This window comes from Culex quinquefasciatus, chromosome 2 (assembly GCF_015732765.1).
Source record: "Culex quinquefasciatus strain JHB chromosome 2, VPISU_Cqui_1.0_pri_paternal, whole genome shotgun sequence".
NCBI lineage: Eukaryota > Metazoa > Arthropoda > Insecta > Diptera > Culicidae > Culex > Culex quinquefasciatus.
Genome location: NC_051862.1, coordinates 157,547,287 through 157,619,375, shown reverse-complemented (window position 1 = coordinate 157,619,375; position 72,089 = coordinate 157,547,287). Strand labels below are relative to the sequence as shown.

The 72,089-nt window shown below is 37.6% G+C and overlaps 4 protein-coding genes across 4 annotated transcripts; 1 reads left to right on the top strand and 3 right to left on the bottom strand.

Moving 5' to 3' along the window:
- Positions 1-19,735: 19,735 nt before the first annotated feature.
- On the top strand, positions 19,736-33,372 carry LOC6045645 (dynamin-1-like protein). The gene is made up of 4 exons (XM_038254402.1): positions 19,736-20,204; positions 27,059-28,877; positions 28,941-29,152; positions 32,345-33,372. Exons 1-4 carry the CDS (start codon positions 20,103-20,105, stop codon positions 32,399-32,401), a joined length of 2,190 nt encoding a protein of 729 aa, XP_038110330.1. The 5' UTR covers positions 19,736-20,102; the 3' UTR covers positions 32,402-33,372.
- Positions 33,373-39,224: 5,852 nt separating this feature from the next.
- LOC6045648 (actin-related protein 2/3 complex subunit 5-C) lies at positions 39,225-40,148 on the bottom strand. The gene is made up of 3 exons (XM_038254416.1): positions 40,040-40,148; positions 39,815-39,981; positions 39,225-39,633 (listed from the first exon to the last, which is right to left on the bottom strand). Exons 2-3 carry the CDS (start codon positions 39,955-39,957, stop codon positions 39,318-39,320), a joined length of 459 nt encoding a protein of 152 aa, XP_038110344.1. The 5' UTR covers positions 39,958-39,981; positions 40,040-40,148; the 3' UTR covers positions 39,225-39,317.
- Positions 40,149-49,122: 8,974 nt separating this feature from the next.
- On the bottom strand, positions 49,123-50,387 carry LOC6045650 (keratin, type II cytoskeletal 1). Its single transcript, XM_038250869.1, has 3 exons — positions 50,373-50,387; positions 49,344-50,298; positions 49,123-49,262 (listed from the first exon to the last, which is right to left on the bottom strand). Exons 1-3 carry the CDS (start codon positions 50,385-50,387, stop codon positions 49,123-49,125), a joined length of 1,110 nt encoding a protein of 369 aa, XP_038106797.1.
- An 8,072-nt stretch (positions 50,388-58,459) lies between these two features.
- Positions 58,460-63,589, bottom strand: LOC6045651 (cyclin-T2). The gene is given in 3 exon segments (XM_038250866.1): positions 58,460-58,937; positions 58,939-60,567; positions 63,578-63,589. Coding segments are annotated over 3 exon segments (1,947 nt in total). The 3' UTR covers positions 58,460-58,631.
- Positions 63,590-72,089: the final 8,500 nt, after the last annotated feature.

The window sequence follows — 72,089 nt, the reverse complement described above, 5'->3', positions numbered from 1 at the left end:
ATCGCAGAGGTCTGTCAGGCTCCAACACAAAGGAGACTTTTTTCTGACTACCATCGCAGAGGTCTGTCAGGCTCCAACACAGAGGAGACTTTTTTCTGACTACCATCGCAGAGGTCTGTCAGGCTCCAACACAGAGGAGACTTTTTTTTCTGACTACCATCGCAGAGGTCTGTCAGGCTCCAACACAGAGGAGACTTTTTTTCTGACTACCATCGCAGAGGTCTGTCAGGCTCCAACACAGAGGAGACTTTTTTTCTGACTACCATCGCAGAGGTCTGTCAGGCTCCAACACAGAGGAGACTTTTTTCTGACTACCATCGCAGAGGTCTGTCAGGCTCCAACACAGAGGAGACTTTTTTCTGACTACCATCGCAGAGGTCTGTCAGGCTCCAACACAGAGGAGACTTTTTTCTGACTACCATCGCAGAGGTCTGTCAGGCTCCAACACAGAGGAGACTTTTTTTTCTGACTACCATCGCAGAGGTCTGTCAGGCTCCAACACAGAGGAGACTTTTTTTCTGACTACCATCGCAGAGGTCTGTCAGGCTCCAACACAGAGGAGACTTTTTTCTGACTACCATCGCAGAGGTCTGTCAGGCTCCAACACAGAGGAGACTTTTTTCTGACTACCATCGCAGAGGTCTGTCAGGCTCCAACACAGAGGAGACTTTTTTCTGACTACCATCGCAGAGGTCTGTCAGGCTCCAACACAGAGGAGACTTTTTTTCTGACTACCATCGCAGAGGTCTGTCTGTCAGGCTCTAACACAGAGAAGACTTTTTTCTGACTACCATCGCAGAAGTCTGTCAGGATCCAACACAGAGGAGACTTTTTTTCTGACTACCATCGCAGAGGTCTGTCAGGCTCCAACACAGAGGAGACTTTTTTCTGACTACCATCGCAGAGGTCTGTCAGGCTCCAACACAGAGGAGACTTTTTTCTGACTACCATCGCAGAGGTCTGTCAGGCTCCAACACAGAGGAGACTTTTTTTCTGACTACCATCGCAGAGGTCTGTCAGGCTCCAACACAGAGGAGACTTTTTCTGACTACCATCGCAGAGGTCTGTCAGGCTCCAACACAGAGGAGACTTTTTTCTGACTACCATCGCAGAGGTCTGTCAGGCTCCAACACAGAGGAGACTTTTTTCTGACTACCATCGCAGAGGTCTGTCAGGCTCCAACACAGAGGAGACTTTTTTCTGACTACCATCGCAGAGGTCTGTCAGGCTCCAACACAGAGGAGACTTTTTTCTGACTACCATCGCAGAGGTCTGTCAGGCTCCAACACAAAGGAGACTTTTTTCTGACTACCATCGCAGAGGTCTGTCAGGCTCCAACACAGAGGAGACTTTTTTCTGACTACCATCGCAGAGGTCTGTCAGGCTCCAACACAGAGGAGACTTTTTTCTGACTACCATCGCAGAGGTCTGTCAGGCTCCAACACAGAGGAGACTTTTTTCTGACTACCATCGCAGAGGTCTGTCAGGCTCCAACACAAAGGAGACTTTTTTCTGACTACCATCGCAGAGGTCTGTCAGGCTCCAACACAGAGGAGACTTTTTTCTGACTACCATCGCAGAGGTCTGTCAGGCTCCAACACAGAGGAGACTTTTTTCTGACTACCATCGCAGAGGTCTGTCAGGCTCCAACACAGAGGAGACTTTTTCTGACTACCATCGCAGAGGTCTGTCAGGCTCCAACACAGAGGAGACTTTTTTCTGACTACCATCGCAGAGGTCTGTCAGGCTCCAACACAGAGGAGACTTTTTTTTCTGACTACCATCGCAGAGGTCTGTCAGGCTCCAACACAGAGGAGACTTTTTTTTCTGACTACCATCACAGAGGTCTGTCAGGCTCCAACACAGAGGAGACTTTTTTTGACTACCATCACAGAGGTTTGTCAGTCTCCAACACAGAAGAGACTTCAAAATTAACTATGACTAATCAATTATAACGGCAAAAAACGTTGCTCAAATCAAATTTCAAAGCAAAACATTGATTGTCAATTTCTGCATAAATCTATAAAATTTTCATTAGAATTTTAAAACGATAGTTTTCAATTTCCACAGCATCAAGCAACAATCTAATATTGCATCAAATTCACATTAAAAATTTATCGTCAATAATAACAACAATCAAATCTTCATTCAAATGAGAACTATACATTTTTTCATTAACCATAAAATTAATAATCAAATTTAGCATCAACTTCAAAACAAAACATTGGTCATCAATTACCATATGTACAATCAAATATTGCGTCAAATTTAAAACTCAAAATTGCCCATCATAAAACGACAATCAAATATTGCATGAAATTTAAAACCGAAAAAAATACCTTTCTATAATAACAAAACTCAAATTCTGAAAACAAATCTTGGCCTTCGATTGCCACAACAAAAAGCAAATCTATCATCATATTCAAAATAATAACTGGTTTTCGATTACCACAATATCAATCAAACCTCGTATCTTAATCGAAACAAAATATTGGTTTTCATTTATCGCAAAAATAAGCAAATTTGTCATCTTATCATAACAAAACATTGGTCTTTAATTCCCTCATCAACAATCAACTCTTTCAATCAAAATTAAACCTGTAAATTTTGTAATTTGTGATTTTATTGGACTTTGCATCAAGTTATTGCCACAACAAACATATCTTTCATTAAATTTAAAACAAAACTAACGAGAAGCAAATATTTATCTTATTCAAAAATAAACATTGGTCTTCAATTACCAAAATAACCAGCATCCAATCCAAAATAAAATAATGATCATCAATAATAACAACAATCCATAACAATCAAATTTTGCATCAAATTCAAAACAAAACATTGGTCGTCAATTATAATAACAACTATAAAATTAAAACAACAAATTTGATTTCAATTACCAAAACAACAACTAAATTAAAAACAAATTATCTACCTTCAATCGCAAACTAATCCTCCATCAAATTCAAAAAGAAATATTGATTTTCAATTTCCACAATCTTGTCAAATCTTTTGTCAAATTATAAACAAAATATTGATTTTCATCAATCACAAAAATAAGAAAAAAAATTGAAGTCTAATTCGTAACAAAACATTGGAGTTCAATTTCCACAACAACAATTAAACATTGCATCAAATTAAAACAAAACATTGGTCGTCAATCAAAACAACAACAATCAAATCTAAAGCAAAAATGTGATTGTACAAAAACAATCAAATTTCGAGCAAATTATTTGCCTTCAAATTCCACCATTAACTTAGAATAAAACATTGGTTTTCAATTATCACAACGAAAAGCCAAACTTACTACTTCAAAACAAAACATTCGTTCCCAATATCACAACAACAAGCAAATCATTCATTAAATTCAAGACCGTCAATTATCGCAGATAGTTTTATGCCTTTTATCAATTTCAAATAACAAGTTCCAGCAAACATCTACCTGTTTCAAAACACAGGCAAAACAACAAAGCGAAACTTTGGACCTGCATCCTGGCAGGTAAACAAAACTGTTGGATTTCACAACACAACAATTCAAGCAAAACAAATGATCTTTCATGAATCAAAAGGTTCGACTTACCGGACTGTGCCATTGTCGTGATCGGGGACTTTCTTTTATAATAAAAACACAGATATTTTGCAATTAACAAACAACACGTCTTATTCCACAGAAATTAACCACAAAACTGATTTGACAATCTTCATTCTCTCTTTCGCCAGCCGCGCGCATCTCGTTGTTTTCTCGCTTGTTGTTCTCTCTCGCAGCTCGCTAGCGCGCTCTCGCACTCCATCCGCAATCAGCTAACAAGGCAATATTCATGAAGGTGCGCACTTTTTGTTGCGCTCTTAACTATTATTTATGAATTATATCAATGTTATAATGAATACTCATTTAATAATTTATTACATATTCAATCCTGCAACCCATAATCCCTACAATAATAAGTGGTCAGCTGTGGCTTTTCAGCTCTAATTTGCTTTTTGCAATTCCGTCGTGAAACTACTTACTTTTCCTGTCATTCTTGAACGACGAAATAGCCTACTTTTCTGTACCAAAAATAACAGAATCGAATAGCAACACTTTTCAAAATAAATGCTGAAAAGTTCTACTTTTCAGCACTGAAATGGGTGCTGAAAAGTTGAACTTTTCAGCACTTGTTTCAAAAAGTAACACTTTTCAACATTTTTTGATTTAAACGATTTATTGACAAAATACATGAAAATTCGACTTAAAATTTCACTCAATGGGTGTTTTTCGAAATTGCAAAAAATGTTGTATGGAACGAAGTTGACTTTATAGCTGTCGGCCACCATTGCTAGTACCAACCACTAGTGTCTTCCTTTTAATCTACAAGGACTTCGCCGCCCTGGGCTCCTAAGTGTACTAGAGTATGGCACGGAGCGACGGCGCCGAATACCCATATTTACACAAAGGATTTTAGAGCGCCCGCCGCGGGATTCGAACCAGCAACCTCTGGATTGTGAGCCAGTGCGCGGTCCGATTGATCCACACGGGCGGGACGAAAAAAAACGAAAAAAAAGAATGTTGTATGGAACTCGTTGCAAAACTTGATTTTTTCAGCACTCGTCGTATTTATCCAACTCGGTGAACCTCGTTGGATAAATGTACGACTCGTGCTGAAAAAATTCTCTTTTTGCAACTTGTTGCATAAACTACTATTTCGTGATTTAAACACTGTTCATTTTCGTTTTTAAAAGTTTATGATGTCAGGAATTCATTGCAATCGGCAAAAACAATTATAATACAGTTTCATACAATTGAAACATCAAATATAAAAGTTTTTTCTCCATTTTTTCTCAAAATTAAAAAGAACGAATCTTATTTGCTTAATTCATTTGGATTTTTTAACTTTTATTAAGGATTATTTCCGGTTACTCGTCTGACAATGTTTGCCGCAACCTATTATTTCAAACATAACAAATATGCTGCTACATTTTGTTGTTTTCCTAATCTGTAAACCTTAAAGTTAACTATATACAGACTTCAAGTTATTGAGTTACATGACCGGCTCTTAAAAAGGACACGTCATTGATTTTTTTTTAATTTTCAGACCTTCAAAATAATATCGCTAAATTCATGTTATGAAACAGAGAAAAACAAATCCGGCTTAATCAGAACAAAAATTCAAAAAAAAAATATCATCGATTTATCAAGAAAATCCAACAATTAAAAATATAAGCATCTTTATCACCCAAAAAAAACCTTTGAAACTTCCAATCTTTCGCTAACAGGCTTTGAATAAATTTTCTAATTGACTCAGATACATAAAAAATATGAAAAGGCACATCAAAATCATTCATTTTATTTCGTTTCTTTGTAAAAGGACCAATTGAACTCTGAAATATTATCGAAGTCAAACAGAATTTGGCCCAACAGTCAAAATAATAATATAAAATCTAAGTAAGATCCATATAAACCTTATTTAAAGCTTGTTTCTCCTCCCGCTTCAAAACTTTCCCATAAAAGCCAACGAAGCCAAGAAGTGTTATTGTCAAGCAATTGCTTACAGGGTAGGGGAAAAAACGAAACTATTGGCACTACGCCCCCCGGGGCATGGCCTTCCTCTAACGTGGGATTTCTGCTCCAGCGCCTCTGACGAGACAGGAGAAACCGGGACCGACGTTTTACTTCACCATCCGATAGAAGCTCAGTGGATAAGGCGGGAATCGAACCCGCGTCTCATAGCATCATCGGGATCGGCAGCCGAAGCCGCTACCCCTGCGCCACGAGACCCCCAGGGTAGGGGAACAGCATCTAATTCCAGCGTGCCTCTAATGTTGGCAGGTCAGAACTTTGACATTCAATTAAAGCTAATTAAAAGCGTTTTCAACTGAAATCGAGTGATAAATAGCTTAATAAGAAGTGAGCAAGCAAGTTTCTATCAAAAGTTTTGCAAAATAAGTTGTTTAAATAGTGAAAATCAGCAAATTGGATGAAGTTAGGAGCGAGAGCTTAACCTGCCAAAGATACGAGAATTTCCCCTAGTTCCTGAAAAAGTAAGCGACAGCACAAAATACAAAACAAAACAATGAAGTGATAACTACAAATTTTCAATCAAAATCAAATCAAATCAAATTATTCGCTCTACAGCATTGCTTTGGCGTTCTCGATTGCGAGATTCCTACTCGAAACTAAGCGTCCGAAGGCTTGATTGTTGAGGCAATTGCAAACCTCTTTTTACACCATAGCTTCCATCCACCCCGGGATTCGAACTGACGACCTTTGGGTTGTTAGTCCAAATGCCTATGAACGAATCCACCGAGACAGGACCCAGGGAGACGACTAATACACCTGGACTGAGCGCTATCGACCTAACATCTAAATTAGACCGGGGCCAACATTTACTTCCCCATCCGACGGAAGGCGTGATCAGACAAATCTTGTCTCGAAAAATGCAACCGAGACCGTCTGGGATCGAACCCAGGCCGACTGGGTGAGAGGCAACCACGCTTACCCCTACACCACGGTCCCGGCTAATTTTTATCGAATTTACAATCAACTATTTGCATTTCTAAAAATATTATAATGAACATATCTTCAAAAATAAGTTCAAAATTTTCCATGCATTTTTTCACCACTCCTTTCCGCAGTTTAATATTTTGTGAAGTGTTTGAATAAAAAATCAATGTTTGAATGCACTAAGGAGCAATTCGACAAATGATTCTATCGAATTTCGCAGCATTCCACGGTGTTTACCAAATTTCACGGCCAAGGCCAAATTTCACGAACTACGCGGCTTCCGCCAAAAAATCACCACCCCTATTTATAATGATTACTTTTCCATTTTTGATTTAAATTGGACAGTTTTGAGCATTAAAAAAAATAACTGTGGGACCGGTGATCGCATCAAGATACAGGAAAAATAGGCATAATTCCCCTTTTAACCATATAAAGTTATTTCAAATGCAGCTTCCGATTTTGCCAAAAAACACAAATAATACACACTTTGGGCTTAGGGACATCATCTAGCAAGACTGTAAACTGTTTGATGTATTATTTTTTTGTATTTCCGTAATTTTTATGATTGATTTGATCATTAAAATATTTAAAGTAAATAAATTTAAAGAAAAGCTTTCATTTTTTATGCTACTGCTCAAAAACAATGCTTGAAATACAAACTATGCCGGTTTCATTCGGAATTGCTTCAAAAAGCCTACATGAGCGGTAATTGTCAGTGAAATGAACCAATTTTCGGTGGTTAGACAGGAGATTTTCCAGTTGCACTTGTCGGCCCCACAGATCAATGATCGATCAAATCACACAAAGCCGCTCACAGCCATACATCGCTGGCAGACAATCGTCTCATTAGTGGTTGTGTTGCTGGCCCGTGAGTGTGTGCTCCATACGCGAAGGGGAAAGATCTGATCTGTCTGGGTTGGTGATCAATCTCGAACGAAAAATTTGTTAACACATGGGTAAAACTCCCCGATTGCAACACCTTTTGTGGGATTTTTTGCTTCTTGTGTTGGTATAATGTTGTCATTACTACATTTTCTCTGTCTCTTTGAAGTTTTGTTTTTTCGCTTCTTTCTTTCTTTGCAATATAGAGTTCTTCGAATCGCGATACACCGCGACTGATGGGGCATATCACCTGTGCACTTGTAATTTACAAATTATCACAACAGAGACGACCCGATAAATTATACAATTAAGCCGGGAAAACCCACCGAAGCCGACTATGTCAATCTGAACCCAGTCTCGTTAAACATTTTGAGATATCTGTTTCAAGTTGTGTGTTGCTTGAATCGCCATTCGCTGGGTTTGATTAAAAAACGTTTCTTATTATGCAAAACAGTTTTTCTAACTTGCAAATTGAGGTTAATTAGCATTTCGACGCTGTCGTGATATCTTGCCGCACTCGCCATTTCGACGTTAATTTTTGACCTTGAATAAACAAAAACAAGAGCGCGCAATGTTTGGCTGACCGTGCCTGAGCATTGCCCCGAAGTTTGGTTGAATTTGATTTCCAAAGTCCCGAAGTCTAATATCAAATGTTTACGATAGTCTGACTTGTACGGATGAGCAATTCTCTACGAAGTCGATTTTTTTTTATTTTTGTATTTTTTTATCCGGCTGAAACTTTTTTGATGCCTTTGGTATGCCAAAAGAATCCATTTTGCATCATGAGTTTGTCCGTAAATTTCCATTCAATTATTTTTTTTTAAATTCATTTTTTGTCACTAAAATATGATTTGAAGAAAAATACTATTTTTTCTGATATTTTTTAGGGGACATCAAATGCCAACTTTTCAGAAATTTCCAGAATGTGTAAAAAATAATTGCCTGAGTTATGAATTTTTAAATCAATACTGACTTTTTCAAAAAATCGATATATAAAAGTGAAATTCGAAATCACAAAAAAAAATACCGTGTATCATTTTATTTCACTTTAGTCCTTATCCATACCTACAACTTTGCCGAAGACTCCAAATCGATCAAAGAATTCCTTCAAAAGATACAGATTTATGAATTTTCACATATCATTTTTGTATGGACAGCTGCCAAATATGTATGGCAAATTATATGGACAAACTAATGATGCAAAATGGCTTCTTTTGGCATACCAATAATTAAAAAATAAAAAGAAAACCGAATGACCGAAATCTCAGAGAATTGCTCGTATATCAAACGCGTTCTGACCTGCAATCCCTTTGGCCAGTTGTCGCACTTACAACAATTTTCAGGGTGTGTTAAGATAGCACGACAAGATAGAAACTTCTGTCATATGAAGAGTTACAACAATGAACGGAGTTTTTTTTTTTTCAGGATTGAAATCGAATTCTGGGGTTTTGTGAAGGTCAAAAGGAGATGCAATGTGAGCTTCACAACATGGCGTTCTTAACTCAATTTTGCCCAACATTCACTTGCGACAAGATAGCAAGACAGCGACGATTTGAGCAATTTGAATTCTTTAAAATTAAATACGGATTTGAGAAAATTGAGCAGTTCTCTACGGAATCGGTCTTTTTTCTTTAATTTTATTTTTTGTAATTTTTAATCCGGCTGAAACTTTTTTGGTGCCTTCGGTATGCTCAAAAAAGCCATTTTGCATCATTAGTTTGTCCATATAATTTTCCATACAAATTTGGCAGCTGTCCATACAAAAATGATATGTGAAAATTCAAAAATCTGTATCTTTTGAAGGAATTTTTTGATCGATTTGGTGTCTTCGGCAAAGTTGTAGGTATGGATATGGACTACACTGAAAAAAAATGATACACGGTAAAAATTTTTTTGGTGATTTTTAATTTAACTTTTTGTCACTAAAACTTGATTTGCAACAAAATACTATTTTTAATTTTTTTTTATTTTTTGATATGTTTTAGAGGACATAAAATGCCAACTTTTCAGAAATTTCCAGAATGGGCAAAAAATCTTTGACCGAGTTATGATTTTTTGAATCATACAGATTTTTTCAAAAAATCGAAATATTGGTCGCAAAAATTTTTCAACTTCATTTTTCGATGTAAAATCGAATTTTCTAATCTAATCTAATCTAATCTAATCTAATCAGACCCTAGCGCAGCCAATCTTTCGAAGGGATCCTGGAGAGTGCCTTAGGTTAGATGACGCCTAGCACTCTTCTTGTCATTTATTTACATTTGTAGTGCGCCATTGCATTAGAATGCATTGAAACATCACAAGCGTTAAAGCGGCCAGGCCTACTGCGTAAAGCCGTATCGCAGAGATGATTCGTAATTGGGTTGAGTTTGAGCACTGAGTGTTCGAACAACAACAACACAATTCTGAATCGACAGGGGAGGAAGAAGCGTGGGGACACACCACCATACGCTCGGAGATTTGGTTGTATTCGTTGGGAGCACCATGCTAAGAAGGTTTGGTACTCCGGGACCCTCTGGGATGGGACATTGTATTTCCACGAATGCCCTGGACACTATTTGCCGTGGTTATAGCGCCACAACTCGCTCTCTGTAATAGTATTCCTAATTCCAGTCCACGCTCACCAAGTCGTCATGGCCTAGTGGTTAGCATTTTTGCTTACCAATCCAAAGGACGGGGGATCGAACCCCGCCTCGAGCGACTTTGATTTTTCGTTCATATTCATCATTTCAAATTTCTGTGTTCTTAACTTTCTCGTTGGGAGCAGATGGGAATCGAACCCAGAACCATTCGCTTACAAAGCGAACACCGTAACCAGTCAGCCACGGCCGCTCCTCGATGTAAAATCGAATTTTCAATCAAAAAGTACTTTAGTGAATTTTTGATAAAGTGCACCGTTTTCAAGTTATAACCATTTTTAGGTAACTTTTTTGAAAATAGTCGCAGTTATTTATTTTTTTAAAATAGTGCCCATGTTTGCCCACCTTTGAAAAAATATTTGTGAAAAGCTGAGAAAATTCTCTATATTTTGCTTTTTGGAACTTCGTTGATACGACCCTTAGTTGCTGAGATATTGCCATGCAAAGGTTTAAAAACAGGAAAATTGATGTTTTCTAAGTCTCACCCAAACAACCCACCATTTTCTAATGTCGATATCTCAGCAACTATAGGTCCGATTTACAATGTTAAAATATGAAACATTCGTGAAATTTTCCGATCTCTTCGAAAAAATATTTTCAAAAATAAATTCAAGACTAACATTTCAAATGGCCGTAATATTGAATGTTTGGCCCGTTTGAAATGTTAGTCTTGATATATACCAATATTTCGATTTTTTGAAAAAATCTGTATTGATTCAAAAAATCATAACTCGGTCAAAGATTTTTTGCCCATTCTGGAAATTTCTGAAAAGTTGGCATTTTATGTCCTCTAAAACATATCAAAAAAAAATTAAAAATCGTGTTTTTTTGCAAATCAAGTTTTAGTGACAAAAAGTTAAATTAAAAATCACCAAAAAAAATTTTACCGTGTATAATTTTTTTTCAGTGTAGTCCATATCCATACCTACAACTTTGCCGAAGACACCAAATCGATCAAAAAATTCCTTCAAAAGATACAGATTTTTGAATTTTCACATATCATTTTTGTATGAACAGCTGCCAAATTTGTATGGAAAATTATATGGACAAACTAAAGATGCAAAATGGCTTCTTTGGGCATACCGAAGGCACCAAAAAAGTTTCAGCCAGATTAAAAAATACAAAAAAAATCGAACGACCGAAATCTCAGAGAATTGCTCAATTGCATTTTGTGAAAAGATTGTTAATTTAAAAATCGGAAAGAAAAATCCGTTTAGGCACCCATTTTTCTGAATAGTCCTCAAATTAATTTTAAGGATTTAGGATAGATGAAATTGGCGAATAAATGTTTATAAAATAAACTATAAATGAAGAGTTGAGGAGATTTCTGCGCACAAAAATCGCCGGATAGTCCAGAGTCCTGAAAATTTTGGAAGCATTTGAGGTTATGTTCTTAGGATTAAACCCTAAATCTAAAACACAACCAAACTAATTGTGATTATTATGTTATCTATATGTTATAGGTTCTCGACCACTTCTCGGATTGCAACACTAAAGGCAGAAACAGGCATGTTGCCGTCATTCGATGACACAAGACAGCGGAAAGTGAGGATTTTACGCTAGCAAAAGGAAAGTTATGAAGCTGTTGTGTTTTGTAAAAAAGCGATTATGAAATAAATAAAATTTAAGTTATGTTCAGTGCACCATGGTTTGTTTGTTTTTTTTTACGACAGCCATCAAGAAGAAAAGAAATCTGACATACTTTCTAACAAAATTCAAGCAGAAAATTTCTGCCAGCTCATTCTAGCAGAATTCTAACATAATTGTAGCAGGATGGCCTGTCAGAACAGTTCTAGCAGGATTCTTACAGGATGATGGCAGCGCTCTAGTAAGAACATTTTCGCTCTGTTAGAATTTTATGAGAAACCTGCGCGAACGCAGTGACTGGGTGGTTTTGGTTCCCAGTCAACTCAATCGGAATTCTGAAACGGAATGCAATTCGAATCGTTTACGTATTCCGTTTCAAACGCAACAACCGGTACGTACACGGAATCGGTTGTTGCGTTTGGCGGAAACATGAACGATTCGAATTGAATTCCATTCAGAATTCCGATGAGTTGACTAGGTATGAAGCGCGTTTGAGGTTCTTTGGGGGAAAAAATAAAAACATAAAAAAATATTTAAAAGTTAAAATTAAATTGATTAAAAATGTTTATTCAAAAACTTTAAACAATAATTATTATTTATAAACAATATTAAGAAATCAATAATTGAAAATTTCTTTTAAAAACAGAAAATTAGACATTCTTAAATTCTAAAACAAGAAAAACTAAAATTAGAAAATTATGAAAATATGATAATAAAATAATTAAAAAATTGGAAATAAGGAAATTAGGGAATTAAGGAATTAGGAAATAAGGAAATAAGGAAATAAGGAAATAAGGAAATAAGGAAATAAGGAAATAAGGAAATAAGGAAATAAGGAAATAAGGAAATAAGGAAATAAGGAAATAGAAATAAGGAAATAAGGAAATAAGGAAATGAAATAAGGAAATAAAAATAAGGAAATAAGGAAATAAGGAAATAAGGAAATAAGGAAATAAGGAAATAAGAAATAAGGAAATAAGGAAATAAGGAAATAAGGAAATAAGGAAATAAGGAAATAAGGAAATAAGGAAATAAGGAAATAAGGAAATAAGGAAATAAGGAAATAAGGAAATAAGGAAATACAGAAATAAGGAAATAAGGAAATTATGAAACTATGAAATTGTGAAACTATGAAATTATGAAATAATGGAATTATAAAATAATGGAATTATGAAATAAGGAAATTATAAAATAAGGGAATTAAGGAATAAGGAAATTAGGAAATTATGATATTAGCAAATTAGTAAAATAAAAAAAAATTAGAAAATTAGGAAATTTGGAAACTAGGAAATTAAGGATATTAGGAAATAAATATGTTAGGAAATTAGGAAGTTAGGAAGTAAGGAAATCAGGAAATTAGGAAATTAGGAAATTAGGAAATTAGGAAATTAGGAAGTTAGGAAGTTTAGAAATTAGGAAATTTGGAAATTATGAAACTATGAAATTATGAAATAATGGAATTATAAAATAATGGAATTATGAAATAAGGAAATTAGAAATTATTAAATCAGGGAATTAAGGAATGAGGAAATAAGGAAATTATGATATTAGCAAATTAGTAGTATAAAGAAAATAAAAAATTAGGAAATTAGGAAACTAGGAAATTGAGAAGTTAGGAATTTAGGCAGTTAGGAAGTTAGGAAATTAGGAAATTAAGAAATTAGGAAACTAGGAAGTTAGGAAATTTGGAAATTATAAAATAAGCCTGATACAAATATTTATTTTTTTCTCTTAAATTCTTAAATTCCTAATTTTTAAGGTTTAAGTTTTAAAATTTTTTTTTTTCAGGATTGAAATCGAATTCTGGGGTTTTGTGAAGGTCAAAAGGAGATGCAATGTGAGCTTCACAACATGGCGTTCTTAACTCAATTTTGCCCAACATTCACTTGCGACAAGATAGCAAGACAGCGACGATTTGAGCAATTTGAATTCTTTAAAATTAAATACGGATTTGAGAAAATTGAGCAGTTCTCTACGGAATCGGTCTTTTTTCTTTAATTTTATTTTTTGTAATTTTTAATCCGGCTGAAACTTTTTTGGTGCCTTCGGTATGCTCAAAAAAGCCATTTTGCATCATTAGTTTGTCCATATAATTTTCCATACAAATTTGGCAGCTGTCCATACAAAAATGATATGTGAAAATTCAAAAATCTGTATCTTTTGAAGGAATTTTTTGATCGATTTGGTGTCTTCGGCTAAGTTGTAGGTATGGATATGGACTACACTGAAAAAAATGATACACGGTAAAAAAAATTTTGGTGATTTTTAATTTAACTTTTTGTCACTAAAACTTGATTTGCAACAAAATACTATTTTTAATTTTTTTTTATTTTTTGATATGTTTTAGAGGACATAAAATGCCAACTTTTCAGAAATTTCCAGAATGGGCAAAAAATCTTTGACCGAGTTATGATTTTTTGAATCATACAGATTTTTTCAAAAAATCGAAATATTGGTCGCAAAAATTTTTCAACTTCATTTTTCGATGTAAAATCGAATTTTCTAATCTAATCTAATCTAATCTAATCTAATCAGACCTAGCGCAGCCAATCTTTCGAAGGGATCCTGGAGAGTGCCTTAGGTTAGATGACGCCTAGCACTCTTCTTGTCATTTATTTACATTTGTAGTGCGCCATTGCATTAGAATGCATTGAAACATCACAAGCGTTAAAGCGGCCAGGCCTACTGCGTAAAGCCGTATCGCAGAGATGATTCGTAATTGGGTTGAGTTTGAGCACTGAGTGTTCGAACAACAACAACACAATTCTGAATCGACAGGAGGAAGAAGCGTGGGGACACACCACCATACGCTCGGAGATTTGGTTGTATTCGTTGGGAGCACCATGCTAAGAAGGTTTGGTACTCCGGGACCCTCTGGGATGGGACATTGTATTTCCACGAATGCCCTGGACACTATTTGCCGTGGTTATAGCGCCACAACTCGCTCTCTGTAATAGTATTCCTAATTCCAGTCCACGCTCACCAAGTCGTCATGGCCTAGTGGTTAGCATTTTTGCTTACCAATCCAAAGGACGGGGGATCGAACCCCGCCTCGAGCGACTTTGATTTTTCGTTCATATTCATCATTTCAAATTTCTGTGTTCTTAACTTTCTCGTTGGGAGCAGATGGGAATCGAACCCAGAACCATTCGCTTACAAAGCGAACACCGTAACCAGTCAGCCACGGCCGCTCCTCGATGTAAAATCGAATTTTCAATCAAAAAGTACTTTAGTGAATTTTTGATAAAGTGCACCGTTTTCAAGTTATAACCATTTTTAGGTAACTTTTTTGAAAATAGTCGCAGTTATTTATTTTTTTAAAATAGTGCCCATGTTTGCCCACCTTTGAAAAAATATTTGTGAAAAGCTGAGAAAATTCTCTATATTTTGCTTTTTTGGACTTCGTTGATACGACCCTTAGTTGCTGAGATATTGCCATGCAAAGGTTAAAAAACAGGAAAATTGATGTTTTCTAAGTCTCACCCAAACAACCCACCATTTTCTAATGTCGATATCTCAGCAACTATAGGTCCGATTTACAATGTTAAAATATGAAACATTCGTGAAATTTTCCGATCTCTTCGAAAAAAATATTTTCAAAAAAATAAATTCAAGACTAACATTTCAAATGGCCGTAATATTGAATGTTTGGCCCGTTTGAAATGTTAGTCTTGATATATACCAATATTTCGATTTTTTGAAAAAATCTGTATTGATTCAAAAAATCATAACTCGGTCAAAGATTTTTTGCCCATTCTGGAAATTTCTGAAAAGTTGGCATTTTATGTCCTCTAAAACATATCAAAAAAATTAAAAATTGTGTTTTTTTGCAAATCAAGTTTTAGTGACAAAAAGTTAAATTAAAAATCACCAAAAAAAATTTTACCGTGTATAATTTTTTTTCAGTGTAGTCCATATCCATACCTACAACTTTGCCGAAGACACCAAATCGATCAAAAAATTCCTTCAAAAGATACAGATTTTTGAATTTTCACATATCATTTTTGTATGAACAGCTGCCAAATTTGTATGGAAAATTATATGGACAAACTAAAGATGCAAAATGGCTTCTTTGGGCATACCGAAGGCACCAAAAAAGTTTCAGCCAGATTAAAAAATACAAAAAAAATCGAACGACCGAAATCTCAGAGAATTGCTCAATTGCATTTTTGTGAAAAGATTGTTAATTTAAAAATCGGAAAGAAAAATCCGTTTAGGCACCCATTTTTCTGAATAGTCCTCAAATTAATTTTAAGGATTTAGGATAGATGAAATTGGCGAATAAATGTTTATAAAATAAACTATAAATGAAGAGTTGAGGAGATTTCTGCGCACAAAAATCGCCGGATAGTCCAGAGTCCTGAAAATTTTGGAAGCATTTGAGGTTATGTTCTTAGGATTAAACCCCTAAATCTAAAACACAACCAAACTAATTGTGATTATTATGTTATCTATATGTTATAGGTTCTCGACCACTTCTCGGATTGCAACACTAAAGGCAGAAACAGGCATGTTGCCGTCATTCGATGACACAAGACAGCGGAAAGTGAGGATTTTACGCTAGCAAAAGGAAAGTTATGAAGCTGTTGTGTTTTGTAAAAAAGCGATTATGAAATAAATAAAATTTAAGTTATGTTCAGTGCACCATGGTTTGTTTGTTTTTTTTTTACGACAGCCATCAAGAAGAAAAGAAATCTGACATACTTTCTAACAAAATTCAAGCAGAAAATTTCTGCCAGCTCATTCTAGCAGAATTCTAACATAATTGTAGCAGGATGGCCTGTCAGAACAGTTCTAGCAGGATTCTTACAGGATGATGGCAGCGCTCTAGTAAGAACATTTTCGCTCTGTTAGAATTTTATGAGAAACCTGCGCGAACGCAGTGACTGGGTGGTTTTGGTTCCCAGTCAACTCAATCGGAATTCTGAAACGGAATGCAATTCGAATCGTTTACGTATTCCGTTTCAAACGCAACAACCGGTACGTACACGGAATCGGTTGTTGCGTTTGAAACGGAATACATGAACGATTCGAATTGAATTCCGTTTCAGAATTCCGATTGAGTTGACTAGGTATGAGCGCGTTTGAGGTTCTTTGGGGGAAAAAATAAAAACATAAAAAAATATTTAAAAGTTAAAATTAAATTGATTAAAAATGTTTATTCAAAAACTTTAAACAATAATTATTATTTATAAACAATATTAAGAAATCAATAATTGAAAATTTCTTTTAAAAACAGAAAATTAGACATTCTTAAATTCTAAAACAAGAAAAACTAAAATTAGAAAATTATGAAAATATGATAATAAAATAATTAAAAAATTGGAAATAAGGAAATTAGGGAATTAAGGAATTAGGAAATAAGGAAATAAGGAAATAAGGAAATAAGGAAATAAGGAAATAAGGAAATAAGGAAATAAGGAAATAAGGAAATAAGGAAATAAGGAAATAAGGAAATAAGGAAATAAGGAAATAAGGAAATAAAAATAAGGAAATAAGGAAATAAGGAAATAAGGAAATAAGGAAATAAGGAAATAAGGAAATAAGGAAATAAGGAAATAAGGAAATAAGGAAATAAGGAAATAAGGAAATAAGGAAATAAGGAAATAAGGAAATAAGGAAATAAGGAAATAAGGAAATAAGGAAATAAGGAAATAAGGAAATACAGAAATAAGGAAATAAGGAAATTATGAAACTATGAAATTGTGAAACTATGAAATTATGAAATAATGGAATTATAAAATAATGGAATTATGAAATAAGGAAATTATAAAATAAGGGAATTAAGGAATAAGGAAATTAGGAAATTATGATATTAGCAAATTAGTAAAATAAAAAAAAATTAGAAAATTAGGAAATTTGGAAACTAGGAAATTAAGGATATTAGGAAATAAATATGTTAGGAAATTAGGAAGTTAGGAAGTAAGGAAATCAGGAAATTAGGAAATTAGGAAATTAGGAAATTAGGAAATTAGGAAGTTAGGAAGTTTAGAAATTAGGAAATTTGGAAATTATGAAACTATGAAATTATGAAATAATGGAATTATAAAATAATGGAATTATGAAATAAGGAAATTAGGAAATTATTAAATCAGGGAATTAAGGAATGAGGAAATAAGGAAATTATGATATTAGCAAATTAGTAGTATAAAGAAAATAAAAAAATTAGGAAATTAGGAAACTAGGAAATTGAGAAGTTAGGAATTTAGGCAGTTAGGAAGTTAGGAAATTAGGAAATTAAGAAATTAGGAAACTAGGAAGTTAGGAAATTTGGAAATTATAAAATAAGCCTGATACAAATATTTATTTTTTTCTCTTAAATTCTTAAATTCCTAATTTTTAAGGTTTAAGTTTTAAAATTGCTGAATTTTTAATTTTCATGTTTTTCTAAATTTTAAATATTTAGGTTTGTAAATTTTTAATTTTGTAAATTTGTAAATTTTTAAATCTTCTGATTTTTTAATTTTTGGTTCTTAAATTCTTAAATTAATTAAATTTCTAAATTCTTAATTTTTCATTCTAGATTTTATTTATTTTGAAAAAATAGAGTTTTTGAATGTTATAATTTCGAGGATTTCGTAAGTTTTTATGAACGAATTTCTATATTTCCGATTTTTTAAATTTTTGGAATTTCGACTTGTACATTCGTTTCGAATTTTAACATTTTTGAGCTATTGAATTTATAAAAACTTTAATATTAAAATTATTATTCAATTCTGCATATTTGTAATTTTGAATTACCAAATTTCAGAGTTTTGTTGAAATTTCTTTATAATTTTTAGAAAAGTTTGTTATTTTAAATTTCAGAAATATTTGTTTTTTCATGTTTTTGAATTTTTATTTTTGAATTTGTTGTTTGGTTGGATTTCAAAATTTCAGATTATTATTGAATTTTCAGTAAGAACATATATATTTGTATGATTATTGTCAAGTCACTCTGAATTACTTCATTTTGGTCACGCCAGATCCTGTGGATCAATCGGACAGCGCAGGGGACTCATAATCCAGAGGTAGCTGGTTGGTTCTAGCAATAAATAGTTGGTGACACATTGGCCAACATCAATAAAGACATTTTTTTACTCCATTTCGACCAGAAAACTAAATCTGTCCTTTTAATTTCAATATTCTGCATTTTGAGATTCGGCGGGAATTTTAAATATTATTATATCCAATACAAAATTATTAAAACGTTTGTAATTATCAGTCGCATTCAAAAAGGAAAATTACAATTCTTTGATTTTTTTTATTAAAACATATTGCAAACAAGCACAGCGCGAAGAAACGTCAAACGCAATCTTTCCGTTTCTGTTACTTTTCAGCTGCGTACCGCTTAAGAAAAATATTTTCGAGACCCTTTCCTTGGGCGTTTTTTTATAAGGAGTTTTGCGTTCCTTCCGATCAGCATACCAGCCTTAAAAATACAACATTGTCGGCATAAAGTGGTTTGGCAAAAAATATTTTTTTTTCTGTTTTGAATGAATTTCTTACAAAATTTTAACAAAATTAAAGATAGTTTAACAGGTTTTGTTAGAAGATTCCGTCAAAGGTCTAGCAGAATTCTGGGAAGGCTTTTTAATTTTTTTTTTTTTGCAAACCAAACCATTTCTGCTAGACATTCGCGTGTCTAGGCAGCTGCCCAATCATGAAATATTCCAGCAGAGCTGGTTCTGTCAGAATCCTGCTTAAATTGTAGAACATTTCTGCTAGAATGCTGTTAGAATAAAAAAAATACAAAAACTACTAGAATTTTGCTAGAACGCCGTGACTGGGTGGGTGCTAGAAACGGTTATTGTATTTCAGCTAGAATTCTTTGGGAATTCTAATATTTTTCCTCAGAGTTCTGTAAGAGTTCTGCTAGAACGCCATGACTGGGAAACCACCCAGTCACGAAATATTCTAGCTGAGCTGGTTATGTCAGAATCCTGCCTGAACGGTGGACATTTTCTGCTAGGTTGCTGTAATGATCCAGCTCTGTAAGAACTCTGCTAGAATCCTACTAGAACACCGTGACTGTAAAATTTAAACCGCGAACCGGTTCCACCGGTTCACATTGAGGGATAGGAAACCAACCCACCCGTTTGACAGTTCTCCCTTTTTGTCGTGCTTGCGTGTGTGTGCGTGTCGCCGAAAAAGCTGGCCAAACGAAAAAAAGATTTGACAGTTGACAGCTGCAAGAGAGTTATCGAAGAACGCAAGCAAGCAAAAACGGGTCGAAATTCGCTGGCGGTGCAGGTTTTTTATTCGCGATATCTCCGCCTGGAAAAGGGTGAAAAACTTGTTTATTGTCGTGTGCGCGTCCCTCGCGGAAGTATATTCAATCTACCGGAACCGCCAAACCGTCGGAATTCGCGAAATCCACTCCCCAAAAACCAGGCACTTTCTAAAAAGTGCAAATTTCTCCTTTTCGTCCTCCTCCCTGGAAGAGAGCAGGAGGAAGAGTCCCGACGTCGGGGGAACCATCGGGGATTGTGAGTGACAGAGTGTGCGCGCGCGGGGAAAGGCAAGCAAGCAAAAAGATGGAAGCCCTCATACCGGTGGTGAACAAGCTGCAGGATGTGTTCAACACGGTCGGCTCGGACGCGATCCAGCTGCCCCAGATCGTCGTGCTCGGAAGTCAGGTGAAGCGCCGATCCGGAAGTCATCGTGTGAAATGGGGAATGGTTTCGCTGGAGTGTGTGGGCACCGGGCTCGGATTGGGAAATTATGTAACTTGCAGCGCGAGGTTTCTTTTGCGACATGTTTTTTGATTTTTGTTGTATTTTTTTTTTGTGGAATTTATTGCACAAACATTGAATTTTGACTAGGTTTTACTCTTGGGACGGAATTACATCACAATGTCGGCCGTTGTGGGCTGGCTTGGGACAGGTTCGACCGCGAGCGATTCCATTGTTGACGTGCCTTTGTATTTCTGTGGGCTGGAACAAACAATAGAATTAAAATGTGTGTAATCACCTAGCGGAATGAGTTACTTTCGGTGCATTATTCGACTTGAATTGCAATACACCTCTAAATGATATTTATATTTGCGTTGAACTGCTAATCTTTACTAATTTCTAAACAAAATCACACTTTCAACTTGACCACCAATAAACGTAATTCTCATCGATGATGGTGACTCATCATTTGCTGTACGTTTCCTCATCAATGAATCACAACAAGGAAGTAATGAGTCGTTAAATAATGCAATCGAATAACTGTTTAGTTTAGTTGCTGGAATTAAATTGTCGACCGATTCCAGTTGAAGCGATAATCTATTTGTTACAGTGGATTAGCACGATGCCAGCAATGCAGCAATGTGTCTGATAATTTTGAATAAAAATTATAAAAAATATGTTTTTTATTTACTAAAAGAAGGTAATGAATGATAGATTAGTAAGGAAACTGGCTCGAAATCTCATTTTTTGTCCTACGAAAAACTTAACTTCCCTTGTTTTTGTTTTTTCTTGTTTCATTTTTAGTATTCTTATTTGCATTTATCATGTTTAGTTTATGTTTGTATTTAATAGTAATTGGCTTTTTCTACCACCTCCTATTATTATTTTTTGCTTGTTTTCCACATTTTCTGCTATGGACCGTTACCATTGTCATTTAAATGATAGAAAAATGCGTAAAGGTATAGTCTGCATAAGTGCATAATTATTTTTACAAAACATAAATATAGGAAATGTTAGTAAAAAACAAAGCCGAAGATGACCCAAAAAATTTTATTTTTAAAAACATTGGCAAAAACACATAAAACAAACCACACTTCCAGCCCTAGATTTTTTCTAAAATTTTAAGAGTTCTTCGTTCCAATTCTTTTTAAACATCAAAAGTTGGCTAAAATGGATTTTGTGCGATTGGTTTGGATTGAAGTCCGCCATTTTACATTTTAAATTGATTTTTCTTAAATTGGTAGAAAACCTGGCGCTTATTATTAAGCGAGTGTTTTTTTAATTCTGCGAAATAAATCTAAAATAATAAAATATGTATTAAAAATCGTTTCATTCTAAGGTTTAATACTGCCCTTCATTGAAAAACGGCTAGGATTATCCAGATTTGGCAAAAACTTGATTTTTGCTCTAGGTGGTAGAAAATGTTACAACGCATCTTCCGAAACTTTAATTTTATTGAAATATTGTTTAGGTTGGGCTGCCGATGTGAAAAACCAAACGGCTAATATCCCATTTCCCTTTAAAATTACCGAAACGAATATTTGATGACGATCACAAAAACGCGATTTTCTCGGAATACTTGATTTTGCATAATAACCGAATCTTCAATTATGGGCAGAATTAGTCGTATACCATATACCTTCACGACATCCAGCAGTTTCTCTCAAACAAACTGAATATTAATTGCCCCCCCCCCCCCCCCCCCCCTTCAAAATTGGGCCGAAAAATCAGGTAAAAAAAAAGTAAATCTTTCCCAGTTCCTGAGGGGAACACCCTTGAAGAGTATCGGGGCCGGCATTTACAAAGCGGATTCAGTGCCAGTTTTTCACTCAACTAATGTTAACATGTTTAGGTTAATGTTAACATTCCATAGGTCGCCTCCCTAAGGCGTCGTGATAAGGTCCAGTTTGTGACGATACACTACCTTCCCTTTCCTAAGCAATCGAATCCAGAAGAGAAACGATCACCAGTTGTGTTGGTCCGAGCCGGGATTTGAACCCGAAAAATCAGGGGACAAAAAAAATTTTTTTTCAAAATACTTCAAAATTTCAATGAAAATGTTTGGATTGATTTTGAATTTTTGTCAAATCTTACATTTTTTGAAAACTAATGATTGCAAAACAACTGAACTAATGTAATATGCATTTTAAAACACTTTTTGCATTCAAATATTGAGAAAATGGCTTGTTATTTAAATTATTATATGTCCGGTTCCATCATGCGACCAGTTGTCATAATTAGAAGACCTTTCAAATGAACCTAAAACATTGAAGATCTGATAACTCTATAAAAAGTTATAAGCACTTTAGTGTTATTTATACATTTTAAAGGGGCTGGATCTCAGATATTTCAGATATTCAGTCCGGGTCCATCATGCGACCCGTCATCAGTTCGATGATTGAAAGACCTTTCAAATGAGTCTTAAAAATCGAAGATCTGATAACCCTATCAAAGTTAAGAGCACTTAAGTCTTAATTTTAAGGCTCAATTCGACTTGTAGTCTGATCACAATGTATACCAGTTTTGGCAGGTAATGTAGCGGCCCATTTGCCCAGCTGTTCCAATTAGTGTATTGGGGTTCTCCAAGAAAATCCGTAATTTTCTTTATTTTAAGAAAGGTATTTGAAAGAAAGAAGCTTAAAATATTAAATATTTTTTGGGCGAACGTTGCTGTTCTGGCCTAATGTAATTGCTAGTGTACGATTTTGTGATAAGTCTGTTGTAAAAAGATAGGACGTGTAACAAGATAGTACACAAGCGACGATGTAATATAAGAATGTGAGGAAGGCACCAACTACATAAAGGTGGATTAAGTAACATTTTAAATTCAAAATTTTTAAATGTTTTGTTTTTTTTTGCATTAGACTAAATCTTTATTTTGAAAGTATAAATTTTAGAATTCAAGTTTTCTTGTTTTTTTTTAATTTTTATGTTTTGAAATTTAGAGATATTTAATTTTAGAATTTTTAGATATTATTTTTATTATTATTGAAACTTTTGAAACTTGTTAAAATGTTTAAAAATTAAAATGGTGAGTTTTCTTTTAATTTCATAACATTTACATTTTATTCCTTTCAGGCCTGAATTTTCAAAAAAAAAATTCATTGATCATTGATAGACATTTTTTTTTTAATTTCAGGCCACAGGCCTGAAAGGGTTATTTTAAAGTTTTCGGAAACGGAATCGACGTAACACCTTATAATGTGGCCCTCTTAAACCTTGAGGTTTCATCAACGGATCCACAGGCGTGTATCGTTCTTTTTGCGACAAGACTCCGCCTCCCGGGTCTCCTAAGTGTGAAGGTATGGCACGGGGAGAGGGCACCGATTACCTATATTAACACTTAGAATTTTTGCGCCCGCCGCGGGATTTGAACCGGCGACCTCTGGATTGTGAGTCCAGTGCGCGGTCCGATTGATCCACACAGGCAGAATTTAAAACCTTAAATTTTTAATGCTTTAATTTTATTTTTACTGACTTCTGAATTCGATCTCTTAGAGCAGGCCAAGGGTGCATGATACTGATGATACTCGTCGGTTGACACCCAGGTGAGGAACATCCCGGAAGGAGCCCAACTACATCCGTAGTGCTGTTTGGACAAAACAGCATGGCTCTGGTTCCTTGCAAGTGTCCTATTTTCTTACCTCCACGTTGGCTTGGTTTAGTCATCATGATGACAAGGTGTAACCTAGCTGGTGGCCTGTGGAAACGACTCGTAAACCTTTGACCAGCGAGGGTCAGAGTAGAGACGGCTAGAAGAAAGGGGCGCGTCAATGTGGGAAAGGGAAGTAATTTGTGATTGTAGACGGTATTGTTTTGATTCGCAGTATGTTGAGTCAACTGCTGTGGATGTACCCGAAACATCGCAGAACGGGGTTTCTCTTCTTTTCATTTCAGCTAACAGCTATCTTCTGTTTATTTTGTTTCACTGATTTTCTAAAACGGCTTCTGCTTACCATCCTCCATTTGATTTCGATTTTACTTATTTGATTCTCTTATTTCTCAACGCTTTTCCACTCTATTTAACCAATTGATGCTGCTGTAAAAAAAACTGTCTGCTTTCCCTTAATTTGGCAGCGATGTCAATTTTGTTTATCATATGCCTTTTCTTTATTTATCTATTTGAATAAATTCTCATCTTCCCTGTAAATTGCCCTCAATACAATCTATGCTTGTTTGTTACCTCTTTTTATTAACTATTGTTAATTTCTATATCTACTTCATAAATTACTATCTTCCTTTTACTATTGATTCTTTACATAGTATATTTCCTTCACTGTCCATTGTTTTCAATCTTCACCCTTTTTTCAAACTAGTGAGGTTCGAGCCCTTACTCAATTTATGGAATGATTAAAGGATTGACACAAATATTACTATTGTACTTTTGTAAAACTTTTCTAAAATGCTTAGGACCAAAAATTGTAACAAAACACCGCGACAAAAGAAATAGCAACATATAAACACGACTCAACACAAGGAAAGATTTCAGGAGAAAACAATACACTGTAAATAACAACTAGTTTTTGAATTCAAACTAAAAATAAAACAGTTTTTGCTTTAATGAAAATTGATAGGCACACTATAAATGGTTAGGCGCTTATACTTACATCAAACCCTACGTAATGTACCACCCCCGGCCGAGTTAAAATGCGTAACCGGAAAAGAAGGTGTGCATGCCTGGCACGAACACTCAAAGCGTGCTCTAGCGTGTTGCTCGTACTGACTCAGAGCAAGGGTGAGATGTAGGTGTAAGGGCAGTGCGTGTTCGTCGGGAACCTGGTGCATAAGATCGGTCAAGGCCCGTTCTTACACTGAAAATTGCGAATTGCGAAAAATAATATTTTTCCGACCGAATAAAAAAATAGCGAGCATGTTCAAACAATTATTCCTGAGGTCGGAGAAGTGATAAAAAGCAAAATTTTAATCCATAATTTTTCTACAAATTGAATTTTTCGACGTTTCTAATGACCGTGAGAAGATGCCAGAAAATCCAGCTACGAGCTGAATCCACAATATTTTAGCCTCGAAAATACATATGTTTATCGGGAGGCCCATTCGATTTCCATAAGATTGCCTTTGACCGCATTCCAGTCGGACGTATTGGTTATTTAAGGGGTTACATACATGTAAATCGGCAAAAATGTCAGAGGTTGGTTTAAGCACACACTTAAACTTTTTTCAAAATCTGTGTTCAGGGCATTAAAATATTCCTTTTCATCTATTAACAAAACAAATTTGAAGATATTAGTTATAGCATTGCCGAGATATAGCCGAGATATATTTGAAGTTAGTACACCCAACTGGCAGTCGCATGATTGTGATGCATGGCGGCATGAAAGTATATCAGAATCTGCATGAAAACTGTTCTCATGCATTTTTTGCGATATAGGGGTATGACATTTTTGCCCGTTACCGACAATTATCGACATTACCGACGGCTTTTTGGTTGTATTTCACACAAAAAACCCTTTACAGAACGAGGATTGAACCACTAACTTCTTGGTTATTGATCCGACACACTACCACCGCGCCATGGACGCTTGATGAAAAGTGAGTGAAAGAGCACCAACATATGCTTCTCTTTGGAGTGTTGCTCGGGGATGGGCCAGCGTTATATGTGTTGGTGAGAACTGCAGATCGCTGAAATGTTTACACGCGGGCAAAAATGATGTAGGGGCTTGCTGCAAAAAATGTTATAAAATATGACATTTTCTGCAGCAAATCCACTGTTGCGAATTTTGAGATATATTTTTCCTTTGGGTGTAGTTTCAAAAAACGGGTGCAACGATATCTCAACATTGCTTCGACCAAATCGGCTCAAAATTTTGGTGAAGACTCGTTCAACCGGTCCCGTGTGCATGACGAATGCCGATTTTCAAAAAGTTTATTTTAAAAAAGACAAAAATATTTTTCTGTTTTTCATATAAAAAATCGCCAGTTTTTTATTTTTGTATTTTTTTAAAATTCAAAACTGGGCTTCGTCATGCACACGGGATATGTCTTGGGAGTTTTCACCCAAAATTTCAGCCAATTCGGTCCGTCCCATCTCGAGATATCGTGGCACCCGTAAATCAACTTGGTGTTCATCCACGTGGACACTTTAGGAGGATTGGCGATTGTCCACGCTCCATACAAAAAATTTTTTTTTTTGTATGTCAATTATCCACGAAGGGGGAGGGGGTTGAGATTTCGAAAAAAGTGTCCACGTGGTTTATGGATGGTCCCAAGCCAATATGCCCGATTTAAGCGAATGCGGGTGATGAACAATCTCACATGATCAATGTTGATGCTTAAGCCACCTTAAAAAATGGGTTATTTAAATAAATTTTGTATTGTTTTTAGAGAGTTACTCCATCTTATATTTTCTGCGAGTGAGGTTAATTAAAAAAATAATAATGAAAAAATAATAAATTTCTAAATTTTAAAACAAAATAAAAGTTTTTTGCACGCGTTTCATGTATTCCTACTTTATTCAGTTTATATAACCCCCTATTACCCTTAATTTACCCTCCACTTCTAGAGCAGCCGGGTCCGGTGGCGCAGTGGTTAGCGTGGTAGCCTCTCACCCCAGTATGGCCTGGGTTCAATCCCAGACGGACCCGGTGGCATTTTTCGAGACGAGATTTGCCTGACCACGCCTTCTATCGGATGAGGAAGTAAAACGTCGGTCCATTAGCGTAAAAGAGGTTTTGAGTGACTCACCACACATAACCTTCGGACGCCTAGAAATGAGCAGAAACTTGCAACAGAGACCACAAAAGACCCGGGGGTCGTTAAAGTGGATTGATTTTTTTTTTTTTTTTTTTTTTTTTTTCTAGAGCTCCGGCAAGAGTTCCGTGATCGAGAGCCTGGTCGGGCGCACCTTTCTGCCGCGTGGAACCGGCATCGTGACGCGCCGTCCGCTGATCCTGCAGCTCGTGTACACACCGCTCGACGACCGAGAGCACCGGTCCGCGGACTCGGGCACCGTCGGAGTTGAGGAGTGGGGCCGGTTCTTGCACATTAAGAACAAGACGTTTACGGACTTTGACGAGATCCGGAATGAGATCGAAAATGAGACGGATCGGATGGCGGGGAGTAATAAGGGGATTTGTCCGGAGCCGATCAGTTTGAAGATTTACTCGACGAAGGTGGTCAACTTGACGCTGGTGGATTTGCCGGGGATAACGAAGGTTCCGGTGGGGGATCAGCCGGAGGACATTGAGGCGCAGATTAAGGACTTGCTGCTGAAGTACATTGAGAATCCGAACTCGATAATTTTGGCGGTGACGGCGGCCAACACGGACATGGCGACGAGTGAGTCGCTGAAGATGGCGAAGGAGTGCGATCCGGATGGGCGGCGGACGCTGGCGGTGTTGACCAAGTTGGATTTGATGGACGCGGGGACGGATGCGATTGATATTTTGTGCGGGCGGGTGATTCCGGTCAAGTTGGGCATAATTGGGGTGGTGAATAGGTCGCAGCAGGACATCAATGATAAGAAGGCGATTGAGGAGCAGTTGCGGGATGAGGCTGCGTACTTGCAGCGGAAGTATCCGACGCTGGCGACACGGAATGGGACGCCGTATTTGGCCAAGACGTTGAACCGGTTGTTGATGCACCACATTCGGGACTGTTTGCCGGATTTGAAGACGCGGGTGAACGTGATGGCGTCGCAGTTCCAGTCGCTGTTGAACTCTTACGGGGAGGACGTTACGGACAAGAGCCAGTGTCTGTTGCAGATTATTACGAAGTTTGCTTCGGCTTACTGCTCGACGATCGAGGGCACTTCGCGGAACATTGAGACGACGGAACTTTGCGGGGGTGCGAGGATGTGTTACATCTTTCACGAGACGTTTGGCAAAACGCTGGATTCGATTCATCCGTTGACTGGGCTGACCAAGATGGACATTTTGACGGCGATCCGGAATGCTACCGGTCCGAGACCGGCTCTGTTTGTGCCGGAGGTCAGCTTTGAATTGCTTGTTAAGCGTCAGATTCGTCGCCTGGAGGAACCTTCGCTTCGTTGCGTTGAGTTGATCCACGAAGAGATGCAACGTATTATTCAGCACTGTGGTACGGAGGTCCAGCAGGAGATGCTTAGGTTCCCCAAGTTGCACGAGAAGATTGTGGATGTTGTGACGCAGCTGCTGCGACGTCGTCTGCCCACCACCAACGTCATGGTGGAGAATCTGGTCCAGATCGAACTCGCGTACATCAACACCAAACATCCGGATTTCCACAAGGACGCCGCCCTGGTGCCCAGTCTGATCAAAACCGACTCGCAGGACCCGTGGGGACAGGTCCACCAGCCCGGCAATCCTCCCAGCCGACGCGCCCTCGCACGACCCGCTCCCCAGCCGCCGGTCCCGGCCCGGCCAGAACAACTGCAGCAGCAACAGCAACAGAACCACCACGCGGGCGAATCGTTCGCCTCGCATCTTCCCTCCAGCGCCGCCAACTGGCTGTCCAACATTCTGCCCCCGGAGACGACCCACGTCAACGAAGCGTCGGACAGCGTGGAAAGTTCCACCACCAACACACCGACGCACGGCGTCCTCAGTCCGCTCAAGCCGGTCAACCTGCTGCCGGACGTGCCGATTAATAACAACTCGCGCAAGCTGACCGACAAGGAGCAGAAGGATTGCGACGTAATTGGTAGGTCTTAGTCTCTATTTCTAGTAGGTTTGTCAGCTAACAAATCTTCCCCTTCTTTCGCAGAACGTCTCATCAAGTCGTACTTTTACATCGTGCGCAAGTCCATTCAGGATTCGGTCCCGAAGGCGATCATGCACTTCCTGGTTAACTTTGTCAAGGACAACCTGCAGTCGGAGCTGGTGACGCACCTGTACAAGTCGGACTCGGCCAACGAGCTGCTGAACGAGTCCGACCACATCTCGATCCGGCGCAAGGAGGCGAGCGATATGCTCAAGGTAGGTTCACTGCAGAGTCAAATTTTGCGATTTTTAAATTTAATTTTTTTCGATTTGGATGAAACTTTGTCGATTCATTCCCTATGTCAAACGAAGTTTGTTTGCATCATTACTTTTTCTTACAAGTCTCCATACAATGTTGGGGGCTGGTCAGACAAAAGGGGTATGTAAATGTATGAATTCTCGATTAAATTTTCAAAAGGCCCTATCTGCATAGGAAACCCATGAGGGATAGGTTGTTTTGAAAATTTAATCTAGAATTATGTATCTTAAAAGGGATTTTCTTATCGATTTGGTGTTTTCGGTAAAGTTATAGGTTATTATGGCTTTACGGAAAAAATAGATAAATCCAGATTACTATACTGCCGTTCTACGCATAATTGTCCCGTGTCAGTTTTTGACGATTTTGACTTTATGCCATTTTTAAGTTTAGTCTGATGTGTACTTTAAGAAAAACACATAAAATCTGATACTTTGTTCGGAAACTCATCAAAAACAACACCAAGTCTGTTTGTCCCATCGTTGAACTTCTACGCATAATTGTCCCACCAAGTATTTTCTTACACGGAATCATTAGTTTTACTAAGCATTATGTTTTGTTTACCTGTTGTGTAGTAAGAGAAACACAAATAAGGGTGATAAACTGCTAACTTTGGCGAATAGGAACCCACGGGACAATTATGCGTAGAAACACAGAAATCGGTCGAAAAATTTCAATCGCATTTTTCTCAGTTGCACTTTTTTGAACATGGGACAATTATGCGTAGAACGGCAGTATACTACACTGAAAAAATATTATGTTTTCAGTTATGAGCAATGTAATTAGCTTATATCTGTAAGCCCATACATCCAATTGAAATGTGGTCAAAGACAAACTTATGGGAAATTGGACGAGCTTTCCATTAAAAATATTTTCGAGACTGAAAAATCAAGTCTGTCATATAGAAATTGCCAAAAACCATCAAAAAACCTATTTTTTCAACATTTTTATTTTTTAACCGCTGTAACTTCACAAGGATTGGACTTAGGACAATGGTCAATATGGAGACTTTTATGTAAAATTGTCTGGGAAATCGATTCCCACTATCGGCTTTTGAAAATTTTGACGTTTAGAGCACTTTAAAAAAAAACAGTTTCAGTAAATGATTTTTGTATTTTTTTCGGTGAGTTGCTCCATCCTGCATTTTTCGTGAGTCTTTTTGTAACATCTTAGGCTATTTTCACAAAAATTTTGAACGAAAAAAAATCGTGGGCTCACCTACAAATTTGACTTTTAAACTAAAAAATCAAAAAATCTCATAAAAGTGGAGTGTTTTTTTCTTTCAGTGTATTTTTTCGGAAAGCCCGTCAAATTTCCTTTGACCACTTTTTGATACGATGCAACGGCTTCGAGATACAGCAATATTTAAATTACGAAATACAAAAATATTTAAAACACTTACGCCCTTCTCAAATGTCATTATCGAGTGTAACTGGCTCCATATACACAAAAATGGCTTATATATGCCTAGGATAACATGTCTACAAAGTTTCATTGAAACTTTGTAGACATGTTATCGGTCGGGTACAACCGATTCCCTATTTGACATGGAATTGCTCATACGAAAAAAGTCTGTTTTTATTTAACTTTTTATGACTCAAAGTTGAATTCCCAAAATAAGTAGTTTTGAATTTTCGAAAAAATATTGCATATTGCAAAAAGATAAATATGACGAATGTTGAAAAAAAAGAAAACTGGAATTTTCACAAAATACCGTATTTTCTCGAAAATACTCAAATTTTTATAATTCGCAATATGGGTATCAAACGATTCGAAATTTTGCATGCATTTTCACTGTTTTAGAGTTTTTTGAATGATTTTTACAAAATACCGTATTTTCTCGAAAATACTCAAATTTTTATAATTCGTAATATGGATCAAACGATTCGAAATTTTGCATGCATTTTCACTGTTTTGGAGTTTTTTGAATGAAATACTAAAATTTTCCCAAAATACCGTATTTTCTCGAAAATACTCAAATTGTTATGATTCGCAATATGCGTATCAAACGATTCGAAATTTTGCATGTATTTTAACGGTTTTGGAGTTTTTTGAATAAAATACTAAAATTTTCACAAAATACCTTTTTTCTCGAAAATACTAAAAATTTTATGATTCGCAATATGGGTATCAAATGATTCGAAATTTTGCATGCATTTTGACTGTTTTAGAGTTTTTTGAATGAAATACTAAAATTTTCCCAAAATACCGTATTTTCTCGAAAATACTCAAATTTTTATGATTCGCAATATGGGTATCAAAAGATTTGAAATTTTACATGTATTTTAACTGATTTAGAGTTTTTTGAATGATTTTCACAAAATACCGTATTTTCTAGAAAATACTAAAAATTTTATGATTCGCAATATGGATCAAACGATTCGAAATTTTGCATGCATTTTCACTGTTTTGGAGTTTTTTGAATGAAATACTAAAATTTTCCCAAAATACCGTATTTTCTCGAAAATACTCAAATTTTTATAATTCGCAATATGCGTATCAAACGATTCGAAATTTTGCATGTATTTTAACTGTTTTAGAGTTTTTTTTAATGAAATACTAAAATTTTCAGAAAATACCGTATTTTCTCGAAAATACTCAAATTTTTATGATTTTTTAGAGTTTTTAGGGTTTTTAAAAAGAAATACTCACATTTTCCAAAATACCTTATTTTCTCAAAAGTACTAAAAATTTTATGATTCGCAATATGGGTATCAAACGATTCGTAATTTGAAGAGGTTTAGAATTAGATTTTTTTTTCTATTTTCACACTTTAGACCAAATTAAAAAAAAATGAATATTTTTATTTTTTGCAAAATTTTAAATTTTTAACATTTTGAATAGGACCAAAAAATTTTGTAAAAGCAGGTGAAAATTACAGACTAATTCGTTAATTTTCATCGATTCGAATTCTTTGACTGTGTCTCAGAAAATGATTGCTCCATTTTGAAAATTCCAGAGAAAAAATATAGGAAATTTTCTCCGCTCTGGGACCATCCATAAACCACGTGGACACTTTTTTGAGAATCTAAATATATGGAAAAACCAATTATGCAAAATGACTTCTTTTGACATAGGGGTTGGACAAAGTTTCATCCAAATAAAAAAAAAATACAAGGAAAAGTCGATTTTAATGTCCTTTTTAATTCCAGGCCCTAACGCGTGCCAACCACATCATCAGCGAGATTCGCGAAACGCACATGTGGTAAGGCGCCCGCCGAGCAGAACTTCGTGACGAGAAACAGAAAAGTTGCATTACTAATTCATTCTTTTTTAAACGCGCCCTCCCCTTTTCGCATGGAATCTTATTTCTTTTGTACGTTTATCCCTTTTTTTACTTGTTTTGTTTCTTGATTCCTTCATCAACCGATTACATTTACCAAGTGCATTGAATAACTTACTTTTACAGAACCGTCACTTTAGTGCTATTACAATTTAAGAGTGTACTTGAAGTTAAATAACTAAGTTATTGAAGAAACTATTAAAAAAACTCACTGTTTAGTATCTGCACCGACAACCCCTCTTTCGACTTCTAGTCTGAAACCTATCCAACGACGATATTAAGAGCAAACCTGTCCTGTTGCGCTTTTTCTCCCCCTTATCAATTGTTTTGCTCAAACTTTCAACGTGACTACTTTTAACGGCCAAAGAAATCCTAACCATCAACCAATACTTTTCTCTTAACCCGAGGGGTGCTAAACCAGAAAGAAAAACTCTTAAATGAGCGAACGAAAGACAGCGCGCGAGCTCGCACACGAAAAGCATTTGTGTAATTTGTAGATTTCAACTCACACAATTTGAATAAACTGTTTTTGTTGACTAGTTAAATCGCTTGTTGTTTCACCCCAAAAAAAAAAACTATTCGGCAAATGTAGTGGAATAAAATCAAAATCGCATTAAAATTAGAACATTCAAGCACAGCTCAGCCAGCGTAGTGAAAGCACCAGTTTTAGAAATCTTCACGCAAAGAAATAATATTTCGTAATTGAAAGATAGTATAAAAAGTAAATAACCAAACATCATCTAACACAATAATCGTAATAAAAAATACATAAACATTTATAATATGTCTGGAGGCAAGAGGATTAGTGTAGAGCTTCGTGTTTGCGCATTCTCTGATATAATTGCATTAAAAAGAAACGTTACTGAAAATAAAGAAAGTCTGTGGTCTGAAATCTTAGTGAAAACTGTATTTTTTAATCCGAAATTGTCATCAAATCAAAATTGTTACCAGAAAGCTTGGATTTTCCCTGTAATTTCGTAGCCGGCCTGGTTAAAAATAAACCCAGTCAATTCGAATTGAACTGACTGGGTAGACCCACTCACACACAGAATCAGTTAGTGTAAGCTAATGTTTACTCCAAAAACTATGTGTATTATACTGAAAATGTGAAAAAAAAAAATCGTTCCAACCTCCATTGCAAAAGAATTTTCGAAAATTTTTATTTTTCCCGTGTTCAGGAGGTCATTTTAAGCAACTTTTGTTCTACAAAAAACTTTACTTGTCTTGTTTTATTTATAGTATTTCAATTTGCATTTATCTAGTTTAGTTTATGTTTGTTTTTGGTAGTATTTTTGCCTTCCTCACCTTACTGAGGAAAGGCTATAAAATCACTCGAAAACTGAACTTCTCAATTAGACCTCCTAGACCCACCTTCATGTATACCTATCGACTCAGAATCGAATTCTGAGCAAATGTCTGTGTGTGTGGTGGGATGTTGATCAAAAAATTGTCACTCGATTATCTCGACATTGCGTGAACCGATTTTGTCCGTTTTGGCGTCATTCGATCCGTTTTGAGGTCCCATAAGTCGCTATTAAAAATCATGCAGTTTAGTTAAGTACTTCAAAAGTTATGCTAAAAAAACGATTTTGACAAAAGTCTGGATGATTGTAAAAAGGGTGGTTTTTGTAAGAAACCCCGGCATGTTATACATTTTTAGAAAGGTATTTAAAAGACCTTTCCAACGCGACCAATACATTGAAGATCTGACAACCCTATCAAAAGTTATTAGCACTTAAGTGTTATTTATGCACTTTTTGGAAGCCGGATCTCAGATATCATGCTGAAAACGTTGTCCGGATCTATCATGCGACCTGTCGTTGGAAAGGTAATTAAAAGACCTTTCTAACGCGTTCAAAACATTGAAAATCTGACAACCCTATCAAAAGTTATAAGCACTTAAGTGTTATTTATACACTTTGTAGAGGCCGGATCTCAGATATTTAGATGAAAACGTATTCCAAATATATCATGCGACCTATCTTAGGTAATTAAAAGGCATTACCCTTTGAATGAGAGGAAGGCACCAACCACCTAAGGGTGGATTAAGTAACGTTTTTTTCATAAAATTATTTTTATTAGGTCCTGTATGGAATCGTAGTAATCGGTGAGTGCGGTCGCGAAAAAACTTTGCTCCGTCATATTTTTCTACGAATTTAGTTACTTTAAAATAAGTTTTATAAAATGTTCGGTGATGTTCCTGAATTGGATCTATTTCTAAAAGAACCTGGACGTTTAATTTATAATCGTGTAGAAATGGTTGTGTTGAGAGTGAAATTTTACGTCATTTTCGGAGAACGTTTCAATGAAGATACCACAAGAAGACTGAGGTTACGAGTGACGAATCCCAATGGAGGGACCAGCATTTGAGATGGAAATTTGTCTCAAGCTTTTATTTTTCGATACTGGAGATGGTTCCTGGTTGCAAGTGTGCAAGAGCGCACTGGGATGTTTAACGGAAGCTTCGTTCGATTGCGGAGGAAGTGGCCAGTGGTGTTTCCTGAGCGTGGCAGCCCTGTAACAAATCAAGGATCTAGCTGAGGATGCAATTTTGCTGCGCAGATCAAAATGATTTCGGGTCAAGAGGAATTGAATTAAATATCTTAATTGATGTCTTTGTGAGGGGAGAGTCCGATTTGCTCTCCATCTGCATTAACTTTTTATTATTCCTGATTTTCTATTATTCTTTTGCTCTTCCTACCTGCCACCATCTCACTTTTTATGTCCTTGTGAGGGGATCATCGATCCATCCGCATTGACACACTATCTTTTCAATTTTCTACTTGACTTTCTATATATTTTTCATTGCTTTTTTCACACTTACTACCAGTCTTTGTGAGGGGATACTGAGCTCGATTTGCTCTCCATCCGCATTGACCTTTTCTCAACTATGATTTTCCTTTTAATCAGTAGTTAGAATCAAAGCCGGGGATTGGGAGGGAGCATCAGGGCAGTGGACGGTATGCTGTAATGGCGGGGACTGGATGTAGATAGCGGAAGACCAGAACTACGTCACAAGGGGGAAATAGTTTATTAATTATACAATTCTAAAGAATTGTCTAATTACTACATCTATTGACCTCTGTCAGTCTCCGGCTGTCTGCCGCGCCCTTTTAGGCCCCCAACAGGGTGCGAGCCCTGTTTTTCAGCTTTGTCAGACTTTTTTCGGAGTTATTGGAGGTTACTGTCGGAAGGAGATTCTCTTCCCCTGAGGACACCGTGAGTGATTTTGCTCGTTCGCGTCCAACCACCCCTTTTGGCCCTTCATACGGCAGTAATTTGAAGATGCTCCCTTTAAGTCTGAGCCACTGTAATTCTCGGCAACCGCTACATAGGTCATCCTTGTGGCCCTGTTGGTTACCACATCAAATCAAATCAAATCAAAATTATTTTTATTAGGTCCTTTTCGGTACTGGGACCTGGTTAAGACCGAGTCGGCTTTTGTAATTACATTTGACTTAATAATTACAGAGGATCTTGTGTGTAAATGTTAGTGGGAGGGGAGCCAATTTGTTTTTGGTAGTATTTGGCCTGTTCTACCATCTCCTATCATTTTTCATCTATTTTTTTCATGTTTTTACAGACACTTTTTCAATTTTTTGCTTGTTTTCACATTTTCTGCAATAAAATGGCCTATTATCATTAAAATTGTTTAAAAAAAAATGAAGAGGCATAGTTTGGGACACTTCAAAAATTACTGCATACTTAATTTTACTTAAAATTAGGAAATGTTAGTAAAAAACACAGCCAAAAAAATGTCATTTTCAAAAACATTGGCAAAGTCACATAAAACAAGTCAGACATTCAACCCTGAAATTTTCAAAAATTTAAAGAGTTCTTTTTCCAATGCTTTTTATAGATCAGAAATTAGAAATTTGGGAATTAAAAAATTCAAGAATTAAAGTAATGCTAGATTACTTTTTCAACACAACCAATGCGCCATGGGTTTTCTATGTACATAGGACCTTTTTTAAATGTAAGCGAAATTAGTTGATTTTAACATTTAATTCCATAATATCAAAATTATACAATGTTAGTATTTTAGAGTTTTAAGTTATTGAAATTTCCTTTTTTTATTTTTACTCAATCCTTAATTTTCGGACCTAATAATTGTGACGCTTGAAGTTTTAAGAATTTTATATTTTAGGAATTTAAGAATTTGAGATATTAAGCATTTTAAATTTTTAGAATTTATTAATTTAAAAGTTTAAGAATTTATGAATTTCAGAATCTTGGAATTTCTGTTCGACACCTGAGAATTTGATAATTTGAGAATTGTGGACTCTTAAATGAGTCTAAGAATTTAAAATTAAAGAGTATTAGAATTAAAAAAAATTGAGTTATGAAACCTTAAATTTGTGGGTTTTTCGATTCCAAATTCAAGATTTTTCATCAATTAGATTTTTATATATTTTTAGACATTTGGGAATTCAAAAATTTCATAATTAAAGTACAGTACTTGTTCAGTAACTGGGCTGAGAACGTAGCCCAGTCACCGAATGCTGCTCGCTAGCTGGGCTGATCGAAAAATAACGAGGAGACCACCGATGATGCAAAACTATTTTTCTGATGAAATATAAAAATAAAAGTTAATCAAATTTATTTACAATGCTTACTTTTCATATTTCTGCAATGGTGACTTGAAATTAAATAAAAATTTGAAAAAAGTTTTTATATTTATTGAACATGATTTTTGCATCCATTAACCCCTCGGTCATTTCGGTTTGTTTTGGTTTTTTGACGTTTATCTGGTTTTTAATTGGGCTACGGCCCAGTTATCGAGCGCCCAGCTAAAAAGCAGCCCAGTTGAACAACGCCCAGTTACCGAACAACTACTGTATTTGCTAATCTTAAAGTTTAATTCCAGATTTGAAAAATTTGTGAATGCTAATATTTCAGAGTTTTAAGTTATTTAAATTGCCAAATTTTAGTTTTTTTCTGATTTTGCCCTTTTTATGTTTATTCAATTCCTCAATTTTCGGACCCAATAATTGTGACGCTTAAAGTTTTGATTTTTTATATTCATCTTATTCTAGGTCTTGACTAAGACTTTGATAGAACAAGTTTTTAAAAAATTCTGTTTTTTAATGTAAAAAATTGATTTTAAAGTTTTTGATTTTTCGTAAGTTCTACTCAACTAGTAGGGCAAGACGAACAACCCGTTGGGACAAGAGGAACTATGCATGAAACAACATGATAATTTGCTAACAATTGAACTGCTATCACTTTGAAACATCAGATTAGAATGTTTTTGAAACGTTTCTTTCCTTTTTAGATTAAATAATAATATTTTACTAAAAATTTGATCGTTTTTACGTAAAAAAATATTTACTTAGATGATTAATAGTAATTTTTCATAATATCACTTAATTTTGTATGGACATTTTTTTTACAACTGTTTATCAGTTTTTAAGAACTTTTATGTATTTATTTCCCAATCAAATATGTGGTTGCAGCAATTTGTAACTTTTTCCATACTAAGAATCCATATGGTACACAGGTGCAAATCATTGGTTGGGACACTACTGATCTAGGAAAAATAGCAGCTTGATAAAATGAGCCTTAAAACGAACCCTAAGCCTTATTTTGTACTTTCCAAATATTATAAGACAACAAAGGTTTTGAAAAAAAAACTTCATTAAATTTTATGCCCCGTGGCGTTTACGTCGTTTTGGCGATTATGTGGTAGTAGAATCAGCTAATTGCATTGCTAGCAACAATTCCTCATACTGGAAATAATCAAAATTGTAAAAATTACGACCTTACTAGCGATTGTTCCTCTTGCCCCATATGGTCGTCTTGCCCCACCTTCCCCTATTTAATAATTCAAGAGTTTAGCGATTTATGATTTGGAACTTAAGAATTTAAGAAATGAATAACTTGAGAATTTTATAATTTGAGAATTCAGGACTCTTAATTGAGTCTAAGAATTTAAAATTATTTAAGTTTTTTCATCAAATAAATTTTTAATTTAGAATCTAGAATTTTTGAATCCGAGATTATAAATATATATTTATTTAATTTCAACACTTTGAACACACGCGCTCATAGCAAACTGTCAACTTTTGTTGACCGCGTTCCATCTGAGCTCTGTAAATCGACAAATATTGGCAACGGCAATTTAAAAATATAAAGTTTGAATTGAAAAAAAATGATTTTTTTTAGCTATGAAATTTAAGAATTATTAATATTTGAATTTAAGAATTTCTGCTTAAAATTAATTTTTTACGTTTTAAAACAAGTTTTAAAATTTTTAAATGCATGATTTTTGTAATTTTTGATCTTTATTATTTTTTTTAAGTAAGGCCGTTGCAAATATTTTTGAAGTTTATGTCCTTCTACTCTAGCCGGGGTCGAGGGGGGCAAAAAATAAAAATATATTAAAACTTAAATTACAAGCCATGGTCTCAACATTTGAATGAAAAAAGTGTTTTAAAATGCATTTCACACCTGCCCAATTGTTTTGCAATCATTAGTGTTCAAAATATGAATGTATCGATGAGATTTTTTTTTTCGCCGAAAAAAAAAACTTGCGGTGCTGTTTGTGGATTTTCACAAAAATTGGAAATATTTTTTATCGATCCCAGACATGCTAAATATGATTTTGAATGCAGGAAAATGCATTTCAAATTGTTTTCAGTTGGTTAGACTTCTATTTCCTTTGAAATTTTGAAATATTTGCAACGGCCTAACTTAAATGTTCTCAATCTCTGGATCTTGAAATTTTGGCAGAACAATACAAAGACTTATTTCCACGATTGTGAAACACCTTTTTAATACTTTAGACATTGTGTTAAACATTCAACTCTTTTGTTTTAAATGCAAATTGCCTCCTTCGCGCTTTAAGCCCGCGCACTGTCCGACAGCACCCGCACGATGCTGCCCACGCCCCCCTTGGCGTACACCTTCTCGTGCCAGGTCAGCAGGTGGCCGCTCGAGCCCTCGGACGGGATCTCGAAGCCCCGGTAGATGTACTTCATCAGCACGTCCCACAGGTCCGGGTCGTCCAGCGAGTCGATGGCGGCATCGATCTGGGACGACTTGATCGAGAGGAGCACCTTCAGGGTGAGGTTCAGGGCATTGTCCTTAACTTGCTGGTTCTTACACAAAAGAGGAGCATTCTGGAGGACCGTCTTCAGCGCGTCAATGTTCCTACCCTTGTGGGATGATTATCTTAGTTAAGGAAAACATTTGCACAAGCTTAATAAAAAGATAACGAGCGGTGACTCATCGTTTATCTCTACTTAGTCAAAGACTAAGTTGCATCTCTTTTTTTTTTTTCAAAGGAGATAAACAAAAGGGCAACAACCCTGTAAATGTTATTTTTTGAAAAGGATATTGATTGAGCAGCGTCGTGATTTCGGCCTCGTCCGGGACGATCATTCCGCTGGCCTGGTCCGCGTCATCCTCCCGGAAGTTGTCCTCGTTGTACTGGTCGACGTCGATCTTCCGGAACGCCGAGCTGGACGTGTTCTTGGCCATTGCTGCCGGTGTGAGGAAACGGTCCTGTAATCATCAGCAATCTTGTAAAACTATTGAAACAATTTTTAAACGATTTACACACCTAAAATCAAACTTTTCTAGGGCAGGGACAAAATTTCTAGATAACAAGCGAAAATGCAAAATTTACATTCGATGGAGAAATGTCAAAACGAATCACGCACACAAACACAAATGTTCAACTTTCCTATCCCTCATAAGTTGAGACAGCTGCGAGAGCAAAAGTAAACCGGTTCGCGAAATAAAATTTTACCGGTTCAACGGAATTTGGCGCGAACTTTCTTAACTCGTGGGTAAATCGGTGAAATCAGTTGGACGCAGAAGTTTCATTTCGCAACATTCAATCTGATTTTGGTTTAAAAAGACCTGAAAATCGCAAATCTACGATGGCTTCCGAAAATTCTACACCGGCCACTGAACTGGTCCGTTTGCTGGAGTGCCGCGTATGCCTCGAGGGTGTCAAGAACTGCCTCATTTGTTGCCACTGCTCGCAGCCGTTTTGTCGGGCTTGCATCGTCCGGTGGATCCAAGAGAACGACAAATGTCCCAACTGTCGACAGAACCTGACGTGCAAAGGAAGTTTGGTAAAAGTTGCCACATTTGACCGAATCCAGGAGTTGCTGATGGACGAATCGCAGAACCGATGCGGCCAACATCCGAAGGACCATTTGTCGCTGTATTGTAAGCTCTGCCAGCAAAGCATTTGTGCACGTTGTTTGCACTCTGACCAGCACGTGGAGCATAAAGAAGAGGTGGTTCTAGTTGGTGAGAACAATTCAAAATATTTTAACATTATTTTGGTAATCCTACTATTACTTTATTATTTTAGACGATATTTATGATCAAACTGAGAACAGATTGCGAAACACGATGGTCAAAATTGTACGCGAAAGGGCGACCACTGTTACATTGTTGGATGGTATCAAGGATAACCTGAAAACTGTGACTCAACTGCTAAACGATGATATCAAAGTACTGGAGGGAAACCTGTCGAAGATTGATGAACTACACCATGAAGTGGAAGAATCTCTAAACAGCAAGAAAGAGTGATCTTTCAACAAAAACGATCTTCATTCACTATTCTAATACGCCTCTTCCACTTACAGTGCAACCACGTTGCAAGAAATGATGGACATCCTGCGGACGGCGGAGTCATTCAACCTCAAGCAAACCCAAGACTTGGAGAAACTACATTTTCAAAAGTAACTAACAACAACCTGCTTTCCATATATGCAACCTTCATCCCAAGCAACAAAACATTTCTTTCCTAACAGGTCGTCGTCGCCACATTTCGTCATCATCAAATTCAAGGTGGATGAGAACGACGAAACCGACAACAAGCCCGTTCTGGAGTCTCTGACCAGCGGTGGCGGTTCCGTTGGGCGGTGAACGTCTCCCGCTGCCATGCGGTGCCGCCATTAGGCGAATAACTCGTCGATTCGATCTTAGCATTTTGAATAACTTAAAGAACAATCCGGAAACCGCATTATTTCTTGCTTAAAATTAATATTCTTCATTAGTGGTAAATCACAGTTAAAGTTACACAACCTTATTGATATGTTAGAAAAGAATACTGTAAAGCTGATAATAAAAAAAAAAAACTACTTGACAAAACCATCTGAATCGCTTTCCGGTTACTCTAGCGTACAATTCGACGTCGTCGTGCTGTCTTGTCGAACCCGCCATTTCGACGTTCCGAAAAAACACGTTTTAATGTTTGACATTGAATAAACAAAAACTAGAGCACGCCATGTAAACAATAACAAACACGTTTTGTTTGGCTGACCATTCTGTGTATTGTCCCGAAGTTTGGTTAAAGTTGGTTGCTGGAGTCCCGAGTTATAATTACAAATGTTTACGGTAGTCTAACTTGTACGTGCGTCAAACGCGTTCTGACCTGAAATCTCTTTCGCCAGTTGTCGCACTTACATCAATTTTCAGGGAGTGACAAGATAGCACGACGAGATTGAAACTTCTTTTATATGAAAAGTGACAGAAATGCACGGAGTTTTTTCGGTTATTATTGAAAACTAATGTTGGGGATCTGTGAAGGTCAAAAGGTGAGGCATTGTGAGCTGCACAAAATGGCGTTCTTAATTCAATTTGGCCCAAAATGCACGTACGACAAGTTAGCACGACGGCGACGAATTGAGCGATTTGTCATTGATAAAATTTCACCCTAGAATCATATTGATTGCATTGATTGCCATTGGTCGTAACACTTGCTCGGAGCGTATTCTAGACCAGGGGAGACCAAAGTATGGCCCGCGGGCCAAACGTGGCCCGCGAAGTGATTTTTTGTGGCCCGCGGACCCGTTTTGAATAATCATGTAAAATGGCCCGTAAAGTTTTTTCTTTTTATTTTTTGTTGACAAAAAAACAAATGATTTAATAATGTTTTTATCCCTATTTTAGGATACAGTTTCACAAATTTTAATGTGATTTCATCGAACATTTTTGGAAATTCTGGCTTTCAGAATTAAGGCAGACAAAATGTTGAAATCGGAGGAATAAGGCTGTTGCAAGTATTTTACAAAGCTTTTTTCAACATCCCTCCTTTTATTAAAAATTGGCTCGAAAAATCATGGACAATTTTTTTTAAACTTCAAAATATCAACAGAAACTTAAGTGCAATCAGCTCTGTTGGAGATTTAAGCTGTCCACTTGTCTGTGGTAGATTAGTAAACAAGAAGAAATGAGTAAACGCCCTTTAGCGTGTAGCTCAGCATCTGTCACATCTTTCCACTCTGCTGTTACCACTCTCGAATATAACTTTGACAAACGTACACGCGGTTTTATTTCCACTGCCGCTCCACCTTTTACAGGTTATGGGCCTGTTCGAACGCGTTTGTTCGAGTTAAAAAAGTTTTTCGCCGCGAGTTTTCGGAAGTTTCGCGATCGAAATGTCCACGGGCGGGGACGGAGCTGATGCTCCCGGGCGCGCTGCCACAAAGCAAACCCTTTCGAATCTGCCGCCGATGGAGCTCCTGATGGGCCGTGAAAACTGGCCGGATTGGAAGTTCGCTGTGCAGACGATGTTGGAGGTTGAAGGCCTTTGGGACGCAGTTGAACCGGCAGCAGGCGCCGTGGTCGACCCGGTGATGGACAAGTTGGCCAAGGGGCGGATCATCCTCATGGTCCACAAATCGAACTTCCACCACCTCAGGGGGGTGCAAACGGCGAAGGAAGCTTGGACGAAGCTCGAAAATGTCTTCGAGGATTCCGGATTGACTCGACGGATGGCGCTAATCAACAAACTGACGTCGACGAGGCTGGACAACAGCGAGTCGATGCAAGCGTTTGTGTCCGACATCCTGGAGGCCGCACACCAGTTGCGCGGAATCGGCTTTGACGTGACGGACGAGTGGGTCGGATCGTTCCTGCTCAACGGATTGCCAGCATCGTATCGTCCAATGATTATGGCCTTGGAAAATTGCGGCCAAGCAATCACAGGGGATCTAATCAAGACGAAGCTGCTGCAGGAGGTGTCTGTTCCGTCGGAGGGGGCCGCGTTCGCAAGCAACAAGGCGCACAAGAAGTCGACGAAAAGCCAACAGAGCAATCCACCCAGCAGTCACCCGAGCACATCCAAAGGACCGAAATGTCGGCGCTGCCACAACTACGGTCACATCGCTCGTGATTGCAAGATGAAGGAGCCGAAGAAGGACGGAAGTGCTAGGTGCACCGTGTTGTCGGCACTCAACGAGGAGGATGACAACTGGTACTTTGACTCCGGCGCATCGAACCATTTTTCGAAGTCGGACGCGATGCTGGAGGATCTTCAGCAGTATGGAGGCACCGTGGTTGCAGCCAACAGAGGGGCGATGAAGGTCGTGGCGAAGGGGCGGATGCAGCTCACCCCGAAAAGTTGCCCGAATTCCCCGATCGTCGTGAATGACGTGCAAGTCATCCCGGAGCTGTCATCGAACCTGCTGTCAGTCAACCAGATCGTGAAGCGAGGCTGCACGGTAATCTTCAACTCCGCTGGAGTGAAGGTGCTGAACTCGGACGGTGACGTCATGGCAACTGGAACTCGTTACCGGGAGCTGTTCAAGCTCGATCTGCGATCGCAGGAAACGAAGAGCGCACTCGCTTGCTCGTCTGCGGTTGGTCTCGAGGTCTGGCACCAGCGCCTGGGACACCTGAATTTGCCGAGCGTTCGAAAGCTAGCCAGTGGACTCGCCAACGGGATCAAGATCGTCGGAGCCGACAAGGAGGACTGCAAGGTGTGCCCTATGGGGAAGCACACACGACAGCCGTTCAACAAGATGGGTTCGCGCGCTACCGGGATGCTCGATGTGGTTCACACCGACATCTGCGGTCCGTTCGAAGTACCATCGATGGCCGGAAGCAGATACTACATCCTGTTCGTGGACGACCGTTCCCGGAAGATGTGGGTGTTCTTCCTGAAGACGAAGTCGGAGGAGGAAGTCTTGAGAACCTTCAAGGAGTTCCACCTGATGGTCGAACGCCAGTCCGAGCGCAAGCTGAAGGTGCTGCGAAGTGACAACGGGAAGGAGTACGTGAACAACGGTATGAGAAGCTACCTGAAACAGCACGGTATCGTGCACCAGACGACGAACCCCTACACCCCAGAACAAAACGGCATGTCCGAGCGCGGAAACCGCTCAATTGTTGAGCGCGCTCGATGTCTACTGTTCGGAGCTGGACTGGAGAAGAAGTTCTGGGCGGAGGCCGTGGGCACAGCTGTTTACCTTCTCAACCGGTCTCCCACGCAAGGTCACGAATCGACGCCGGAAGAGGTTTGGACACGCAAGAAGCCGGATTTGTCGCACCTGAGAATCTTCGGCACCAAAGCGATGGTCCAAATCCCCAAACAGAAGCGACGGAAGCTGGACCCGAAGTCGCACGAGTGCATTTTTGTCGGCTACGACGAACACGTGAAAGGGTATCGGTTCTACGACCCGCAGTCACGGAAAGTCTTCAGCAGCCGCGAGGTCCGCTTCATCAACGAAGGCGTACTGGAGAAGCAGGAGGATCGACGTCAAGAGCAAGTGGTGCGGCTGGACATCGAACCGTACGTGCCGCCGACAGCAAGTGGTTCGCCGAATCGCTTTGTGGAAATCGACGACGCCGCCGAGAACGAGCTGGAGAATCCCGACACGGACCGTGTCCCGGATGTCGACAACAGCGAGGACGAGTTTCTCGGGTTCGAGGAAACAGCTGGCTCAGTGACCGACGTGACCTCCGTGCTCCCACCGCAATCATCTTCAAATCCTCCGTTGTCACCGGAGTTGAGGCGCAGCGGTCGGGAGCACAAACTTCCAGGCAAGTACGATGATTTCCATGTTTCGCTCAGAGGTTTGCCGCGTCCCAATCCCTTACAGGAGGTCGAATCAACCGATACCAGCGACGACGACGCCAGCGAGGACAACTCGTCGGAGGAATCCGATGACCCGGTCCCGCCGAGTCGCGACACGAGCTGCGTGGTGGCCACAGCCAGGAGTCTGGCAGTCGACGGCGATCCCTTGTCCCACAAGGATGCGCTGTCTCGAGAGGACTCTGCAAGCTGGAAAAAGGCCATGTTCGACGAGTACGAGGCGCTGATGGCGAACGACACCTGGGCGCTGACGGAACTACCGAAGGGCAGAAAGGCCATCAAGTGTCGGTGGGTCTTCAAGACCAAGCACGACGCGAGTGGCAATGTAGATCGGCACAAGGCGCGGTTGGTTGTGAAAGGATTTTCGCAGCGAAAGGGGGAAGACTATGACGAAACCTACTCGCCAGTCGTACGTCACAGTTCCCTGCGATATCTGTTCGCGCTCTCCGCCAGATATGACTTGTCGATGGACCAGATGGACGCCACAACCGCCTTCCTGCAGAGCGAGTTGGAAGAGGAAATTTTCATGGAGCAGCCACCCTGTTTCGAGGACCCGACCAGACGCAACCTGGTCTGCCGCTTGAACAAAGCGCTCTACGGATTGAAGCAGTCAAGTCGAGTGTGGAACGGAAAGTTGGATGCCGCACTGAAACGTTTTGGTCTGCATTCCTCGAAGTACGACCCGTGCCTGTACAACCGGATCGCCAACGGAAAGATACTGTTCGTCGCAATCTACGTCGACGACGTCGTGATCGTTTCCAATGACGAAGGGATGAAGAACGAGATCAAGGCCAAGCTGAGCAGCACATTCCGGATGAAGGACTTGGGACCTGTCAGCAGCTGCCTGGGCATCCGCGTCACCCGCGGACAAGGCTGTGTCGCGCTAGACCAGCAAGCATACATTGAATCGATGCTCACCCGGTTCAACATGCAGAACGCCAAGCCCGTGTCGACACCATCGAACCCGTGCGTGAAGCTGATCAAGGAGATGGCGCCGAAAACGGCGGACGAGGCGGAGAAGATGAAACGAGTTCCCTACCCCGAAGCCGTAGGAAGTCTGATGTACCTGGCCACCTGTACCCGGCCGGACATCATGCACGCAGTGAACCAACTGAGTCGTTTCAACGCAAATCCTGGGCCGAAGCACTGGGAAGCAGTCAAACACCTGTTCCGGTACCTACGAGGCACGTGCGGGTTGAAGCTGCGTTACAGGAAGCACGGCAACACAGAGCTAGTCGGGTACGCCGACGCAAGCTGGGCATCGGATTTGGACGACCGGAAGTCAACAAGTGGCTACATCTTCATGCTGCAAGGAGGTGCAGTTGCTTGGAGCTGCAAACGACAGCCGACTGTCGCGCTGTCAACCTGTGAAGCCGAGTATATGGCTCTGGCTGCAACTGTTCAGGAAGCTTCGTGGTGGCACGGATTGTTGGCTCAACTGGGACGAAAGCAACCGATCGAGCTACGCTGCGATAACCAGAGCGCCATCTGCATCGCCAAGAATGGAGGTTACACGCCGCGTACCAAGCATATCGACATTCGTCACCATTATATCCGTGACGCCCTCGACAAGAAGATCGTGAAGCTGACCTACGTCAGCACGGACGAGCAGACGGCGGACGGCCTGACAAAGTCTCTGGAACGGATCAAGCTGGAGCGCAACCGATCAGCGATGGGGATCAGCGGATCAGCTTAAGGAGGTGTGTTGGAGATTTAAGCTGTCCACTTGTCTGTGGTAGATTAGTAAACAAGAAGAAATGAGTAAACGCCCTTTAGCGTGTAGCTCAGCATCTGTCACATCTTTCCACTCTGCTGTTACCACTCTCGAATATAACTTTGACAAACGTACACGCGGTTTTATTTCCACTGCCGCTCCACCTTTTACAAGCTCAAATCAATTAAAAATGCTTTCTTCGGCGTTTAGAATCATTTTGAGCATGTTCTGTTTATTCAAAAATAATTTGAATTTTAATGAATTTTCGATGAATATATGTTTTTTCGCTAAAATGATTTTTTGTTGAATTTTACATTTTAAAAATAATGATTGCAATTCAACTTAACGGGTGCTCAAAACATTTTTTAAAGTTTTTTTTAGTTGAAATTCTGGCTATCAACGATATTTCTAGATAAAATTTTCAAAACAACCTATCCCTCATGGGTTTCCTATGCAGATAGGACCTTTTGAAAATTTAATCTAGATTTAATTAGTCACACTTAGTTTAATGAAACAAATTACGCCGTTACATAAATTATGCAGATTACATGTCACCAGTTTCAAAATATGAAACAAATATTGAAAACACAAGTATATTCAGCTAAAAACTTTTTGTTTTTTTTCTTCAAACAATAAAATCAACACCTTTATAAAACTGCCATTTTGTTTTTTCGTTTTTTTTAATTAAGGGAAATACTGAAAAAATAACAGAAATAAAAAAAAAAACAAATGCCAGCTTATCAATGTATTTTGTAGTCTTAAAAAAATCATTTTTTGTTTATAAAATCTTATTTTGTATATTCGGCCCGCAAACTCATTTGAGCCTCAAATTTGTCCCAGCCTCCAAAAACTTTGAGCACCCCTGTATCTAGACCTTCCCAAAAACTACCCAAATACAAACGAAACTTACCGTGGAGAATTGGGTACTAAAGCCCTATGTCAATTTTTATGTACAACGGTAAAAAACACGATTAAAAAACATGTCTGATCACTTTTTTTCATTTTAATGCAAAATTTTTTTTTGACAAGACAACATTTTTTCGATGGATCAACTATGGTCCCCTTGGAACGAGCTGTCAAGTAGGAGCTTTTCTGTCAAGAAGGATCGCGAGGTTAATTTTTCAAAATTGATTTAAAAATCCATTTTAAACTCTTTGTGGTCGTACAAAGGGTCATTGTACTCAGAAAAATAAGCTTTATCGCTGTAAACAATAATATCAGCAATCTAAGCTTCATTTTAGGACCCAATTGTAGGGTTTTCGTCTTTCAAAATAATGTAAACAATATAAATATATTGACCGGGTAATAATAACCCGAAACAGACTATTCCTTACTGAAGCGTGTACTTGGTTTTTGACAGCACATGAAAAGAGGCGCGTGTTTATGTTAACGCTGTGGACAGTTGAGAGTGAACGTTTGGCGCGGAAGTGTGAGTGTGATTGAATTGTCCTGGAACCGGTTGGCGGAATCCGGAGCAGGATACGACGGAAGCGGACATGAGGTCAGTGTGTGGTTGGGAGGTTAATGATCGGCAGCGATGGTGCTGCGTCCGGAACGTCGTGTCTCAAGGAGTCTCGGTTGCGACTCTACAAGAATCTTGTTCAGGTGGAATCGGATCTATGGGAAATGTACAATTATATTTGTATTATTGGCCTATCAGCACTTTGATCATGAATTACAGCTTTCATAAAGTGTTTTTGATTGTTCCAAAGTAATGAATAGCTCAAATAAAAGTGAGCAAGCAAGTCTCCATTGTTGATGTTTCTGAAAATGTTGATTTAAGAGCGAAAAACTGTAAAGTGATGAGAATGGGCCGAACGGCTTAGACTGATTAAAATGGGTAAAATTCCTCTAATACCAATAATTGCTATCAAAATCAAATTAAGGCCGAGTTGCGAAAACATTGAGAATTATTCTAATGAAAACCGATAAGTTGTTGTTTTTATTATATATTTTTATTAGAATCATTTCACTTACTAGATTACACTTAACGCACTAAGAGTTCAAGTTATGCAATCTTTATTAGTTTGACTATTACCACGAGGGTTAGTTGTAACCTTCACTTGACTCCCTCTCGCCGCTCCTTCCTCCCTCACGGACAGGGATGCTGCGATCCTCCTCCACCGTACTGTCCACCACCGGCCGCGTATTGCCCTCCTGTCGAGTACTGCCCCGCCGAACCGTAATTCCCGCCCGCAGCATAGTGCCCACCCGATCCGTAATGCCCGCCCGCTGCCGACCCGTAGTGCCCAACGGAGCCACCGTAACTCCCAACCGACCCGCCGTAGTGCCCCCCGTAATTTCCAATCGAACCTCCGTAGTGGCCACCGTAATTCCCAACCGATCCGCCGTAGTGGCCACCGTACTGCAGTCCGGACGCGTATCCGGAGTGCGACAGGTGCGAACCGTGCGTTTGGTGAACTCCGTGATCGGACACCGAGATGTGCCCCGTGGCGTGGGTTAGGATCGGGGCATGAGCCGTTATGATGGGGGTGGAGTATACGGGAGCGCTGACCACCGGAAGCGGGGCATAGTGGACGACGGGTTTGGTGATGACCACGGGTTTGGCTACGACGACGGGCTTGGTGACAACGACGGGAGTTGGTACCTTCACTGGGACTGGGTACGGGGCTGGGACGGGAACTTCGATGTGTTTCGTGATTGGCACGGGGACGGCCACTGGAACTGGTCGATCAATAGGGACTGCGTAGGGTTTCTTCACGATCACCGGATATGGCACTGGTTTGTGGATTGGGAAGGGAACTGGGACCGTTTTCTTGATGAACACCGGGTATGGTCTGGGGTATGGGACGGGGATGTGCTCCTTAATGGTGGCTGTTAGGATTGGCCGAGGGTAACCGTAACTTCCGTGGTGGTGGAATCCCGGGTTGAATCCACCATGTGCTGAGAATCCACCTCCGTAACCGATTCCAGCGCCATGAAATCCACCGTCATAGCCGTAACCTCCGTACGACCCGCCGTACGATCCTCCGTATCCGAAGCCTCGGCTCACTAGTCCCGCGGAGTGACCACCGGAGTACAATCCCCCGGAGAATCCGAGTCCACCCCCGTATCCTAATCCATAGCCACCACCATAGCCAATACCCAACCCAAGATGTCGCTTGGAGTTCTTCTTCGCGCCATCCGTTGAAGCAACTGCCGCACGGTTGTTCTGCTGATCAACGGTTTCCGCAGGCTGCAACCCCTTGCTGTCTGTCGGTTCTGCTAAAACGGCCGTCGCCGTCAGCGTCAATACCAGAAGTTTGAGCTAAAAGCACACACAAAACAAAACAAATCTTCACTTTTCACAAAATTCTCACAAAACCCAACCGCCCAACTCACCATCAAACCCGTCATGGTATCTTCTAAAATCTACAATCACCCACCGGCTAATCCCTTCAAATCGGTATCACACGATCCGTGGTCGGAATCGATACTGCCCCTAGAAGCCGAATCTGTCCTCACCTTTATACCTTTTCTCGCAACATTTGATACGTCGACGACGCGTAGATCTGGACTGGGTGTCACCGACGCTCGAGAGACGCACTTCCACCCATTAGATCATCGCGAGCAGCATGCCAACGGCCAAAGAAGCCGGGGTGACCGGGTGATCTCGCGCTCAGAATTTGCATGTAATTATGCCAATTAATCGAGGGGGGAAGGGACGTCCAAACAAGAAGACAACATAAACTCACGTGGCGACGGGGTGATCATAATCGTGCGTTGCACTCGAGGCATAACGTGGATGTTTTGGGGTAACTCGTGTGGGGTTGGGTCGATTAGGGATGGTCAGATGAAATTAGAACATAAGCTTGTTTGACAGGCGAAAAGCAGCAACATTCTTTTTCAATATTTTATCAACTTTTAGTTAGAATGGTTTAAAACACTGCAAAAAGTTTTGGGTACTACACCACTATACCCTTTAAACTAAATATTACTTTGAAAATATTCATCCAAAAATATCAAATTTACATGAAGTTTCAAACAGACTCATGATCACCTCTACCCACCCGATGATCCCGAGTCAAGTGCTCAACGCGTAAGCGAACTGAACCAGTTCCACGTGCATAACTTAAGGTTGCCCTAAAGCAGGGTGATGCCCGGCGTGAAAGTCCTAGCTACGACAGGAGGGGGCTGCCCTAATCGAAAGATAATCGTTTTCCACTTGCACTTTTCATATAGTGTTGCTCGATTCTTTTTGTTGGCACAGACAGCATCGAAGTATCACGTCCGTCAAGTCTGTGGCATTTGGTGTAACACCGCTGCTGAACGGATGTGGGTCATTTTCCGCGAGCCGGCGTACTGATCTATTTACCCACTGAACTGAAGCCCAGCATCTGACCAACAACGACGACGTCCACGGGACAGCTGATAGGCTTGATGTATGGTAATTTGATGAACCGGTGTGGTGCGTTGTTTGTTGATAAGAGGCTGGGCTAGACGTCTGACAGACGACGAACTAAGACATCATAGGCGTCTATCGTTGCTGGAGACCTGCCTGGGTTATGTAAGCCCGATAATTGAGCATAATTCGCATATTTTGCTGTCCCATGAGTCTGTGTGTGTGTGTGTTTGGAATGTGTCACTTGGTTGCATTAGCAAGTGAAGCTCGGGTTTTAAAATGTGCGAAGAGATTGAATCGAACGTGAAATGGTGCCCATTCGGGGCTCTAATTCTGATTTCTGATTGGTGTAATTATTTAATTATGCTGGGGTAGTTTGAGCTTGTTTAATCATTGATCGATCTGTGATCCAGTATGGTAATAAGAACGTTGAATACAAATCGATTTTAGATTGATGAAATGTGACCATTAAGGCTGCATCTGGTGTTTAACTGTTGATTGATATTGATTCGATTGACAACCACGCATTTAAAAGTATAATAGTTTGACTTGCAAATCATTTTATTTTAATATTTAAAAAATCATCTCGTATTTGTCGCTGTTTGGCAGGATTACCATTCCATTAAGGGGTTACATACATGTAGAAAACCTCAATATTTCATATTTCCGAATATTTATTAAATCCTTTAAAAAGATGTGAAAGTTTCATGAAGATATGTCATGATATAAGCGAGTAGAAGACGATTTAAGTTTAAAGTTTTGCCATGCGCAAAGCGGACTGTCAAACTTTGTGAGCGTTTTTCTCGGAACAACGAGTTGATTTAGTTAAAAATATGTAAAAAACAAATTTAAAAAAAAGTTTGAGTGTGTGCCAATACCAACCCTGGACATTTTTGCCGATTTACATGTATGTAACCCCTTAAGCTTTTTGAATGTCATTTTGAAATGAAAAAGAGAAACTCTCTAAAATGCTACAGAAAGACAACACACTTGAATGAATGTGAAATTCTTTAAAACATGTTTGAGTTCAGATTTTTTTTAGCTAAATGTTTTTGGGGAACTGCTTTTGTTTGAAAATAAGGCTGGTACAAATTTTATTTAAAGTTTTTGTCCCCTTTTCTTTTAAAACTGGCCCGAAAGGGAAATTTTTTTTTTCAAAAGATTTCAAAATTTCAATAAAAATTTAAGTGGAATCAGCTGGAACCAATTTTAAATGCAATCACCAGCGTTTAGAATCATTTTAAGCATGTTTGGGTTGATTTAAAAATCATTTGAATTTTTGAAAATTTTCGATGCTAAATACCGCAAAATGTTTTTTTTTCGCTATAATTTTTGTTTTCGTCAAATCTTACATTTTTTTAAAACTAATGATTGCAAAACAACTGAACTAGTGAAAAATACCCTTTAAGGGTGCACAGCAACGAAGGAAGTTGTTGTCTTCTTATTCCAAAATTGTCAAACTTACGGACCCAATCCTGCAACAACGGGATTGTGAAATTAGTCAAACTTTGTTGTAAATTACTTTGTGGACAGTACTTTAGGGGATGAATAAAAAAAATATTTCGATGGTACCCGTAATTTTGAAAATACTAAAATGTCTGTAACAAAAATCTGGGTGCAAAAGCTTTGGTTGATGTGCACCGTTAAAACACTTTTTCCATGCATATGTGGAAACTATGGCTTTTTATTTCAATATCAATATTTTTTATAACTTTGCCCCCCTCCTCGACCCAGGCTAGAGCCGTAGGAGAAAAACTTTGAAAAATATTTGCATCGGCCTAAGCAAAAATTGTGAATTATTTTAGAAACAATAGTAAATTATTTTGACAGAATAGAGATACTCACAGTTAGGCCGTTGCAAATATTTTTGAAGTTTATGTCCCTCGACTCTGACCAAAGTCGAGGGGGGGGGGGGGCAAAAAAATAAAAAAGTATTAAAATTCAAAATACGGGCCATGATTTCAACATTTTGATAAAAAAAAAGTGTTTTAAAATGCATTATACTGCCCATGTTCACATAAATGTCCCATATGCAAAAACAGCAAGCTGAGAAAAACGCAAGGGAAGTTTGTCCCACACATAAGGCTACGTGTTAAGTTTTCACGAAAAAACAGGATTTCCTCTTGATTTCAAGAACAAAGTACTGGATGTTATATTAGGATGTAACAAAAATGACTTTTTGGCGGGCATTCAGGGGTTTGTTCCGGTGGGCATACTGAGCCCAAATCCCAAATATGAGCTTGATTGGACGTAACAGGAGCTGGCGCTCCGCCCTTCAATTTAAATGGGATTTAACCCGTAAAAAAAGATTTTTTCAAAAATGACAATTTTTGAGGCATTTTGGCCACTGAAGCGTTTACCAAAAACATCATTGGCGTGTAGGCCAGATCCTTGCGCATCTTTTGTTATATATAACATTGAAGTTTGGAGCACCCTGGAGCTCGGTACAGACCTTCAAAGTTTGGCATTTTTTCGAAAAACCGGCCCCGGCAAAAAAGATATGCGTCGCGTCTCGCGACGCCCGAGACGCCATTTGATTTTGCTGGGACCGATTTTTCGAAAAAATGCCAAACTTTGAAGGTCTGTACCAAGCTCCAGGGTGCTCCAAACTTCAATGTTATATATACCAAAAGATGCGCAAGGATCTGGCCTACACGCCAGTGATGTTTTTGGTAAACGCTTCAGTGGCCAAAATGCCTAAAAAATTGACATTTTTGAAAAAATCCTTTTTTACGGGTTAAATCCCATTTAAAATTGAAGGGCGGAGCGCCAGCTCCTGTTACGTCCAATCAAGCTCATATTTGGGATTTGGGGTCAGTATGCCCACCGGAACAAACCCCTGAATGCCCGCCAAAAAGTCATTTTTGTTACACTCTAATGTTATATGCTCTTTTGAAAGAGCACACGATTTTGAACAAAACTGCATCAATTACTCAAAAGTGATGAAAATGCATATGGGACATTTATGCGATCATGGGCAGTATACACCTGTCCAGTTGTTTTGCCATCATTAGTTTCCAAAATATCTAAGTATTCATGAAAATTTTATTTTTTGCGGAAAATAATAACATTGGAATTTCATAAAAATTCTAAACATTTTTTAACAAGCCCAAACATGCTAAATATGATTATCAATGCAGAAAAATGCATTTTAGATTGTTTTCAGTTGATTAGACTTCTATTTTCATGGAAATTTTGAAGTTTTTAGGAAAAAAATTTTTTTGCCCCCTGATTTTTCAGACCAATTTTAAAGGGGGGGGGGGCGACATAAACTTTGAAAAATATTTGCAACGGCCTTAAGGAAACATGAATAAATTCTTTTTAAAGAATGGAAAACACACAGAAGTAGTACAGATTATAAAAATTAGGACTATAAAAAATCGCTTTCGACCTTTTGTCCGCTCTGGTCCTTTCGACCAGATTTCCAATATTTTCCGAGCAAACTTATTTTGCAACTATAATGCACAACTTAACACTTATTTATTTTTGCGTCCACCGCGAGATTTGAACATGCGACCTCTAGATTTTTAGTTCAGTGCCCAAAATACAAGGTAAATAACCAAAATTGTATATGAAAATAATTGAGTTATAACCATTTTTTGTAACATAATTAAAAATGAAGTGCTTTCTTTTTTCTGCAACAATTCGACCATCCGTTTTTGCATTTTTTTGGCTGAAACTTTTTGGGTACCTTCCTTAGGGATCATCCATAAACAACGTGGACACTTTTTTTTTTAAATCTCAGACGCCCCCTCCCAACCCCCTCGTGGACAATTTCCATACAAAACAAATTGTGGACAATCGCTGAACTCCCCTCCTCCCTCATGGCATCCACGTGGTTTATGGATGATCCCTTATGCTTTTTCTATGATAAAAGCCATTTTTGCCTCATCAGTTTGCCCATATAAGAATGGCATGTGAAAATTCAAAAATCTGTATCTTTTGAAGGGATTTTTTTTTATCGATTTGGTATCTTCGGTAAAGTTGTAGGTATGGATGAGGAATACCATCACCTGGGGCGATTCGGGACTACAGTCTGAAAAAGGACAGCAGTTTTAAGAGCACATAAAAGCTTGAAATCGATGCACTATTTTTGTTGTTCTGTGTCTATTATATCCGGAACCAATAAAAAATATTCAAACAGCTGTTCCAATTCGCCCCATGTGTCCCGATTCGACCCAAATGACGGTACATCGTAAAAATTGTACCGGAAAAAATGGAAACACGGGAAATTTATGATTGATGATTTTTTAAATCCCTTTCTGTAAAAAAATGATTTTATAAAATTACAATTTCAAGCTTTTTACATAAAATTTTAGCCATCTATTCAGAAAATTACAGAAAGGGCAAACAATCAAAAAAATCTTGAAAATTTCAAAACACCGTTTTTCAAGATGGTTCCATTTTCAGATAACATTTTTTTTATTTTTCATTTAGTTTAGTCCTATTTTGAAAAAGTTGATGAAATATTTTCTACATTTTGTTTTTTTTTTGAGCTTTTTTCATTAAATTTCATAATATTGTTTGTTTTAAAGAGCAGAAAATTTCACAAACTTTTATTTATTTTAATTTGACATCTAAGCATTAGGCTGGTCAATTTTTTAAAGCTTTTGTCCCTCGGCTCTGGTCGAGGTTGTTAGGTGGGAGCAAGGGGATGTTCGGATTCATGCCAATTTTTCGAAATTTCGAAACAAAATGTATTGCAAAATTCCTTTATACATAATTGCAGTTTTGCTACCATAAAACATGTAAAATGTCAATGAATTCATAACAATTTATTTTACAATACTTCTTCGTCTTTTCCTTATCAATGGTCCCAGAATTCAAAATTTCTTAAAATATAAAAAAAAACTTGTGTGTGTGTGTGTGTGGTCCAATCCAATACCCGCTGGCCGGCAGCGAAATTATGGGAAAGTATAGTTTGTATCAGACTTGGGTTGAGCTGATACAGCTTATCTCAGTCCCGGGTATTAGGTGGTGACAGCCCTCGCGCTGCTTCCAATGACCCATTTCAGAATGGCAGAGATCCTAGCGGCCCAATTCCGAGGTCATTGGGCATTGTCTGGCCCCGCCTAAACATAGTACAAGAACCAGACGGGTTCTCGACCTATCTTTAAACTTCCAATCCCATCAGGCAAAACAGGGATCAGCGCGTATTTAATGATTGTTGAAAAGTAGGCAAAATGTGAAAATTTCAGTTTGGATAGATCTCACCAAGTTTCTGATTTCTGGTAGTCCTAAGCACCCGGGAGTTGTCCCATATTTAGGCCGCTTGAGCGCTGCTTGATGACACTTCCGAAAATATTCCTTGGCAAACTGCTTTTATTTCTTTCGCATTATTTGTTTATTTAACTAGTTGAATACCACCCTTAGAACGAGCTAGCCCACATCACACTAATACTACTGCAAGAGCGAAGCCGCCGCGATGAACTGTCAAACCCTTGACCAAGCGGCGTAGAAAACACAAATCGCGAAAAAACTGTCCAAATTCTCAAAATTGCAGGAAATCTTCACTTTCCACATGAAATCTACACATTGTACAATCTTTTCACTACTTTTCACGCGATTTACTATAAAAACTACCGACTAAACAATTAAAATTCCGCGGACCGCACACCGCCAGCCTCTGCTCTCGATGGCAGGGCTGCCAACTTATCAAAAAAAAATATAAAAAAAAAAAAAACTTGTTGTTTTGAAAATGCATTATACAGATTATTCTCAATAGTTTACAATAGACTTTATTAGTATTTTCCATGAAGAATTCAATTTCAGTAAATTATTTTGATTAGTCAAGGAGGGGGGGGAGGGGGGACAACACCTTAAAATAACATTTGCAATTGGCTTAGTTTCCGAGACACCTGTGATTCAAAAACGTGGGCTAATTGGGCAACATTGCGAAAAACCCATGTTTATTTTTTTTATCTTTTCTTGGCAACCAAATGCTTTATCAACAAAATTCAAAAAAGCTAAATGTAGCAAACTTTCTCGTCTATTCGATTTTTTTTGGTCAAAAGTGGGCATGGACAAGAACAAAAGCGATTTATTTAAAACAGTAACCCGAAAATGACTATAACTTGAGACGGCACTTTATCAACATTTCACTGAAGTATTTTTTGAATGCAAATTTCATCTAACATTATAAAATGGAAGTCAAATATTTTTTGGACTTTTTTTTTAATAGTTGATAGAAAAATCACATTTTTTGCCCTTTCAGAAATTTTATGAAAGGATGTGTTCGATTAGATTAGAAATTTTATAAAAGGATTACATTTTATGGCCCCAAAATATCATAAAAGTAAAAAAGTTAATAGTAAAATAGTATTTAAAAAAAAATCTATTTTGGTGGCAACAAATATTTTAAAATTCAGCCACTTCTCTGTAGATTTAGAATTGTGTAGTTGTTTGAACACTCCGTGTAAAAAGAAGAATTTTTTTTCTGAAAATCCTACATCCGAATCCTACATTGATCAGAAAATTGATATTGTCATTCTGAGATTGGAAATATTGTAAACCAGTGTTACAAAAAAATCAGGTAGCGCAAATTTGAAGGGTAGCTTTTTGATGTAAAAAATCTTACAGTCTAATCTAAAATTAATAAATTCTTTAAAAAAGATATCGTTTATTAGTTGGGTAAGTTCACATTTTTATTGTTATGAATTGTTATGAAAGCTCTTCTCGGAATTTGACGCGTTGTAATGAAGAGATTTCAATGATTTTGGAGACGAACCCGATTCCAAATTTGTTGTAACGTGATATTTCTTCAACCAATTGATTCAAATATATTTTATAGCGAGACAAGGACTTTCGGTCATAATTAAAAGCTCCTCCATATAAATTACACTTTTATTATCTGTCTTATCCACTAGTTAACAGTACGATTTGCTCGATTTTCCAATCAAAAGGTTTAATGCTACGGCACAGTTTACTACACACAGCTTAGGAGTGGTGGAAAATTCGCGGAATTTCACGGAAAGAGCAAGCAAATCGCGTCGCGTTTACAATACAAAGTCGAAACACCCTGCGCGGAGGCGACCACCTTTTAGTCTTCACGCCGACCGTGAAGAGGGGCTAGCCGGCAAGTGTGGGTGGGTGGGTTATGCTACATGCTACATGATAAGAGAAGGTAAAAAATGAGCTAATAAATAGGCAACTTAACAAACACGGACAGTCTCTTCAAAGAGGGGGTAAGCATCAGGTAGCGCAAATTTAAGGCAGTGGTCGATCGCGGAAGACGGTTCCACTGCACGTCAGGTGGTGGCCTACTGGTAATCTCTTCCGTCGTACTCGTTGGAGTCGTTCACGTCACCGTGATGGTGGTGCAAGTGCTCAACACTGTACATGGAGTACTCTTTGGGGTTGGCAGCGCGGTGCTTGAGTTCGACCGCCCGCTCGTACGCCGCGTGGGACTTTGAGGCGGACTGCATCATGTCGGAACTGGCCTCGGCAGAACCGGCCTCGTCGGAGGCTTCGTGCCGGAAGTAGTACTGACGTCGCTGGTACTGCTCGGGGCCGGAGGGGTGGTTGTACGAGATTACGTGATGGTTGGAGGAGGGGAGGGGAAGGTGAAGGGCTGGGATGGTGGTAATACTTGGGCGCTCCCGAGGATTCCTCGTCAAAGGAGGGATGTTCCGCGGTCGAACTGTAGTAGGGATGGTGCTTGTGCTTGGAGGAATCGATCTCCGAGTAGGTCGGATGAAGGTGCGAATCGCTGGGGAAGTTGTAGGTTAGGTCGGTGGACTCCGATGAGTGGTGGGACTTGTGGGGTGGTTTGTGCGCCTTCACTTGGTAGTTCATGGGTTTGTGGAAGTACACTTTCTGCTCGGAACCGTGCGAGGGTTGCTTGTCTAAGTAGGCCAGTGCTTCCGAAACTGGAGTAGGCCTAGCGTAGTACGATTTGTACTCTTGCTGTTGGGGTTCTTTTGCTTCGTATTGCGAGTAGATCTCGGGGTTGGCACTGGGCTTGCCGTACTGATCCCGGTGATCCTCGAAACTAGATTCAATTTGCTGTTCGTACTGCTTGTACACCGCGGAGGACTCACCAGCTTCTCTATGTTCTACGTAACCGTTGTCACTTCCCGATGGTTTCTCGTAGTGCTCAATGTACTTGGAGTGCTTTGGCTGATGTTCTACGTAGCTTTCGCTCTCAACGGAGGGTTTCTGGTAGTGGTACTGCTTGAAATCAGGCTCTTCGTAGTGCGGATAGGATTCTTTGATTGAGGTATGGCGGAAGCTAGGAGGAGTTGGTGCGGTCTTAAAGCTGTACTGATGGAAGTCATTCTCCTGACCGTACGACGGGTCTTTGGTTTGGAAATTAGGAGTGGTAGGATAAGCAGAGTGCGTAGGTCTAGGAAACTTGGGTGTCGGATATTTGTCGTCCTTTGTATAATACACAGACTTGGGCTCTCTGTAAGAGTGAGGAATAACTTCGGGGTGGGGACTAGAGAACTTGTACTCGTAATTTGCGGAAGGTGCTGACTCCGGTTGAGCAGTCGAGTAGTACTTGTGATATCCCGACTCATCCGGACTAGCCGTCGACCTAAATCCACCCTCGTAGTTCTGCTTGCTCGAATACCGCGTGCTCGCCGCACTGTACTCGTTCAGCTTGTCAAGTTCCGGACCCAAATGTCTCGGTCGATGCTCGGAGGCAGCCCCCGTTGGCTTGTTCAGCGCCAGTCGATTCCCAATCACCGGATTGTAGTTCATGCCCACATCAAACACCGAGTGAATCGGATACGAGTGCATGAACTCCTCAACTTGGGTGTTCGTATTCGAGTGGGCCACGTCCTGCTCGTGTGGGTGCGGCGAAGTCACGTAGTTCACCGGAGAGGTCACCGTTGGTACGGCCGAAGTCGGTTCCGGAATGCGCACCAGCTTGGGCACCGTCAGCGGAACCACGCGGTCAACGGGTACCGGAACCGGAACCGGATGGGGCACCTTGACCGGATATGGCACCGGGATCTTCACGGCGACGGTGTTGGTGATCTTGACCATTTTCGGCGGGACCTTGTGCGGGCCAACGTACGAGCCCAGATCGATCAGCTTTTCGCTGGCTTTTTCCAGCTCGGAGAAGTTCTGGTTCATCTCGTTGATGAGCTTGTGCTGGGGCGCGATCACGTCATTTTCGAGGTAGCTCGAAGAGTCGGGGGCGGCGGTGCTGCACAGGAGGGAGGTCGATAGCAGCAGGGGGAGGCTGACCTGGGAGGTAAAGGAAAATTGTGTAAGTTCAATTCTTTGGGACTGGTTAATGATTATTTTCATTTTATTTTGATGAAACTTCCAAATATGACCCCTCTTTGACATAGGAAAGTGGAGTTAAATGGGCATTTTAGGTCCAAAAAAACATTGAAAATCTTAAAATTGCTAGCATTTTCGTAAAACTTGATCGAATCCATTTCTTTTCTTTGCATTTGATTTTGAAAAGTCTTTTGAAGCACTTCAAACTGTATTCAAAATGGGATCCTGTATTAGTTTGACTTTTGTCCTTTTTTTTTTTGCGAATCGCTATTAAGAATTAATATTTCAAAAACCTCAATATCTTTTGCAACAGCTTCTCACACCCACACTCTCTCACGTTAAAAGTTTGAAATTTTCATGGACTTTAAGCCAACGGTATTAACTAATTGTCCATTCGCAGTTTTTTCACGGTTTTAGGATTTTTCTCTAACAAACTATCAACATCTTAACTTTTAACCTGTTAACTAAATAACTTTCACAGTCCAGACTGGATAATCCGAAGCCCCGAGTATCGTAATATGGGGCGCCACATAGGGCGAATTAGTACAACGGTTTTAGCTATGGTTTTTTTTTACAAAATTGATATTTGTGAATGATTTCGGTTAGAAAAAACACAAAAATACTAAATCGGTTTCCAAATTTGAAGCTGAAGACTGTAGTCCTGATTCGCCCCAGTTGTCAATATTTCGTCACCATCCCCATGGCCGCCATCTTGGATTACCGATTACTAGATCACTTTAGAGCATTTTTAAGTTCATAATTGAACTCAGCTTCCCAAAATAAGACAAAAATTTTTTCGTGATTCAATTATCCGGAATAAAATTTGTTAGAGATCCTCGAATAATCGGGTAATTTCTAAAAAAAACTTTCAAATTTACGTCTAATAAATAATCTTTAAAGCTTTCTGGAAAAAATCAGCGGAATTTCCATAATTTTTTTTTGTAAAATTTGAACTCTTTTTAATTTGAAAAAATAAAGATTTTTAAATCAGGAAATTACAAATGTTTTTAAAGGAGTTTGTGCCACCCCTAGAATTTTCGCAAAGTAGGTTTTTGTCTCCCTCTTTTTGATATTTTTCTCACAAATTGAGAGAACGAAAAATAAACTGTTCTTAAAGCCTTCTTTTTCATCTTATCTTATCTTATCTTATCAGACCCTAGTGCAGCCAATCTTTCGAAGGGATCCTGGAGAGTGCCTTAGGTTAGATGACGCCTAGCACTCTTCTTGTCATTTATTAACATTTGTAGTGCGCCATTGCATCGGAATGCATTGAAACATCACAAGCGTTAAACCGGCCAGGCCTACTGCATAAAGCCGTATCGCAGAGATGACTCGTAATTGGGTTGAGTTTGAGCACCGAGTGTTCGAACAACAACACAATTCTGAATCGACAGGGGAGGAAGAAGCGTGGGGACACACCACCATACGCTCCGTAATTTTGGTTGTATTCGTTGGGAGCACCATGCTAAGAAGGTTTGGTACTCCGGTACCCTCTGGGATGGGACATTGTATTTCCACGAATGCCCTGGACACTATTTGCCGTGGTTATAGCGCCACAACTCGCTCTTAAAGCCTTCTTTTTCAAATCATAAATTATGTTAAAATAAATCGAAAATTGATGAAAATGCATTCCTATCGTTCATTTTCTTTTTTCAATCAAATCAAATCACTTCCTAATATTATTATTATTATTCTATTTTTTATAATTTTCAAATCTTTTGACATTGCATTTTATAAAAGTCTCTGTTTGATTTTTTCAAAATTAAGCTTGACATTTCATATTTAAGCAGGTATTAGACTATGACAAACAAACAAACCCGCACTTTTTTGCAGTTTGACTGTTTGCCTGAATTTGTTTGCAAAAACGTCAGCCTGCATGAATTTTGCTTTGTTTGCGAGTTTGGCAATCTGTCAAACACGAAAAGTGCGTTTGTCATAGTTTAATACCTCCATTAGTTTTTTGCCTCCTTCGCGACCTCAAAAGAAAAGAAGGACATAAACTTTACTGTGAAAAAGATTTGCATTGCTTTATTTCATTTAAAATATAATTTAAATCGATAGTGAAAGAACATGTAAAACCATCCAATTTTCATTTTAAAATAACAACTAAATTTGGGACACTTTCTGCCTTTCTAGATTTATTTTTATTATTCATGCAAAAAACATATTTTTTTATTAACTCATAGCTTTACATGATTTATTGGTAGTAAAATATCTATTATCATGTAAAATTTATTGACATAATATTTTTCTGTGTGTGGCTTGCTCATAAATTTAAAATTATATCTTTCCATCAAATTTACTTCACTAATGATCAAATTCAAAAACATTTGTTGATTAATCATCTCCCTCATATTTGATTGAAAATTTTGTTTTTTTTTTAAACGAATTAAGTATTCCGAGAAAAAGCCATTTTAGTGTTCGTCACCAAATCGTCGTTAACACCTTAGAAAACGCTGTTTTAGTGAAATCCAGGACTCAGACAATGCAATGGGGCATCCTCTGCCACCCGGAGCAATCATCTCGATTTTAAAAAAGTGGATAAACTCCGTTTCTTCATTGATGGCATCTTTAGATAGCTCAATGACTAACACTTTTTCAGCGGATTTTATGTCAATTTATGATTTTTTCACATCACTTGTAGGGAGTCCTAGGAACGAGGTTTTGGACTTCCTTTCAGCGAATAATGAATGATATATTTGTTCTTTATTCTCGTTTTTTCCTTTTACACATTTAAATGCATACAGCAATCTACATGTGTTCTCGAAACAATCCGGAAAAACGATTCAAATTTTCACGGTTCACTAAACTTTAACCAATTGAAACGCCAACGGACACATATTTAAACCTCATGTTCCGAGTCCCAGCACCACAGACGTTGACCTTCTCGACAATTCACATAGGCACTTTGTCACCCAAAAGCTTCATTTGCATAGAATAGTTCACCATCGATGGCGGAATTGGAACTTACAATTTTCCACATCTTCGTTCGCCTCAACTCCAAGGCTCAAATACTGCAACAACTGCACACTATTTTTTGTTGTTCCTTCCCTTCACTTGCTTGTTTCAGTCCATTTGGTTGATCACTGCCCGTTAATCCACTCGATTGGAAAGAAAAGGTTCTTTGACGCTGCTGCTCATCACCAAGTATCACTAAGCTTAATTTTTTCCTTTCGTTTTTCTTCGCTCTACTTTAATGTTTTCACCAAACACTGCTGCACCCCCGCTGGCACAAGGAAATGTGCTCGGACGGAAATTGCACTGACTACTGTTGCCAATTTCACCCGTGGCCACCTCTTTTATACACTTTTTCACTTCAAAACAATGCAAAATGATGGGCCCGAGCCATCGGGCAAGCCCTTCACCGAAAGGCGAAACCGAACGGTGGGTCAAAGCTGCCTTCTGCCTGGGTTTTCCTCGCGGGAAAGGCGACGAGGGCACAGCTGCGAAAATTGACGGAATGTCAATCATGATAATGGTGGTTGCAAAACCGGTTTTGTAAAGGATTTTAGAAGAATTGAAGTAAATTGGATTAATGTTAAATTAAACGGTAAGATTCCATTTTTTAGAGACATGAAACGTTAAAAAGTTCACATCAACAGAAAAAATATTAGACTTTGAATCACAAAACCACCTATTTTGACTGAATTTAATTTCAGCAAAAAATGTTTTTTTTCCTTTAAATTTAAAAACTTAGTTCATAATTATTCAAAATGTTTCAGACATATAACATAAAAAATACGGTTGAAACAAAAGGATAAAAACTTGTGATCTTATCTCATGATAATGGATCTCTGTCTCGAACTGCTCAAGTCTTATGCAATAATAATGCTCGTTATTAGGGCATTATGGCATCATGATTAAAGTTTTCAATCGGATTTTGTTTATCTTGGTTGCATTGATACGCTTGAAATCAACTGTGAGTTTAGAACATAATGCAGATTGATTTTTTTTAAGAGTTACTACAGTATTCCCTAGCCCTGAAATAGTAATTTTTTTCCGGTTATCCAGGCATTGAAAAAAAAACTAATCTTTGGCTTTTTTTTTATTTCTTTTTTTTTTTATTGGCTTCAATTCAAAATTTGAGTTATAAAAATCAGTCAAAGCCATAGAGTAGAAGTAAAAATCTTCAAAAAAGGCAGCATTGCCTACTATTTTAAATAATGTTATTGAAATCTTTTGTATATCTGTTAAACATTGATTACATGTTACAATAGGGTGGCTCGAGACTCCCCAAAATTTGGAAGCGGTTGATTGCTTCCGAACTTTGCGCTTTGCATTTTAAAATAATAGGGTAATTTGTATGGGAAACCCTTCTTTTTACGCTTTTGATTTTTTTAATTATTATTTTTCGTTCAATTTTACAAACCAATACAACAGCGTTAAAAATGAGAAAATTCTCTAAAACTTTCTTGAAGAAAGTTTTGTCCTATTTTGCTCCTGAGTTGCTCTAAAAATCGTTTTTTTTATTATAATTTTGTATTTTTTTTATCCAGCTGAAACTTTTTTGGTGCCTTCGGTATACCCAAAGAAGTCATTTTGCGTCATTAGTTTGTCCATATAATTTTCCAAACAAATTTGGCAGCTATCCATACAAAAATGATATATGAAAATTCAAAAATCTGTATCTTTTGATGGATTTTTTTTTATTGATTTGGTGTCTTCGGCATATTTGTTGGTATAGATAAGGACTACACTGAAAAAAAATTATATACGGTTTAATTTTTTTGGATGGTTTTTAATTTCACTTTTTGTCATTAAAACTTGATTTGAATAAAAAAAACTTTTTTTTTTATTTTTTTGATATGTTTTAAGGCAGGGATGCTCAAAGTTTTTAAAGGCCGGGCCAAATTTGAAGCCCCAATGAGCTTGCGGGCCAAATTTGCAAAATAAGTAATTTAAACAAATGAAATTTCGTTATTTTAATTTAAAAGAATTGAAAATACAAAAAATTAAAATAAATTGTTTTTTTTAACTTCTGTTATTTTTTGAACATTTTCTTTAATTAAAAGTAGGGCAGTTGCAAATATTTTTCAAAGTTTATTTCGCTTCGCTGGTTCAAAAAATTTAAAAAAAAGTAATTTTTCACAAAACTGGAAAATTTCGATGGAAATAGAAGTCTAATCAACTCAAAACAATCTAAAATTATTTTTTTCTGCATTGGTAATACTCTTATTTATCTTGTTTGGGCTCGTTTCAAAATATTTTGAACTTTTATGAAATTACAATGTTCAGCACCGCAAAAAAAACTTTTTTTTTCTCACAAAAATAAAATTTTCGTCAAAACTTAGAAATTTTGGAAACTTATGATTGCAAAACAACTTGACAGGTATAAAATACATTTTAAAACACTTTTTTCATTTAAAATTTGAGCTGAATGTTCTTGTGATTTTAATAAAATTTTTAAGTTTTGTTTTTATGTTTTGAAAAGGGTGACATATATTCTTAATAATTAATGTAACAGCGTAATTATATCTTTAAATTAAGTGGGACTTATGGAAAATCGTTGAGAACTAAAATTTCCATGAAAAGATGCTAGAAACTGTTTTAGGAACCAGTAAAAATAAATTCAAATCATTATTTAAAAAAAATGAAAGATTCAACAAAAAAAAAAAAAAAATTTTAGCGAAAAAACATTATACATTGAAAATTTACTAACATTCAAATTACTTTTGAATAAATAACCCGAACATGCTCATATGATACCAAACGCAGAGGAATGCATTTTTAATTGATTTCAGTTGATTGCACTTATATTTCCTTTGATTTTTTGAGGTTTTTCAAAAATACATTTTTGCCCCTTATTTTTTCAGCCAATTCATAATAATTGGGTGAGGAGAGGGTTGGTCGATAAATTGTAAAATAGTTGATTTCAACATTTTGTCTGACTTGTTATCCAGCTGTCATGAGTTCGAATCCCGAGGGAAGGTTTCTAAGTGCACAGTAAGTTTAAGGGTCAGTTCATGAAAGGGTCATTATGACTTAGAAATTAATATAGATAGTATTATTTTTGCAATTATTAGAGATTTCTATGTAAGTGAAATTTAAACGTTTTATAAATATTTCCAAAAATGTATATGAAAGTTTACTAGTTTTACTCACATCGAAACTTGTGAAATTGTTCCAATTATTAAGATCTTTGTAAAACATATTTTTGTCCTTAATTGGGTATCAAAATATTGATACCTCATTTTTTTAATTAACAAAAAATAAAAAATATTATCATAAAAAAGTTCAAAATAAACCTTGATTTTGGAAAAGTATAAAATCACTTGACTAGTGGTCAACGGGCCATTTTACATGATTATTCAAAATGGGTCCACGGGCCACAAAAAATCACCTCGCGGGCCACGTTTGGCCCGCGGGCCATACTTTGGTCACTCCTGTTCTAAGGGACATAAAATGCCAACTTTTCAGAAATTTCCTGGTGCAAAAAATCATTGACCGAGTTATGAATTTTTGAATCAAAACTGATTTTTTTTAAATCGAAATATCGGTCGCAAAATTTTTTCAACTTCATTTTTTGATGTAAAATCAAATTTGCAATCAAAAAGTATTCTGGTGAAATTTTGATAAAGTGCACCGTTTTTAAGTTATAGCCATTTTAAGGTAACTTTTTTGAAAATAGTCGTGGTTATTAATATTTTAAAATCAGTTGCTCTTTTGAACTTTGTTGATACGACCCTTAGTTGCTGAGATATTGCCATGCAAAGGTTTTAAAAACAGGAACATTGATGTTTTCTAAGTCTCACTCAAACAAGAAACCATTTTCTAATGTCGGTATCTCAGCAACTAATGGTCCGATTTTCAATGTTAAAATATCAAACATTCTTGAAATTTTCCGATCTTTACGGAAACAATATTTTCATTTTTTTGAAATCAAGACTAAAATTTCAAAAGGGCCAAACATTCATTATTACGTCCTTTTGAAATGTTAGTCTCGATAAAAATGCAAATATTTGTTTTGCAAAGATCGGTACCATGGTGTGTTTCAAATATTCCAATTTACAGCTATTTTCGTGATTACTGGTAACTAACAATCAAAATATAAATAAAAAATCTAACTTGATTTCAAGTCCTTCTGTTCCAATTGTTAAAAAAAAATCCAGATGCCTTTAATAAAGGTGTTAGTAAGCTGTAAATGTATAATTTATTCAACATGTAATGAATTACACACAAACCCTACCCGAATTCAAAATAGGTTTAGTCTAAATCATAATCATTGGTTTAATCATAATCACATGTTATGTCCAGCAACATTTTTAACGAGAGGTTCAATACACTACAATGTAACTGAAACTAATTTCATCAAGCATTTTATACCGCTACGGTCACTAAATTAGATAACCGAAATCAACATTATTGATAAACATCGTTCGAGCCAAGTATAACTTATTTTTTTATGAATACCTTGTACATGACTAAAACACCTCGTTCGACAGTCGTATCAAACATCACAACCATAAAAAAAACCCCGACAACACTCAGTGCTTAACGTTTCAAAGCGAAAAAGCGCTCTTTCGCATGAGAATAGTGTACCCGATCGCCCATAAAGTGTTAATTGAGTGGATGGAAGGCTCCAATTATTAATCACCCAGTTGCAGCCGGAGATGTGCGTGAGAGTTTTTTTTAGTCGACATATCACCGGAGAATCCTTGTTTTGCCCCGCTCGTGTGTAATTCTGAATGAAAGTGATAATTACTGGTGCTTTGTTTGCCGATGGACGATGGATTTTAAATGCTAGTGGCAGTGTGTGATTAAAATTTGATTACAGAAACAGTCGGGGAAAAGCAACCCTACGCTGTGATTTCTATACAGATGGATTTTAATTGTTGACTTCTATTGTTTTAACCAATAGTTAATGTTTACGATTTCATTTGAAGAATTTATTTTTGATAACTCTTATTAAAAATAAATTAGTTTGAGATTTGGAGTTGAATTTATTCGGGTTCAGTGGAAACAAATTATAACGTAATAACTCAAAAAATAATGTTCCCAATAATAGTCATACTCCAAGCGAAACTTATTTGGAGATATCGTGGAGATTTTCCCTTATCCTCTTAAAAAAGTGTAGTATTATAACTTCCCATCTTCCAAATCTCTTTCCTTGTCCCTGGTGTTTAGTAGAGATGGGAGTGACCGGCAAAGGACGTCTGTCACTGTTTCCCTACTATTTTTCATTGAGCAATACAACATTCAATATTAACCATTTGCTCCAGAATTTCCAGAATTACCTTTTTAACACCTAACACTAGTTTCATGTATTTATGAAGCCATTTAATAGAAAAAAAAACTAATGCCTTCATAATTTGCTAACAAAAAACGTCTTTCTACTTAATGTTCAGCAAAACTCCCTCGCCTTTGTGTCTTTGATTGTGAACAAAGTTGTTACATTTGACGCAAATGAAAATGCGCAACTATTGTTCAGTACAAACCTAGACAAAAGAAACACCCCGTTTTCAAAAGGATTCCCCGACCCACTGAATGACATAAACATAGCCTGCTTCGCTCTAATTATTACGCCAGCAAACATTGTTCTCAATTAGTCGCTAATATTTATACATTCGCACAAATATGCACAAGGTTCCGCATTTACCTAACCTCCTCCTATCCTCCATCGTGAAGGAGAACGGTTGGCGATTACGTCTTTAGCAACAAACGGTGGCGTCGACGCGTCAAAGTGACGTATGCGCGCTTAGTTGGCGTGTTATTGTGATTAATTTGCCGGTTGGGCGCCCCAAACTGAGCCGTGGTCGATAACATTCAGTCAGTCAGTTGGCCAAATGGTTGGGGCTGCGTCGATTCGCGCACACTTTTCTTTAGCGATTATGGTACTAAAATATTTGCTCTGGATGGCTATGGGAGCTGTCATAGACTATGGGATTTAAAGTTTTTGACCATCTGCGGAGAATTTGTGTTTTTTTTGTATTTTTTTATTTTTGTTATTTTTTTTTGTATTTTTGTATTTGGGTAATTCTCTACCAACTCACACGAAATCGGGAAAAGTTGCCCCGACCCCTCTTTGATTTGCGTGAAACTTTGTCCTAAGTGGTAACTTTTGTCCCTGATCACGAATCCGAGGTCCATTTTTTGATATCTCGTGATGGAGGGGCGTTAAGACCCCTTCAATTTTTGAACATGCGAAAAAAGAGGTGTTTTTCAATAATTTGCAGCCTGAAACGGTGATGAGAATTCTCAGAATTCCGAAAAAAACGTATTTTTCATCGAAAAAAACACTAAAAAAGATTTAAAAATTCTCCCATTTTCCGTTACTTGACTGTAACATTTTTTGGTACATGTCATTTTAAGGGAAATTTTATGTACTTTTCGAATCTACATTAACCCAGAAGGGTTATTTTTTCATTTAGAACAAAATTTTTCATTTTAAAACTACGTGTTTTTTTTAACTTTGCAGGGTTATTTTTTAGAGTGTAATAATGGTCTACAAAGTTGTAGAGCAGACAATTACACAAATTTTGATATACAAACAAAAAAGTTTTGAAAAAGTTGGTCGTCGTTGAACATGGCCGTTCATGGTCACCCGCGACAGACACGGACGACGAAACAAAGAGAAACGCAAATAGTAACTTTTCCAAATATTTTTTTCTTAAAATCGCGATAACTCGTGATGTTTTTTTCTGCTCTACAATTTTGTAGAACATTGTTACACTCTAAAAAATAACCCTACAAAGTTAGAAAAAACACGAAATTTTAAAATGAAAAATTTTGTTCTTAACGGTACACATCAACCAGAGCTGTTGCACCCAGATTTTAGTTACAGACATTTTAGTATTTTCGAAACTACGGGAACTATCGATATAATTTTTTATTCATCCCCTAAAGTACTGTCTACTAAGCGATTTACAACAAAATTTGCCAATTTTCACAATCAGACTGTTGCAGGATTGGGTCCGTAAGTTTGTCGATTTAGGAATAAGAAGACAACAACTTCCATGGTTGCTGTGCACCCTTAATTAAAAAAATACCCTTCTGGGTCAATTTAGATTCGAAAAGTACATTAAATTTCCCTTAAAATGACATGTTCCAAAAAAAATTACAGTCGAGTAACGGAAAATGGGAGAATTTCTAAAACTTTTTTTAGTGTTATTTTCGATGAAAAATACGTTTTTTTTTCGGAATTCTGAGTACGCCATTAAATCGGACGTCTAATTTTACATAAAAGTCCCTTTGACACAAAATTTCTATCTCATCACAGTTTCAGGCTGCAAATTATTGAAAAACACCTCTTTTTTCGCATGTTCAAAAATGGAAGGGGTCGTAACGCCCCTCCATCACGAGATATCATAAAATGGACCTCGGATTCGTGATCAGGGACAAAAGTTACCCCTTAGGACAAAGTTTCACGCAAATCGAAGAGGGGTCGGGGCAATTGCTGTGTGTGTTAGCGGAGAAATACCATTTTTTGTATTTTTGTATTTTTGTATTTTTGTATTTCTGTATTTTTGTATTTTTGTATTTTTGTATTTTTGTATTTTTGTATTTTTGTGTTTTTGTATTTTTGTATTTTTGTATTTTTGTATTTTTGTATTTTTGTATTTTTGTATTTTTGTATTTTGTATTTTTGTATTTTGTATTTTTGTATTTTTGTATTTTTGTATTTTTGTATTTTGTATTTTGTATTTTGTATTTTTGTATTTTTTTGTATTTTTGTATTTTTGTATTTTTGTATTTTTGTATTTTTTGTATTTTGTATTTTGTATTTTGTATTTTTGTATTTGTATTTTTGTATTTTTATTTTTGTATTTGTACTTTACATTTTGTATTTTGTATTTGTATTTTGCATTTTGCATTTTGTATTTTTGCACTTTGTATTTTGCATTTGCACTTGTATTCCTGTATTTTTGTATTTTGTATTTTGTACCCTTTTGTACTTTTGTACTTACTCCCTTGCATTTTTGTACTTGTATTTCACTTTGCACTTTGTATTTTTTATTTTGCACTTTTGCATTTTTGCATTTGTATTTTTGTATTTTTGTATTTTTATTTTGTATTTTGTATTTTGTATTTTGCATTTTGTATTTTTGTATTTTGTATTTTTGTATTTTTGTATTTTTGTATTTTTGTATTTTGTATTTTGTATTTTGTATTTTTGTATTTTGTATTTGTATTTTGTATTTTTGTATTTGTATTTTGTATTTTGTATTTTTGTATTTTTGTATTTTGTATTTGTATTTTTGTATTTTGTATTTTTGTATTTTGTATTTTGTACTTTGTACTTTGCATTTTGTATTTTTGTACTTGTATTTTTGTACTTTTGCATTTTGTACTTTGTATCTTTGCATTTTTGTATTTGTATTCTTTGTACTTTGCATTCTTGTACTTTCATTTCCTTTTGTACTTTGTATCTTTGTACTTTTGTATTTCTTTTACTTTGTACTTGCATTTCCTTTTGCATTTGTATCTTTGCATTTTTTGTATTTTGTATTTTTGTATTTTTTGTATTTTTGTATTTTTGTATTTTT

Excerpts from the sequence above, each read along its gene's own strand:
- LOC6045645 (XM_038254402.1), top strand. The coding sequence starts at position 20,103 with ATGGAAGCCCTCATACCGGTGGTGAACAAGCTGCAGGATGTGTTCAAC. Across the intron at positions 20,205-27,058 it reads TCGTCGTGCTCGGAAGTCAG|AGCTCCGGCAAGAGTTCCGT; the intron begins GTGAAGCGCCGA and ends TTTTTTTTCTAG. Across the intron at positions 29,153-32,344 it reads AGGCGAGCGATATGCTCAAG|GCCCTAACGCGTGCCAACCA; the intron begins GTAGGTTCACTG and ends TTTTAATTCCAG.
- LOC6045648 (XM_038254416.1), bottom strand. The coding sequence starts at position 39,957 with ATGGCCAAGAACACGTCCAGCTCGGCGTTCCGGAAGATCGACGTCGAC. Across the intron at positions 39,634-39,814 it reads ATCACGACGCTGCTCAATCA|GGGTAGGAACATTGACGCGC; the intron begins ATATCCTTTTCA and ends ATCATCCCACAA.
- LOC6045650 (XM_038250869.1), bottom strand. Across the intron at positions 49,263-49,343 it reads TTACGGTGGCCACTACGGAG|CGGGCGGGCATTACGGATCG; the intron begins GTTCGATTGGAA and ends ACGGGTCGGCAG.